The sequence below is a fragment of the Canis lupus genome, chromosome 33 (assembly GCF_011100685.1).
Source record: "Canis lupus familiaris isolate Mischka breed German Shepherd chromosome 33, alternate assembly UU_Cfam_GSD_1.0, whole genome shotgun sequence".
NCBI classification, from domain to species: Eukaryota; Metazoa; Chordata; class Mammalia; order Carnivora; family Canidae; genus Canis; species Canis lupus.
Genome location: NC_049254.1, coordinates 12,961,869 through 13,033,957, shown reverse-complemented (window position 1 = coordinate 13,033,957; position 72,089 = coordinate 12,961,869). Strand labels below are relative to the sequence as shown.

The 72,089-nt window shown below is 39.8% G+C and overlaps 1 long non-coding RNA gene across 1 annotated transcript; it reads right to left on the bottom strand.

The window, feature by feature from the left end:
- Nucleotides 1-16,715: 16,715 nt before the first annotated feature.
- On the bottom strand, nucleotides 16,716-58,415 carry LOC119867289. Its single transcript, XR_005383063.1, has 4 exons — nucleotides 57,613-58,415; nucleotides 52,363-52,421; nucleotides 23,478-23,843; nucleotides 16,716-16,837 (listed from the first exon to the last, which is right to left on the bottom strand). It is a non-coding gene; the product is annotated as an uncharacterized LOC119867289 (long non-coding RNA).
- Between the last annotated feature and the right edge of the window lie 13,674 nt (nucleotides 58,416-72,089).

The following is a 72,089-nucleotide window of genomic DNA, read 5'->3' as shown; positions in this document are numbered from 1 at the left end:
ACTATGTTGAATAAGAGAAGTGAGAGTGGATATCTTTGTCTTGTTCTTAATCTTAGGAGGAAAGCAGTCAATGTTTTACTATTAAGTGTGTTGTTTCCTAAGACATTTTTTGTAGATACCCTTCATCTAGTTAAGGTACTTTTCCCCATTCTTAACTTGCTGAGAATTTTTTTTTCTTTAGTTGTTACTCTGGTGGGTTACATTGATTTTCAAATTTTGAGACAGCCTTTTATACTTGAAATAAATTATAGTTGATTGTGTTGTTTAATTCATTTTATACACAATTTGATTTGTTAATGTTTTTGAGGATTTTTGCATCTAAGTTCATGAGAGATATGGGTCTGCAGTTATGCTTTTTGTTCCTTCCTTGTCTGACTGATATTCAGGTAATACTGGCCTCATAAATTGAGCTTAGAAGTGTTCCCTCTTTTATTTTCTGGAAGAGATTGTGCAATTCTTCTTTAAGCATTTGGTGGAGTTTAACATTTAATTTGGAGATTTCTTTTTTGGAAGTTTTAAGTTATTATTTTGTTATAGGATTATTCAGATTTTTATTTAGTCAATTAAAATTTGGTAGTTTGTGGTGTTTGATGAACTGGTACATTTCATCTAAATAGTTAAATATATGAACACAAAGTTGTTTATAGTATTCCTTTATTATTTTTAAATAGTTATAGGATCTGTTTTGATATCCTTTGTTTTATTCTTTATGTTAAATTTGTGGATTTGTGTCTTCTCTCTATCTTTGTTAGTCTTACTGGAGGTTTGCCAATTTAATATAATTTTTTGGAGCAAGTATCTTTCTGTTTTATTGATTTCATTCTATTGTTTTGTTATTTCCACTTTCATTGGATTATGCTCTTTGTTATTTCTCTTTTACTTGAGCTGGGCTTATTTTGATATTTTTTCTTTTTTACTTTTTTTTTTTAGTTTCTTGAAGTAACAAGTTTAGTTTTTAATTTAAGACATTTTCTCTTTTCTAATGTAAGCATTTAGTGCTATAAATTTTCCTCTTGGGTTGCTTGGGTGGTGCAGTTGGTTAAGTATTGGACTCTTGGTTTCAGCTTAGGTTGTCATCTCAGGGTTGTGAAATTGAGCCCTACATCTGGCTCCATGCTTAGTGTGAAGTCTGCTTGAGACTCTCTCTCCCTACTCCTCTACCCTTCCCCCTCTCTAAAACAAACAAATCTTAAAAAAAAAATAACATTTCCTTTCAGCAATATTTAGCTGTATCCTATGTATTTTGATATATTGTATCATAGTTTTTCATTCAGTTCTTTGTATTTTAAATTTTCTTTGAGACTTCCTCTTTGGCCTATGGATTACTAAGATGTGTCATTTAATTTTCATGTACATAGAGATTTTATGTTGACATGCTGTTATCAATTTCTAGTTTGATTCCATTGTCATCATAGAACATACCCTGTATGATTTTAACTCTTTTAAACTTTTGGGGTTTGTTTTGTGACCCAGGATTGGTTTATCTCAGTGAATGTTCCATGGGCACTTGGAAAAATAAGTGTATTCTGTGTTGTTGAATGGAGGGCTCTATATATGTAAATTAGATCCTTTTGGTTTCCTGTGTTGTTCAGATATTTTGCTGATTTTCTGTCTAGTAGTTCTTTTATCTGCTGAATATGGGATGTTGGCATCCCAACTATCATTTGTCTACTTTTATCTCAATCAGTTTGTGCTTCATGTATTTGGATGCCTGTTTGATTTGTAGACATTTAAGATTATTATTTCCTTCTAGTGGACTTACCTTTTATCATAATGTATTATCCCTCTTCACCCCTGGTAATTCCTTAGTAATTTTCCTTTATCTGAAGTATATTTTATCAAATATTAATACAGCCACTTCTGACTTTTTAAAAAAATTAATTTTGTATGGCATATCACTATCCATTCTTTTATTTTCAACTTACCTATGTTGATTTGAGGTAAATTCCTTATAAACAGCATGTAATTGCATCATATTTTCTATCTACTATGCCTTTTAATTGATGATTTCAGGCAATTATTAATATTTTAGAACATGTCTGTCATTTCCTTGTTTTCTGTTTCCTTTGTTTCTCATTTTTATGTTTTATTTTACCTTCCTTTGTGTTACTTGGACATTTCTTAGGATTCTATCTTGATTCATTGTTAGTGTTTTTTTTTTTTTAAACACATCTCTACACATCTCTTTGTATAGATCTCTTAGTGGTTCTTCTGTGTATTACAATGTACATATGTTTATTATCATAGTGATATCAATATTTCATCACTTTTTTTGCAATGTATATCTTACTGCTGTTTACTTCCTTTCTTTTTCTTTTTTAGAAATTTATTTATTTTTTTAAAGATTTTATTTATTTATTCATGAAAGAGAGAGAGAGAGGCAGAGACACAGGCAGAGGGAGAAGCAGGCTCCATGCAGGGAGCCCGATGTGGGACTCGATCCTGGGACTCCAGGATCATGTGCCTGGCTGAAGGCAGACGCTAAACCACTGAGCCATCCACCCAGGGATCCCCTGTTTACTTCCTTTATTTTAAATGTCATTGTCTTGAGTACCAGAGAATGTTACAATTTTTGTTCAGTGATCAAATATAGTTTATAAAATTCATGAGGAGATAGTCTGTTGTATGTACTTACATTTGTGCTCTTTCTGTTGTTCCTTCTTCCTTCCCAGTGCTTCAAAATTCTTTTCTTTCATCATTTTCTTTCTGTTTGTGAAATTTCTTAGTTATTTTTAAAAATTCTGTCTGCTACAACAAATTATTTCAGTTTTCTTTCATCTGAGAATTTCCTTTTTTTCTTTCTATTCCTGAAGGACAGTTTCTCTGGTTATAGAATCCATAGTTGACAGTATTTTCTTTCAGCACTTGGAAAAATTTATGCCACTTTATTCTGGCTTCAATGGTTTTATATGAGAAATTGGCTATTTTTCAAATTAGTTTTCCTTATACATGTGTTATTTCTCTCTGGATGCTTTTAAGCTTTTTTATCTGTCTTTAGTATAATGTATCTTGGATTGAATTTCTTTGGATTTATCATATTTGGGTGTGCTCAGCTTCTTGGATCTGTAGGTTTATCCCTTTGTCAAATTGGGAAGCGTTCAGTCATTATCTCTTCAAGCACCTTTTCAGCCCCATTATTTCCTATTTGGAGACTCCAGTGACGAGAATGTTGGATATTTTGCTATTTGTCCAAGTCCTTGAGGCATTTTTTTTGGGGGGGGGGGAGGGATGTCTCTATTTTCTCTGTTGTTCAGATTGTGTAAATTCCATTGATCATTGAATTTATCATCTGTTATCTTCATTATACCACTGAGCCCATTCATGAGGTTTTTACCCCAGTTATTGAACTTCTCAGTTCTGTTTTATTTGGTTATTATTATTAGTAGTATTTTACAAATTTATTATTTGCTGAGACTTTGCTTTTTTTTTCATTTATTTTGAAAGAATTTGTAGTTGCTTGTTGAAATGTTTTTTTGTCACACTTTGGGGACATTTTCATGTTCTTTATATGAAGCTTCATGTTACTCCTCTCTCTCGCTTTTTTAAAAAAATTGTAATTTGTCAAAGTATTTGTTATGATGGCTGCCTTAAAATCATTGTCAGATAATTCCAGCATCTAATTTACCTTGTTGTTTGTGCAGTTGATTTTTTTTCACATTCAAGTTTTGATTTTCCTGGCTCTTGGTCTGAAAAGTGATTTTTTTCTTTTGTTGTATTCTAGACATTTTAATTATGTTAGGAAATCTGGGTCCTATTTAAATCTTTATTTTAGTATACAGTCGTCTTGTTAAGGTTTAGTTTTCAGATCCTGGCCTATTTTTTGGGTTGTGATTTTGGTGGATGTTTAATTCTCAGAACTTTAATGGTGCTGTTTTCATCTGTTCAGTGTCTGGTGCTGCTTGGCTTCCATGGGTTCCTGAAGGCACTGCCTGAAGCATCAAGCAACTTCCGCAGTACAGACTTCTGGTGCCTCTGGCTGGGAGAAGGGGTTCTGACTCACAAGGATGAAAAGCAGCTTCTAGGCCAGGCACTTATTTTTATTGGTGCTACGTGAAGGAGGAGATTCTCTAAGGTGCTTCCTGAGCTGGGCCACTGGACAGGGTAGGATTCCCCTTCCTGGTGTTGTCTAGGGAGTCTCAGTGGGGGAGGGTTGCCTCAGACTCAGCAGAGGAGAGTACGTTCTCTAGCCTTTTACTGTCCATGGGTTTTCTGACCAATCTCCTCTTTCAGTTTTGCTGGGTTCTCTTGATGTTGTTGTTAGGACTCCTATTTGATGTGGGTGAAAAATGAACCCGTATGCGCTGCCTTTTGTTGATAGGTAGGGTGTTGGGAAATACTAGGCCTGGGTTATTTTCTTCTGTAGATTTGGAGGTCATAAGAAACCCTACTATTAAATTTCTCTGGTCCTGGATTCCATAATCAGTGTATTTTCCTCTTTATTTGTTCGGGGTTCTCTTTTAGTTACCTCTGCATTATTTCTAGGGTTTGTATTTGTGCTTAGTGTGAAGGAACAAAGATAAATGAGAATATGGCATCTTTTCTAGTATGCACTGTGCATTTTAATTCTATGAACTGACCTGTGACATGGGAATAATTGCCTTCCTTCTGCTGCCTGCTATATATGATATTTTTCCTCAGCAATTGGTGTTATGGTTGTTAAGATGTTTTGAAAATCCTAAAAGAGGAGTTTATTATTATATTAATTTATGGTTTAGTAAAAATTAAAGCCATATGTTTGGGAAGACTGTATTTCATCTTATTTCCAGTGATTATTATTATTATATTCTTGTTTTCTTCAGTAGTCTGATAGGCCATTTTTTGAAGTTTTCTCCAAGTTAAAGTCAAACTTCATAGTTTCTGGAACCACTATATCCATTTAAGAAATTTGCCTGTATTTTATCATTTGAGATTTATAAACACTATATGAATTCTGTATCTTATGCTTTGTAATATAATATCAATATGGGGACTTGCATCATTTAGATATACTCTTATTTAATTATGTACATATCCTTCTTTCTTTAATTATACCAGACTATTCTTTCTGATAATGTTTTATAGTATCATTCATTTCATTGATAGTATCATTAAAATAATATTCATTTCAGTGGTGAAAATGGAAGAAAACTAGGAGTTGGATAAGGTCTGTGGTCTTAGTTATTTATTAACATTACACCATTTCTCTCTCCCAAAAAGACCTATCCATCCTTAGACCTTTATTTTTTCTGAGTAGAAGTTTTGGTCTTTTTTATATTTTATATCATTAATCTTTTATTTTTATTCAAAGTTTTTTTCTTTCTTGCTCCCACAAGTCTTACTAATTCTCTTAAATAGAATTAGTCATTGTCACTATATAAGAAATAAGATTAATTTTTTTCAAATGTCACAATAATACTAGTCTATATAGACAATACATTGTATTATGTGCTGTCAATCATATACAATGATAGAAAGGATTCATCATCCTATGAGAATGGAGTCTCTTTGTATAACATTTTTTTTTCTGGTGTTGAAAGATTTTCTTATCCATTTGCATGTTCTGTCCCATTTTTTCCCTTTGTAATAAGGGATATATATATTTTTAAGATTTATTTATTTGAGAAAGAGGGAAGGAGAGAGAGAGAGCAAGAGAGTGGGAGGGAGAGGGAGAGGGAGAGAGGATTCTCTAAGCAGACTCTATGCTGAGTGTGGAGTCCAACATAGGGCTCAATCTCACGACATGACCCTGACATTGCAACCCAAACTGACACCAAAAATTGGACACTTAACTGTGCCACCCAGGTGCCCTGACATGTTTTATGTTATAACTGTAGCTGTCACCTTTGGTTTTGATTTGCATTTTCTTTTTTCTTTTTTTAAGATTTTATTTATTTACTTGACAGAGAGAGTGAGAGTGTGCACAAATAGGCAGAGTGCAGGCAGAGGGAAAGGGAGAAGCAGACTCCCTACTGAGCAGGAAGCCCAATGCAGGGCTTGATCCCAGGACCCCAGGATCATGACCCTAGCAAAAGGAAGATGCTTAACTGACTGAGCCACCCAGGTGCCCAATGATTTGGATTTTCTTGACAATAATTGAAGTTGAGTGTCTTTCCATATTTTTGTTGGCCATCTGTATGTTTTCTTTGGAGAAATGTCTGTTCATGTCTCTGCCCCTTCTTAATTGGATTATTTGGGGTATTTTTAGTATTGAATTGCATAAGTTCTTTAGATATTTTGGATATAACCCCTAATAGAAAATGAGTATTTTCTATTCAGTAGGTTGCTTTTTTGTTTCCTTAATGTTTCCTTCAGTGTGCAGAAGCTTCACATTTTGGTGTAGACTCAATAGCTTACTTTTGCTCTTTTTCCCCTTGCTTGAAGACACATACCTAGAAAAATATTGCTATGGCCAATGTCAGAGAAATTACTGCCTATGCTCTTTTCTAGGATTTTTGTGGTTTTAGGTTTCATATTTAAGTCCTTAATCCACTTTGAGTTTATTTTTGTGTATGGTCCATTTTCATTCTTTTGTATGTAGCTGTCCAGTTTTCCCAACACCATTTGTTGAAGACTGTCTTTTTACCATTGTATATTCTTCCCTCCCTTGCTATGGATTAATTGGCCATATAACTGTGGGTTTATTTCTGGGCTCTCTGTTCCATTCTGTTGATCTGTGTGTCTATTTTTATACCAGCATCATACTGTTTCGATTACTATAGCTTTGTGTAATGTATCTTGAAATCTAGGATTGTGATACCTCCAGCTTTGTTGTTCTTTTTCATGATTGCTTTGGCTATTTGTGATCTTTTGTGATTCCATAAAATTTCAGAATTTTTTGTTCTAGTTCTGTGAAAAATGCTGTTGGTGTTTTGATAGGGATTATATTAAATCTGTAGATTGCTTTTGGTAGTATGAACATTTTAACAATATCAGTTTTTCCAATTCATAAGCATGGAATATCTTTCCATTTGTGTTGTCTTCAATTTCTTTCTTCAGTTCTTTATAGTTTTCAGAGTACAGGTCTTTTACCTCTTTGGCTAAGTTTATTCTTAGGTATTTTATTCTTTTTGGTGCAATTGTAAATAGGATTATTATCTTACTTTCTTTTATACTACTTCATTATTAGTGTGTAGAAATGCAACAGATTTCTATATATTGATTTTGTATTCTCCAACTTTACTGAATTCATTTATCAATTCTAGTAATTTTTTGGTGGTCTTTCAAGTTTCTACATACAGTACCATGTTATCTGCAAAAGATTTTACATCTTCCTTTCCAGTTGCCTTTTATTTATTTTTCTTGTCTGATTGCTGAGGCTAGGACTTCCAGTACTCTGTTGAACAAAAGTGATAAAAGTGGACATCTTTGTCTTGTTCCAGATCTTAGAGAAAAAGCTCTCAGTTTTTCCCCATCAAGGATGATATTGGCTGTGGTCTATGTTTAACTTTTTAAGGCACTAACAAACTGTTTTACAAAGATACTTCACTATTTTATAATCTCAGTAGCATATAAAAGTTCAGATTTATCTCTGCATCCTCACCAACACTTGTAGTTTTTTTTTAATGTAGAACTTTTTATGCATTTGCAAAGTGAATTTTGTGAATTTGTGAATTCACAAAGTGGTTTCTCATTGAAGTTTTGACTTGCATTTCCCTTAAGGAGTTCAAGCTCATCTTCCACCTTTTCCAAATATATTGCATTATTAACTCAGTACAAGTTTGCCTTCATTAAAAAAAAAAAAGATTTATATATTTGAGAGAGAGAGAGCATATGTGTGCGAGCTAGAGAGGAGAGGGGAAGAGGGAGAGGCAGACTATCATCAGGCTCCCAGGACTCCTGGATTATGACCTGAACTGAAGGCAGACACTTAACCAACTAAGCCACAGAGGCATCTCACCTTTATTTTTTTTATTTTTTAAAAAAGATTTTATTTTTTTTCATGAGAAACACACACAGAGAGGGAGAGACAGAGGCAGAGGGAGAAGCAGGCTCCCTCCGGGGAGCCTGGCGTGGGACTAGATCTCCGAAACCTCGGGATCACACCGTGAGCCAATGACAGCAGACTCTCAACCACTGAGCCACTCAAGCGCCCCACCTTGATTTTTTTAACCTATTTTTTTCCATACCTAGAAAGCCCTATCTATACCTCTTTGCTAACACTTTTAATTCTTCAAGGCTCATGGCCATACCAATACTTTATCCATGAAATAACTCCTGATATGTCCATAAAAATGTGACCTTGCAACCATTTAAACCTCCATGGCACTATGGTTCTTTTGTTAGAATTATTTTTATTATTTATTATAATTTTATACTGGTCTTATACTCCTGCATAACAGACTTTAATTTATTTAAAATAAAGGGTAATCTATGCAATTTTGGTTTTCTCTACAGCAGCAATATATATCTTGTCTATCATAGACAATTAGATATTAGTGAACTGAACTGATCATCCTGCAACTCTTTCTTTTCCTTTCCTTTTTTTTTTTTTTTAAAGATTTTATTTATTCACTCATGAGAGACAGACAGAGAGAGAGAGGGGGGTGGGGTGGGCAGAGACACAGGCAGTGGGAGAAGCAGGCTCCATTCAGGGAGCCCGACATGGGACTTGACCCCGGTTCTCCAGAATCACGCCCTGGGCTGAAGGCAGGTGCTAGACCACTGAGCCACCCAGGGTTCCCCTTCTTTTCCTTTTCTGTTCCACAGGAGTTTGAGCTCTTGTGCTCTTGTACTTCCTGTTTGTCCTAATTTGATAACATTTTAACCTATTTGCCTGACTCCATCCATTTTAGTCTATCCATCTACATATTGTGCAATAATAATTTTACAGGCTAGGAGAGTCATGCCTTTGTGTGTGCGTGTGCATGCATGTGTGTGTCTGTGTGTGTGTGTGTGTGTGTGTGGCTCCAAACATACTGCTGCCTTCTAAATAAGATCCAGCCTACTGAGTAAGGTACTCATGCCCCACCTATCTGTTCACCTTATCTGCTCAGTGTCTAAGCCATCTGTGTTCATCCTGATTCCTTGAACAAGTGCTTTGGTGTCATGGTACACATAGAAAGAACATTATTAGTAAGTCACACTGGGGTAGCTGCACTTAATTACTTATGACAACAGTAATTGGTCTCTGATCTTTGGCTGTTCCAGTCTTCACCCAGATGTCCCAAGAGTTGAGGAAAATTTATTTAATCACAAGCATAACCTATTTATGCTACACCACGGAGGAACCTTTGTACCCTGCTTTTGCTCATGTTGGCTTCTTTCCTGGGAAACTTCTTCCTTCACTAGTTTTGTGGGGCCCTTCATTCCCTTCCTCCCAACATGGCTTCTATTGTCAAAATATATACCTATCTTTCAAGGCATGATTCTGACATAAGCTCAAAACCTTTTTTGATTTCTTCCTCTAAAAATATTTTCTTTATTTTTTCCATGACACTTTATTTTACATTTTCCATAAAACTACAAAAAATCTATTTCATATTAGTTAATTCCTGTTAACTCTTCCTGTCTCCCTTCAACCTCGTTAGGTTGAAGACTCTTTGATTTGCACTCCATCTCACATTTTAATATTCCTTAGCAGACAAGGTATAGCTTGCACATATTAGACATAGAATAAACATATTTTTGAGCTGAATTGTTGGGCATCTTCTAAAAGTAATATTTTATGTTATATGTAGAATAACTAGATTGACAGTATTTCTAGCCACTTTTCTTTAAAAAGAAACTAATCTTGATTTTTTTACATCATTTTTAAAAAAATCATTAGGTCACTGTTTTCAGACTTTAGTGTACATGGAATAACCTAGAGGGCTTGGCCCCAATCTCAAAATTTCTGATTTAATAGATGTGGGGCGTTATCCAAAAGTAGCATTTCTAACAAGTGTGCTTCTTTTGCTGATGCTACTGATTAAAGGATTACATTTTGGAATGCTGCATTAGGCTACAGATATACTTATTCTGCTTTGGGAGGGGGGCTTGTAAAAGTGTTTTAGAAGGATATTGTTTTGTGAGACACCTGGGTGGTTCAGTGGTTGAGCATCTGTCTTTGGCTCAGGGTGTGATCCCAGGGTCCTGGGATTGAGTCCTGAATCAGGCTTCCCATGGGGAGCCTGCTTCTCCCTCTGCCTATGTCTCTGCCTCTCTGTGTCTCTCATGAAAAAATAAATAAAATCTTAAAAAAAAGAAGGATATTGTTTTGCAAATATGTGACAAGACAGTATTGTTGGGGAATGCAGTCAAACCAGAGGTCAGTCAGGCTTCCTGGCCTCCAATATTCTTTGTTAGGGTGATACATAGAAAATAATGATGTTCCTTTGGGATTTGGGATTTACTCTTTTGTAAATATACTCATACTTTCAATCTACAAATGTACAATACTGCACTAAAGAAGATTCTCCTTGTGGTCTAGGGATCAAAAACATTCTTAGAGCCCTTGTATGTTGCTAATCATTCACTCACAGCCAGAGCTCATTAAGTCTACATTATATCCCAGTTATGAGTCTCTCATGTTTTGTCACCCTCTCTGATTTTTCCCACTCATTTTCAATGAACAAGAGGAGGGCACTTGATGGGATGAGTACTGGGTGTTATACTCTATGTTGGCAAATTGAACTCCAATAAAAAAATATGCAAAAAATGTCTACATTATACTTGTGCCCAAGTTCTAGAGGAAAGGGAGGAAAAGAGTCATTGATTTGCACTCCATCCCACATTTTAATATTCCTTCATTGTCGGGCCTCAGTGCCACCTCGAAACAGGTGATTACAGTAACGTGTGGCAGAGAGGAGAGTACAGCTGTGAATGAGAGAGATATTCATGTTCCCGGTGCCACATGGTTTCCTTTTTATGCCCGGGAAAAAGGGTATTTTCCCCGTGAAGAACAGTCCATTATTAAAGGCAGTGTAAAAGTTGTGAATTTACTAGGGTTTGGTGGGCAACACATGATGCTGGCCATCATTTATAACACTGCTTTTTGGGATAATGCAGTCTGAGTTCCAAATAGCCAATTTGCAAATCAACTCAGGCAACACAACCTATCTGCAAATTGGGCACTGCTTGTATTGCAGTTTCTAGAGCATATTTGTTCTACTCATTTCCTAAAATGGTCCATTTGTATACAGCAGGGCAAAATACAAGCAGGTGCTTAGTTTGTATAGAGGAATTGACAATTTCCTACAGCTAGACATTGTTTATTCACATAGCATGGAGACAATGATATAAAAACCTTCTTGTGGTAGTTGCAAATTTTTGTTCTGGATCAAAGGAAGGCTAAAGGCTATGTCTGTGTTGGCCAGCACTGCAGTGTGGCAAGAATTCTAAAGCCATTGTGTAAGTAGTGGCCTTTCTGGGTTGTGTTGGCTGGGCTAAGACCCTTAGGATAAGGACTAAAGGATTACCCTGACTATGACCCGTAGCAGTGGTCCAAAAATAGTGATGAAGTGGGTTATGAATGTTTATTTTACCAAATTTTGTGTTAAGATGATTACACAGTGTCAACAATAATAGGTCAGTGAGTGGTTTTGAGCAGGGGATGTGGTCTAAGTTATTTTCACCAGATGGGGTCCCCAGGAGGCCAACTCTGAAGCAGAGATTACCATGCAGGATGTTTATGAAGGAGGGCTCTTAGGATTGGTATCTATAGGATACCAAAGGTGGGGATATAGGAAGAGCAGAGGGAGAAGATGGACTGTGATATCCTATACCTATAGGATATAGGAAGAAGGTGGGGATATAGGACAGAGCAGAGGGAGAAGATGGACTGTGATACAGTCACCACAAAGCTTCCCTTGGCCAGCCCTGCTCTGATGCTGGAATGACCTTTCAGAAGTGTTGCTGGCATTGCCAATAGGATTGGCCTTTGTTCCCCTGCACCCACCAGTCTTTGGATACAGGGGCACCCTCCAGAAAAAGAGTATGACTTTGGCTGAGGAAGTTCCCGGAGAGGGCTGACAGTGTCTGCCATCAGGGAGATATCCACCCTTGGGTTCTGAAGCCCGGGTCTGGATGGCAGAAGAAAGCATCTGCCTGTTTGGAGAAAGGAAAATGTGTGGGGTCTTGGAATAAACTCTGTGTGGGGTGAGGAGTGGACGTACATGCTCCCAGTTGCATAGGCCATTTTAGAGCTGTGGGCACAATGGAATAATTGGGATAGCATAATTTGACCCTTATTTATTGATTTATTATTAATTAATTCTTATAATAGTCCTATAAGTCCTATAAGTAGGTATTACAAACTCTACTTTTTTGAAGGAGTCTCTGAAGGAAAAGTGGCTTGCTCACGGCCAGGTGGATGATACATGCCCAAAGCGGAATCCAATATGGAGTCTCTTTCCAAAGTTCCTACTCTTTTGAATCTTTTTCCTGAACATGTGCAGGAAATAAAGTCACACCAATTTTCAAAACGAGGGCAAATCCTGGAGTGGCTTCCGACTGGATAAGCATAGGCTGTGGGACCACTCCTGAGTGTTCATGCACAGGGTTGGAAGGTTTCTAATGATTAGCAGGGGGGAGGCCTTGGTTTGAGCATAGTGCACAGACGAGCAGACCTGGGGGAGGGACAAGGACAGACCAGAGATGCAGATCTCCATGTTTCCACCTCAGAGTGAGGTAATCCGCTGGCTCAAATGTGATGATTCACAAATATCTTCTCCCATTCTGTAGGTTGTCTTTGAGTTTTGTTGACTTTTTTTTTTTTTTTTTTTTTTTTTTGCTGTGCAGAAGCTCTTTATCTTGATTAAGTCCCAATAGTTCATTTTTGCTTTTGTTTCCCTTGCCTTCATAGACGTATCTTGCAAAAAGTTGCTGTGGCCAAGTTCAAAAAGGGTGTTGCCTGTGTTCTCCTCTAGGATTTTGATGGATTCTTGTCTCACATTAAGATCTTTCATCCATTTTGAGTTTATCTTGGTGTTTGGTGTAAGAGAATGGTCTAGTTTCATTCTTCTGCATGTGGGTGTCCAGTTTTCTCAGCACCATTTATTGAAGAGACTGTCCGTTCTCCAGTGGATAGTCTTTCCTGCTTTGTCGAATATTAGTTGACCATAAAGGTGAGGGTCCATTTGTGGATTCTCTATTCTGTTCCATTGATCTATGTGTCTGTTTTTGTGCCAGTACCACACTGACTTTATGACCACAGCTTTGTAGTACACCTTGAAATCCAGCATTGTGATGCCCCTGGCCCTGGTTTTCTTTTTCTATATTCTCCTGGCTATTCGGGGTCTTCTCTGATTCCACACAAATCTTAAGATGATTTGTTCCAACTCTCTGAAGAAAAGTCCATAGTATTTGGATAGGGATTGCATTGGAATGTGTAAATTGCCCTGGGTAGCATTGACATTTTCACAATATTAATTCTTCCAATCCATGAGCATTGAATGTTTTTCCATCCAAGATCTATAAAGAACTTATTAAACTCAACAGCAAAGAAACAAACAATCCAATCATGAAGTGGGCAAAAGACATGAACAGAAATTTCACCAAAGAAGACATGCACCTGGCCAACAAGCACATGAGAAAATTCTCCGCATCACTTGCCATCAGGGAAATACAAATCAAAACCACAATGAGATACCGCCTCACACCAGTGAGAATGGGGAAAATTAACAAGACAGGAAACAACAAATGTTGGAGAGGATGTGGAGAAAGGGGAACCCTCTTGCACTGTTGGTGGGAATGTGAACTGGTGCAGCCACTCTGGAAAACTGTGTGGAGGCTCCTCAAAGAGTTAAAAACAGAACTACCCTACGATCCAGCAATGCACTGCTGGGGATTTACCTCAAAGATACAGATGCAGTGAAACACCGGGACACCTGCACCCCGATGTTTCTAGCAGCAATGTCCACAATAGCCAAACTGTGGAAGGAGCCTCGGTGTCCATCGACAGGTGAATGGATAAAGAAGATGTGGTCTATGTATACAATGGAATATTCCTCAGCCATTAGAAACGACAAATACCCACCATTTGCTTTGACGTGGATGGAACTGGAGGGTATTATGCTGAGTAAAGTAAGTCAATCGGAGAAGGACAAACATTATATGATTTCATTCATTTGGGGAATATAAAAAGTAGTGAAAGGGAATATAAGGGAAAGGAGGGAAAATGAGTGGGAAAAATCAGAGAGGGTGATGGAACATGAGAGACTCCTAACTCTGGGAAATGAACAAGGGGTAGTGGAAGGGGAGGTGGGCGGGGAGACGGGGTGACTGGGTGATGGGCACTGAGGGGGGCACTTGACGGGATGAGCACTGGGTGATATGCTATATGTTGGCAAATTGAACTCCCAATAAATAAATATACAAAAAAATGTGATGATTCATTATGGCTGAAACAGACTTGTGAATCAAGCTTACACTACACTGAGCAGAGCAAAGGAATAATAGCTTTATTTTCTGTGGATTCGACCTTCCCTAAGAACCTCCCTCTGTCTAGTTAGTGAGAGGGTAGGAATAAAACACCTAAATTTAGCCATTTTAATGCAATAACTTATGCAGACTCTTATTAGATAAAATTTTAGTCTTTTTTTTTTTTTTTATGATAGTCACAGAGAGAGAGAGAGAGAGAGGCAGAGACATAGGCAGAGGGAGAAGCAGGCTCCCTGCACCGGGAGCCCGATGTGGGATTTGATCCCAGGTCTCCAGGATCGCACCCTGGGCCAAAGGCAGGTGCCAAACTGCTGCGCCGCCCAGGGATCCCAAAATTTTAGTCTTTTAGATTTTTACCACCCCTTTGTGTTTTCTTTCCAGAACAATATTGGGGTATATGGAGGTGGATGTGTTTTGGTCCAATGGTGCTGGGGAAGAACAGTGGGCCTCAGTACTGCCTCCCCTCCTCTGCTAGCAATTTTTCTTATTTGCCGCTAAGGTCTGAGCAGGGCTGGTTGAGGTCTCTCTGCTCCGTCATGTTTTTGAGGATTATCCTGAAGAGCCAGCTTCCCCTTGCCTTTGATGGCCCTGTGGGCCTTCCAGCAATCTGCTTGCAACTAATTTGATTTTCAACTCTGGTCTTACCTGGTGCTTTTAGTCTCTGGGCCATTTGACCTCTCTTGCCAGTCAGCATTATTAGCTGCCTGGTGTCCCTCCACAATGCACGTGGAGACCTCTACCTACTGTCCCTGCCTCTTAGGAGCGGAGGAAGCCTCCAGAAAGTCAGGCACAGGCTCTCTGTGAACAACAACAACTGCACCAGCTCTTCCCTTGGAAGAGCCACCCCCCAGGTTGATTTGATGGCAGCCAATTAAATCACGTCTCTGTCTCAGGAGAAGTGAGGTCAAAGCAAGCTGATGTTTGGCGTGATCCCCAATCTCTTTCTTTAAAACTTTTTTTTTTTTTTTTTTTTTTGTGGATAGCTGACACACAATGTTACTTATGTTAGCTTCAGGGGTACAGCTTGGTGATTCGGCAACTCTGTATGTTATGCTATGCTCACCACTAGTGTGGCTACCATCTGTCACCAGGCCACACCATGGTGTTTCCACTGTCTTCCCTATGTTGTGTCTTTTGTTCCTGGTGACTTATTCACTCCGTGACTGGAAGCTGTACCTCCCACTCCCCTTCACCTATTTTTGCCCATCCATCATCAGTCTCCCCATTGGCAACCCCCAGTTCTCTGTATTGCTCTTTGACCCTCCATTCTTTAACCTGGCTCCCTCACTGGCCAGAAGGGAGGGCATGGCAAATGTTTGCTCTTGCTTTCTTCCTCTCACAAACTCCCTGGGGTGCAGTGCCTGACAATTATGTTCCTCCTCCTGACTCATGGCAGCTTTCTCCTTACATCTTCTCTTTTACAGAGCAGTGATAGTGAAATTTCATAATGGGAGACAGGAGAAGATTGAAAGCACCTTGGCTTAATATTGCCAGATGTTATTCTCCTGTCAGCTGTGGCACATGCAGTGAATCATTTGCAGTGGTCTCTGCTCCCAGTTTTCTCCATGCTGTGCATTCTCACTAATATTTGTCCTTTTTTTTTTTTTTTTTTTACTGACTTTGGCATCAGAACCAAGCATTTTGCCAAAGTGGAGGAAAAGCCTTTCCAAAACTTTGCTTATAGTTAAATTGCAGAATTCAATAATTTAAAGAGTCCTTTGGTTGCTTGATTGTATGGTTAGAGTAATAAAAAAAAAAGCTGTAGTTAAATTTCTCAGAAATTGAAATATTCATACGCTAAGCCATTTCTGATACAATTGTAATGGGTACTTTTAAGCCCACAGTATATGATCAGGAGTCTAAGAGGTCAAAAGAGCAATTTTAGATTATTAATATTAATGACCTCTTTAGTCATTCAATTTCCTTTAGAATCTCATCAGTATGTAGTTTACTTTCATTTCCTGCTGATAGTCCATTTCTAGCATTTGACGGCTTCCCGATGTTTTTAGTAATCTTCTATCCCGAAGTGCTGTGTAGTTGACAATGTTGTTACTCAGTGTCGTCCATGGACCTGGCATTGCCTGGAACTTGTTAGAAATGCAGAGTCTCAGGCACATCCCAGACCTACTGAATCTGAATTTGAAATTTAACAAGGTTCCCAGGTGATTTATGAGCATAGTAAAATCTGAGAAGCGTTGGCCATCAGCACTGGTGAAAACCCTCTAAAGAGACACCATAATTCACTCAGTATTTTTTTAAAATAAACTATTTATAGCAAATAAAAAAAATGGAGGGGAATCAAGCCACCCCTTTGCACTCTGGTTCTTACAATATTATTTTTCAAATCTGTGCCACTTCCTTCCCCCAATTAAAATAGAGACAGCTGTTCCCGTAGTGCACCTGGATTGTGCGTGGTCCGGCTCCAGTTAGGCTTCTGCATCAGTCAAGCCAGCTGAGAGCAGCTGTGGCCCCGCTTCAAGTCAGCACTTCTTCAGGCCACCTGTTACAACAAGCGACCTCAGAACACTCCCAGCAATCTCGTCTCCAGTCCTTTCCTCCCCCGTACCCCCCCGTAACAGCCCATAGTAATTGAAAGCAACATAAATTACTTGTCAAAAGTAGATCTCTATGAAGAAAAGCAGCTGTGTTGTATGGAAGGAACCTAATTGTACTGAGTCCTTCCCTTCCTCCCCATCAGTTAAAACCACGGGAGAGAGCAGTGGGACGATGGGTTATCAAACCCCCCGCAATCCCACCAGGAGGGGCCTCTACCGCCAAAGCAAAATGAACATCTAAACAAAGACTCTGCTAATGTAGGCCAAGCCCAGAACTGTCAGGATAATTGAGGATAAGAGTTCCTTTGTTCTCTCTTCCCACTCCCTGCTATTTTCTCCTGTCTCAATCCTCCATTTAGCCTTATCCTCAGCAATTGCCCTACCTTTTTGGCATTCCAAGAATACCTCTATGCCTCTACCTCTTCCTGTGTACACCCACCCCTTCCTGCTCTATAGTCTTTTGTGACTTGGTTAACTCAGTAGCTACACTGATTTGGAGTCCTGCCTATAGCGCAGTTTTTTTCATGATGGGACCAGAACCAGTAAACGGGTGCACTCATTACCATGGAGCAGGGGTTTAGGGAGGCAAAAGGGCAACGAGGGTACAGAATCCAGTGTGTCTGGTGATAGGTGTAAGCTTTTGGCCTTTATTTGAAAGGCCCAGAATGCCTGGGGGCTCAGTCGGTTGAGTGTCCCAACTCTTGGTTTCAGCTCAGGCCATGATCTTAGGGTTGTGAGATGGAGTTCCATGTTGGGCTCCATACTGGGTGTGGAGTCTGTTTAAGATTCTTTCTTTTCCTCTCCTTCTGCCCTTATCCCCCCTGTGCCCAGCAATGATTTTAAAGATGATAACAATAGCTGCAATTGAAGACCCAATCATGCTCAGTTACTTATTACAGAACTTTGAGGTACTATCATCACTATCATCACCATCATCAGTGCTTTAGGAAACAAAGACTCTAAGAGATTGAAAAGAATTCCACAGTTAGTCAACTATGGCATCAGACTCACACTCAGATTTGACTCCCAAGTCACTGCTCTTGTACAGTGGTCTTCTTCCCTTATGGGTGTCTTAGCAGATGGGCATAGTGTGAACACAGACATGTCGGCAACAAGATGATGCATGGAAATGCAGCCAAGTAGCCATATGGTGGGCATTAGCAAAGTCTGTTTGGAAGTAGTAGAACATCTGCTATGGGCCTAGGGTTCATGCCAGGATTTGAATGCTGGAAGTATGGGCACAAACCAAGTAGGGTTCGGTCTTTGGAGAATGAGGGCTCCTGGCCATTATCAGTTGCAGGTCCTCTATCCAAATAGAAGTAATCATCTAGACTAGAACATGGGGACTGAGCCCTAGCAGCCAGTTACTAAGAAGAGCTAGGGACAAGGAGGAAGTGGGAATAACAAAGAAATGGAAAAGACAGATTTCATTTTCACTTGAGATATGGACCTGTGAATTGTAGAATCTGCTCTAATGGTTATAGAACTGGCCTCAGACCGGGTGTAATGGAGTCTGAAGGTGGAGATTTTGACCAAGAAGTAAATTTCTGGGGCTTCCTTCTGTGGTAGTAGGAATTTAAGTGGAAATTACAAAGAGTCAGACTCAATTAAAGTATAGAAGGGATCCTATAAATCAGGACTCTGTGGTGGAACAGAGTGTTGTATAAAGATGTTATTGCTTCCTATCTCTAGGACTTTCTAAAACATTTCCTTGTTTACTGGGCATTTAATGACCTTGGTTACACTTCTTCACTCTTGCTGTGATCCCAAGCCCTTCTGATGTACCCTCAATCTAGCTCCTTGATCTCCCCTTTATCCATTTCTCTTGCACTCACTGCTGTTTGCCAGGATTACTCAAAGAAGGTACTGGTGTTTTTCGGTGGGAAAATTATTTCTGGAGCAGGACCACTTTGAATAGTGCTAGATATTTAGGATTCCTGGCCCCTGTTCATGAAATAGCAACAACCCTGCCAGGCTATCATGTGACAAGTGACCCTACACCTTTCTAATACTCCAGTGGAGACTTGCTCTATGGCTTTCTGGTATTCTTTCACTTTAACATACCAAGCTTATTCCCATCTCAGGGCTATCACATTTGCCTTGGATCGTCTTCCCGTGAAGATTGGTATTACCTCTCCTTTTTCAGTCTCCATTTAGCTTTCACCAAGAGTATGTCCCAACCTCATCCTGAGCATTTATCATGATCTGAAATTACTTTCCTTTTTTTTTTTTTTTTTTTGCTTTTTTCTCTCTCTCTTTTCACCTCCCATCACTAGAATGACATCTTTATGAGAAGGGGAACTTGTTCTTCATATTCACCTCAATATGTTGGCACTTTGAGTACCCGTAGATAGTAGGTCCTCAACTATTTTTTGAATTATATGAATTAAAAAATTGAATCTTGAGTTTTATGAAGGGACAGATGAACACTTTCTGAGATCCTATATGAATATGAAATTTCCTTTTTTAAAGTTTATTTATTTTTAGGTAATCTCGACATTCAATGTGGGGCTTCAACTCATGACCTCCAGATCAAGAGTTGCATGCTTTTCCAACTGAGCCAGTCAGGCGCCCCCCTCTATAAATGATTTCTGCATTGCATAGAAAATTGGGTTCCCTATCAACTGTAAAATTCTGCTGCTTTCTTTTCTACTGCTTCTGGAGTGTTTGAAGGAGAAGAAATTCTCCTCGGTTGGCCTCTAATGTCCTATTTACATTTATTTACCTGAAGATAAATGTGACTGTGTAGTTAACAGCATAATTAAGTCTCTCTTTTGGAAAAGACATTTTAATGATAAAAAGAGATCTTTACCTCATCAAGACAAAACTACAGGACATGGGTTCATAAATATGACTCTAAGGACTAGTCTTCCCAGAATGATTGGGAAGATAATAGAATCACTGGAGAGCCCTGAGCAAGCATCTTGCCATAAAATAAAATTAAAAACAAAAAATAAAACAAAACTTGCAAGAAGTCATTCTTCCAGTTTTTGTTGTATATCCTCTGTATTCCTGGCATTCTGATGGGCACTGGGAGAATGGTAATTTTGAGGGATCATTTCACCCAGTTGCTAGTGAAATCAAGGATGGGCCCCATAGGAGGTGTATTTGGTTTAAAAGCATGTCTGTCCTCCTATAACTCAGGCTTAGAGAGAAGTGGAGTCTGGTTGGCCCTCCAATACCATTGCTTCCAGGTACCACACAGCCTTTTTGTAACCCAGGCCCCATGGGTTCTTTGAGGGTAGGTAGTTCCAGTCTTCTGAAAAGAACATGGTTGAGGTTGCTTTATGTTGAGTTTGTGAATGTTTTTAATTCATATACACATGTCCTTCCTGGGTAAAATGGCATCTGGTTTCAGAAATCAGATACTTCACAGACCTCAAACTCATATTCCTACTATGCTAGTCCTTCCTGATACCCTTAGTCCTACTCCTACACTTCCCTTCTTTCCTGTACTCTGAGGGTGTTGACTCTAGCAAATGACATTTCCTAGATCTCTTGCCAACTAGTTGCAGTTAGGTCAGGCCAGTGTGAGGCACTGGAGTGGACTGGAGAGCAGGAAGAGAGAACAACTGCAACTTTTTCCTTCTCCTGGGATCAGTGTCCCAAACTGGCTGTGTCGCCTCTGCAGACAGCTCTTGCTAGTGACCTCCACCCTGAGCTCCTATAACATCACCTATGATGGTAAACTTAACACGTCCTCTGGGCTAGGCTGTGGCGCCCAGCTGTTAGGTCACATACCAGCTGTGGCTGTGAAGGTATCTGTGGAGGTCATTAACATGTACCATCAGTTGACTTTAAGTAAAAGCAGATTGCCCTTCCAAATGTGAGTGGGCTTCATCCAATCAGTTGAAGGCCTTACGAGCAAAGACTGAGAAGAAGTAATTCTGCCTAAAGCCTAAAATATCAAATCTTCCAGGCCACCAGCCAGCCCTTTAAATTTCCAACTTGTCAGGCCTAACAATTACATGATCTAGTACTTCCTTACAATCTCTCTCTTTCTCTTTCTTGCTCTCTCTCATTCTTCTTCCCATCTCCCTCCCTCTTAGATTCTATTTGTCTGTAGAACCCTGACTAATATACTACTTCTTCCCATTGACTTTCCAGCCTGAAGGGTGATAGTGGCTTTCTATAATTGGTATCTCTAGCATTGCCTCACAGTGACCTGAAAACTCTTTAGTGCTTCAAGCTCCTTTGTGAACCAGTTCCCTGCATTTAGTTTTTTCTTTTGAACTACAGTGTGGGTGTTGTTTTCCTAACTGAATTCAACTTTATCCCGAGGAAGCTTCTCAAGTCATTCAGAACCTAAAGTGCCCTTCTCTCAGGACAGGTAGCCCTGTTCCTTTAGCACCTAAATAAAAAGGGTTACCACTCCAAACCTTAGAAAAAAGAGGAGACCATATTACTGTGCCATTCTTTGCTATTGGTTAGTGAAAAAAAATAACCCTTGGGGAAGAAAAAATATTCTTGAGTGCAGCAGCCCTTTGGTTGAGAAGCCACTGGAGGAGTGAATGATTTTGAGTATGGATGTCAGTGAGAGTGGGGAGAGGGAAGGTAGGTGAGTGAAGCTGTGACTGAATGTGGAAAGGGAGGGTAGACTCGGTTCTGTGGGATTCGGTGTGAGGGAGTGGCACTGCGTGTTTGTGTATGAGTCGGTGGGACTCAGCATGTGAACTTGTGTGTAGTGGGAGTTGGCAGTATGTGTACGTGTCTGTTTGTATGTGTGTGACTTGGCATGTGTGCCCACAGGCATGAGCCTGCAAGTGAGTGTGGATGAGTGCATGTGTGAAGAGGGTTGGATGTTTCTCTACCTAAGTTCAGGGAAGAGGTGTGAGTGTATGAGTATACTTGTGCTATAGACTGAATGTTTGTGCCCCCCACCCAATTCGTATGTTGAAACTAAATCCTTAATGTGATGGTGGGTTCTTTAGGAAATGCTTAATCTCTCATGAATGGATTAGTGACCCGTAAAAGGGACTCCAGAGAGATCTCTCACCCTTTTACCATGTGAAGACCCAGCAAAAAACACCATTTATGAACCAGGAAGAGGAATCTCACCAGACACCAAATCTACTGGCATCTTTATTTGGACTCCTAACTCCCAAAACTGTGAGAAATAAATGTTTATTGTTATGAGTTCACTGCGTTTATGATATATTGTTCCAGGAGCCTGGACAATGACAGCTTGTGTATGATGAGGAAAGTCTGTAGGAGTGCTGCAGTTGAGCAAGTGCAAGTGCATGCAGAGGAGAGAGACTCTGCTAATGAGGTTAGGTGAATGTGACAGCAAATGACTAAGAGTGAGTAGGATAGCATGGGACCAAGTGTGAGGACTGTATGAGACTAGGTGTGAGTGTGACTGAGTGGGACTAGGTGTGAGTGGGACTGCATGGGACAAGATGTGAGTGGGACTGAGTGGGACTAGATGTGAGTGGGACTGAGTGGGAGTAGGTGTGAGTGGGACTGAGTGGGACTAGGTGTGAGTGGGACTGTGTGAGACTAGGTAGGAGTGGGACTGAGTGGGACTAGGTGTGCGTGGGACTGCGTGGGACTAAATGTGAGTGAGACGGCGTGGGACTAGGTGTGAGTCTGAATGTGACTGGGTGTGAACTGGAGCATCTTGTGACAAGGTATGGCCGCGTGTGTGACTATGAAGAGTATAAATGGCGCGGAATATGAATGCGGCTCTGTCCTGAGTGTGCAGGATGGCAAATGTATGAGGGAGAGGGACCACGTATGAGTGAGTGACTGCATGACTGAGTGAGCTGACTAGCCTGAGTGTGAGTGTGGGGGCCGAGTGAGCCTGAGCAAGACTGGATGGAAGTCGGTGGGCCGACTAGTATGAGTGCAGAGGAGTAGGAGTCGGATGCTATGGCAGTGAGCAGGAATGTGAATGAATGGGGCTGTTGTGGATGATGGTGAGTAAGCCTGAGGGGGGCTGAGTGACTGTCAATGGCAGGACTGGATGTGAGTGAGTGAGTGTGTGAGAGCAAGGGCCTGAGGGTGGCTGTGTATGCGGGTGAGCGGGCCTGTGCCCCTGGGTGTGTGGAATGAGACCAAGTGCTTCAGTCCACATGCTGGTACCGCTGGGAGTCAGACAAAGGGGTGGACTGAAATCAAGTAGGCATTTAAGTATCAGGGCACACAGCGGAGTTAGAATCCAAAACACAGAAGACACTAACTTGGGGGGAGCAAAGAGACATAATTATTGTAGAAAGAGTCAAGGAAAGGAATAAATTAAAAAAAAAATCATGAGGGGGATCCCTGGGTGGCTCAGCAGTTTAGTGCCTGCCTTCGGCCCAGGGAGTTACCCTGGAGTCCAGGGATCGAGTCCCACGTCGGGCTCCCTGCGTGGGGCCTGCTTCTCCCTCTGCCTGTGTCTCTGCCTCTCTCTCTCTCTCTCTCTCTGTCTTTCATGAATAAATAAATAAAATCTTTAAAAAAAATCATGAGAACAGTAGGGCAGGGTGAGAGAATAAGGTCAGCCCCTATCCAGCAGCATCAGCACTTACACCCCTCAGGATAGAAACCAGGCAAACACCTGGATAGAGGACACGATGTGCCAGCTGGGGGGGAAGAACCCACCTAGATCCTTCTTGATAGAGCATGGACCCATTCCAGGATGTGGCTCTCTTCACTGCTCACTGATGAGACTAGGAAGGTGGTTGCAGCCCAGTGAGGAGGGAGATGAAGCCCTGACCACAGAATTAAATTTACTGAATCGAGCTTTTTATTCCATCCCTTCTTGCTTCCAGCATCCATGAAAACTTCCAAAGTTTCATTCAATACAGGGATCCCAAAACACACATCAAAGAGGTCTGATGAGGCAGGCTGGTCTTGGCAGTATTGCTTTTCCTCCCAGCTCTGGGCAGCGTGAATCTTGTTACGTTCTGTGCCTCTCCTGCCCTGTTCTCTTTCTTCCGGCCTCACTTCCGTTACAGGACTGAGTTCCTACAATGAAAAACCAAAGAGATTCTTGCTTTCAGTTAACAAATAAATTAAATTGAAAGTCTGGGTCACAGCCACATGTTGGGATTGTTTGCAGTGAGATATATAATAAGTTATTTAGAGGGAAGGTGTGTCTTTCATATATAAATAACCAAGATATTGATACGGTCACTAGATAACATTTCTGTTGAAACCAAGGAATAAATGATAATTTCTAGATGATAAAGCAAGGGTTTGTTAGCCAAGTTCTATGGACATGATGAACTAAGGTCCAAGAATCCCTGAAATTATATGCATCAATATGAACATGCATTTTTCTGGGTGGGGCATCCACAGTGTACATTAAAGTTTCAGAGGGAGCCTCTTGACCCCCAAAGTTATAAGCTGCTGTTTTAGAGGTTACCGCCGTGTAGACATTGAGTTTTATTGCGAGAATTCTGTCTTTGTGATTTCTCTAAAGCTGTTCCTGCTGCTTTGACTAGTGCGGGTCTGGCTGAGCTTTAACCTTCAAGGGGTTGCTGTTATTAGAAACATTTGCAATCCTTAAAGTCAACATGAAAGGTAGAAAAAAAGAAGAGGGAATTTGCCGCCTATTGACTCTAAAAGCAATACGAATGAATTCAGTTCGTCTGTATGTATAATAATTTTTGTTGTGCCAGTTTCCATGGCAACTACTTCTTTAAAATATTCTACTCTTTTAACACTTGGGTTTATTAATTTGATCACCTTATTCTCAGGCATTGGCACATACCCATAATTTTTTACATACTATTCTTTCAAAAATGAGAAAAACCTCTTTCTTCGACTATTTCTTTTTATCTGTTTTGCGATAGCCAAGAAGGAGTTGGATCTCATTTTAACAGGACATATAGGATAGATCCAGATTTTGTGGGACTTGAAGCTGATAACAGCTATAGGCCCCTCTTTAAGGAAAAAAATAAATATTATGAATTCATCAGTGATAGGGATTTTCTTTGGACCTTGGGCAAATGAAAGGTCCTGAAGTTTAGGCTTAATTAGCATCACCGCATGTGAATACGTGCACATGGAGAACAGACCTATTTAACTTTTTAATATTGGGGTCAGGAATTAATTTTGGCTATTTTTGCTTTACTCTGAAAACAAGTCTACCCTTAAGAAGAACTACCTGGTCAAATCATGTATTCATTGTTAGCTTGAGGGATTGATACAAACTTAGACTATGCCTGGATCCATAAGAATTCAAGTACCATAAACATCTAGTACCAAAGGGGCAGCTAAGGGGAGAACTGATTGAGTTAACAGGTTCAAAAAAAGAGGGAAAACTGACTCTAGAAACTTGTTCTTTTGAGATGCTCAGAGAAGTGTCCTGGTTTAGAAAGAAAAAAACCGACACAACAAAGAAGCTTTGTTCTAAAAGGTAGGTTTTTGCTTTGTACTCACTGGCTCTGAATAAATTAGTAAGGGGAAACCAGTGTTACCATAGAACTACCAGTGGGACTTAGGTGCTACAAAAGTCATTTGTGAATAGGATGATAGAACAAGAGAGATTGGGAGGAGTTCCACAGAAAAAATGTGTTATACAAACAATATTGGTATGAGCATACAAACACAATTTCCAAATGTGCCGTTAATAATTTCATTTTATAATTAATATGTAGGCTGCTAACAATTCTGAATTTATTGAAGAAATAATCTCCTTGCAGCAAAACAAAGCTCGTCTGGCTTTGGGAAGCAACAGGCGTAGGAAAAAAAACTTGTAAAGATTCTTACTATAAGGTCAAGGTCAAAACATTGCCTTTCTTCTTCTGCTTCACTGAATAATGTAAAGATGTCTGGAAAGGAGCCAATCAATTAAAACCATAGCCAGAGGGAATTGTTCGGGGAGAAGGCTTGTGGCAGTAGCAGCCCATGAAAACATTCCCTTCTCTTTCTGTCTTCCCGAGTGAAGAATAAATCCTGATTAGCCCATATTAAAGAAGGGTACTCATTTGCCAGTGAAATGTAGAAATTGCATCTTCTGAACAGCATGGTATCTAATTATCCTTATAGAAAATAATTTTATTTTTCTGTTACATACTTTCAAAAGATATGATATTTCCTTGGGCATGATTATTCTTCGGCTGTGTGCAAATAACCCCATTTAGAGTAATATTTAAAACTCTGTATTGGATTTCTTGAGAGTTTCTGGTTGATTAGGACATCTGAGTAGATAACATGGTAACATGTTGGTGTGGTGACAGAAACAATACTCCAGGGTGGTCTACACCCAGGACTCATAAAACTTGAAAATATACCATACATTTTTCATTAATACATGTACATACACACATACATATGTGTGTTTGTGCGTGTGTGGTACGTTTTGTGGGACGATGTGAATCTCATCAGTAGTAATATGTGTGGTAATCGTTAACAAAGTTCTCCCAGTGTGTCAGTGTCTTCACCTTTTGGGTGCATGGTGGGACCGAATTCCGTAATTCCATGGTCCTTTTATTGTTAGGTTTGGACCACGTGACTAGGTCTAGCTAAAATTTAGGAGCAAAGATGACATTTGTTACTCTGGTTGATTGCAAGGCTTTTTGCTCTGTGATATTTGAAATGGTGGCTGTTCTGTGAGTCTGTGTTTCTGAATGGCAAAGAAGAGCAGAATGCCCAGTTCACCTGTTACGGATTTGTAATATAAGAAGTAAATCTTTTCCCTTTAAATCATTGAAAATTTGGGGTTGTTTGTTATCATTGCATACCTGAGTCTACTCAGATTTCTGTAATTATTATAAGGGCAGATTTGGGGACAATTTACCAAAAGTATAATTCTGATGACTTAGGTTGGAGAAAAATCTTAGAGTTGCCATCTCGAGAAATAAAGGGCGGTTGTTTCAATTTTTACACATTGCAGTTTGTTTTTTGACTAGAACTCCAAAGAGTTTATTGTACTGTAAAAATTTTTAGGACCTTAAGCTGCACAAATCACTTGCAAAATTCATTTTTGCCTCTAGAGTTGCTCATGGACTGTTTTCAGTAGTTGAAACCAGTTCTCACTGCTGAGGAGACCCCGTAAGTAATGTCAGTTTTTTTCTTAGCAAAGTTGAAGCTTCAACTAAACATAAACTTGATTTATAATACTTTTAAATGCAAAATTGATGGATTTTTTGGGAGGGGTCTGTCATTAAACACATTTTATTGACATAGGATTTTACAGCCACAAGTATGATAGAGTGTTGGGGAATGCCTAAAAATGCTGAGTTTGTTGGCAGAGTCTAGATGATTCTTAATTTCCAACAGAATGTCACTTTTTGGAGGCAGGAGCCGACTGTTGTATTATTTTAGCCAGGCTTCTTGAAAGATTAGCCTATAATTTCTTTCTCTACTCTCTGACATTTTTACTCACTCTTGTGAAGTTTTAGTCACCATCTCCACGCTAAGCCAGCTCTGGAAAAGGTCTCTAATTTGCTCCAAATCACCAAGATCTTTTGACACATTTCAGACTTATTATTTTGATCTCTCTGCAGCTTTTGAAATCGACCCATCATTTCCTTCTTAAAACTCTTCCCTCCCTTGTTCCCTGATACCACTCTAGCTTGGAGTTTCTATTGGTCTCTGTATCAGAGCCTAGTCATGGGTTCAAGAACTATACTGAAAATATTCACTTGCTGCTGCTTTGATTAGGATCCTCTATGGGACTTCTGCATTCAACAAATCAAGTGGAATTCATTATCTTCCCCTCCCCAAGTGTCTCTCTACCTTAAAGCCTGTTCTTTTTTATTTCCATTCTTGATGAATGAAGCTTCCATCTATTGAGCTATTAAACCAGAAACATGGGAGTCATTATTGATCCTTCATATATAAGTGTTTAAATCCTATTGTTTCAATTGCCTAAATATCTGGAATTTATCTATTTTTGGTAAAGCTGCCATATTTCTTTTTTGCCTTTTTTCCCCCCATGAGTTGATATAGCAGTTTCCTAACCAGTTTACTTCCCCCTTGTCTTAGTTTTCTGATTTATCTTCCACAGGGCAGTCATAATGATCCTTCCAAAGACAAATCAGAACATTTCACGCCTTTCAGCAAAACCCATCAGTGGTTCTCCATTGATTTAGAATTATACTCCAAATTCCTTTGTATGGCACACAGTGCCCCTTGGAAAGATTAGCTACCTCAATTTTTGTTTACTGCTTGCCTCCTGTATGTACACTCTGGAATTCTGGAATTCCTTAGGTCTCCAAATATCTATATTTTCTTTTACCTTTCAATGAGGTTGTTCCATCTGCTTATAATTGGATAAACAACTGTTCCAGTGTGTCTAGAATTTACCTAGGTTTAGCCCTAAAGTCTCCTCTTTGCCAGGCAGCAGCTCATTCCCAGGCAAATAGGGATGGTTTATCACCGTAGTTCAGAATATTGTTTCCCCTTAGTTTTCTGTATTTGTTTTTCAAGAACATTTATGTTGACTTCTTCTAAAATTCTGTTCCAACTCAATTTTTCCTTCAGGCTGAAATTTATCTGCATATCCTCCAACGTATTACCATATTCCATTTTTTAAAAAAGATTTTGTTCATTTATTCATGAAAAACACACAGAGAGAGGCAGAAATATAGGCAGAGGGAGGAGCAGACTCTCTGAGGGGAGCCTGATGTGGGATTTGATCCCAGGACCCCAGGATCACAACCTGAGCCAAAGGCAGACACTCAAACACTGAGCCACCCAGGCATCCTGGGATTTCCATATTCTACTTTAATATGATCCTGCTACAGTTTGTGCCATTTGAAGAGAATACATCTGCATCTGTAGCTCAGACACATCTAGCACAGTGTTAAACACATGGTAGGCCATTGATAAAGATTCGTTGTACTGTACTAGAAAAAACATTCAGGGCATTTATCTTAATGCTCTATCTAGTGAGTATCATGAATACTTTGCTGATTGTATAAGTGAAATGTTTCTGTTGTTTTCACCTTGAAATAAAATGTATTACTTTTCCTCATCAAATTAACTGCCATTATTTAACTCAAAAGTAGTGATGATTTTTCTTGTTCTTTTAATAGATCCACCATTTGTATATTTAACCCTCGTTTGAACATTTCTCCCCTGTTTCTTCTCTCCCAAGAGATTTAGAGATGTTTGGATTATTTCAGTGTTTTTTCAAAAAAGGATTTCTTAAAGCACACAATTATGCCCCAAAATGTACTGGGTGCTGTGAAATGCTAGGTATAAACCAAAGAAAATTGACTTCTGTTTTCCAGAAGTTTACAATTGTATACAATTAAGCATACAGAATTAATTACACGATATTTTCTTAAGAATTTCATTTGGCACATGAGTCTGAGAACTACAAATCAAAATTATGGGTATACAATCTGTTGTCCTGAGGATCTCTTCCTATAACATATGAAATGTGTAGCTGATAGAGATGGATAGAGTGGGGTATTACTTGGGAAAACCCCCTAGCCTACCTCCATGTTTCTCCTTTACTCTCACATGACTGATCACACTTCTGGTCCCCAAATATGTGGGGTTGTTCCCCACCAAGCAATTTTCTACAATATTGTCAGGGTGCCCTACAGTTTAACTCAATTCTGATACCTATCTACCAGGAGATAGCTTCATATCCCACAGGTTAAGGGCTCAGTCCCACAGGACTGTTCCACCCCACTGCAGATGCCAAGTGCAAGTTCAGTTTGTCTCCTGTGCTTCTGCCCCATAGTCTATAAACCAGAGGTTCCCATTACCTCCTTCCTGGGTTTGATTAATTTGTTAGGGTAGGTCTGGGAGGGTCCCAAGCACAGGAGCTTCTGTCCTTGTGCGGTTGGTGTATACCTTCCTTGTACATAGATGTATTCACCAATTAAAAAGCTCTCCAAACACCATACTATCAGGATTTTTTAAAAAAAGATTTTATTTATTTATTTTCGAAAGAGAGTGAGCGAGCACACACATGTGTGCGAGCATAGGGAGGGGCGCCCGGGAAGGGAGAGGGGGAAGCAGATTCTGAGCTGATCGCAGACCCCAGTGCGGGGCTTGGGGCTCCATCCCATGATCCTGAGATCATGACCTGAGCCAAAACCAAGAGTCGGGAGGATGCTTAACTGAGTGAGCCACCCAGTCACCCTACTATTGGGATTTTTGTGGAGGCTTCATCACGTAGGTTCATCAGTTATTAATTCTCTTCTCAGCTCTTCTCCCCTTCTAGGGAATGAGGGGTTAGGGGTTAAAAACTAAGCTTCTAGTCATGGTGTGGTTTTCTAGCAACCAGTTCCCATCCAGGAGCCATCCAGAAGCTCCTCTGAACCAAAGACATTTGCATCACCCAGGAAATTAAAGGCTATTTTGAACCCTGTGTCAGGAACTCAGGTCAAAGACCAAATAATAGGAAAAAAGATATTCCTGGTACTTCCATCACAGGAGCTCAGTGGCAGGGGGGAGGGGCAGAGACCGTTGTATGTGTTTTTTAATTATCTCACAGGTATTTACTTTCTTGGTTACCAAAAACAACCAAAAAAGGCTTACTATTTGAAACACACAACAGGATCTTTCTCCTTTCCTTTCATTGATTTGTTTTAAATTTTAGCTATCCTATTTTTAATGTTAAGGAACTTCTTGTCTCCCATTGTTCCTTTTCAATGGCACTCTGTTTCTTATTGATATAAACTCATTTCTTAGAAAATGTTAATGATAGGGTTTAAAAACCACTTCATTCTATCCTGCGTTGTCTTTGTTTCCTTGGTAGCCATACTTTGCCCTGTTTATTTTTCCTGTTAGAGGATTCTCTCAAGGCTGGTGTTACTTGGCTGTTTATTTATATTAAGAGTGAGGCAATAGAAAACTGATTGAAAGCCTTGGGTCAGAAAGGCTTATCTGCTGATGCCTTATTCTGAGAGGACTCAGCCTTTTCATTAGAAGCCTTCAAGTTTGTGGTGTCTTTGGGACTATTGGGTTTTTGGGAGGGAGAGGAAGCCTCTAATATACTGCCCTGGGCGGGGATTTAAGCCTAGATTGTGGCATTCTAGAAGAGGGGGGCTGGGGATTACTAGTCACTTGTGGAATTTCACGTGTCCACTCCGTGTTCCTACCTCCTACACCTTACTTATGTTTGAAGCCTTCGGGTTTGATTTCTCCAGGGAACTAACCTCTCATCTTTTAGGGAGGGTGGTAGGGGATGATGGTGGTGGTGGAGATAACCACCAGTTTGGGAGGGGTGGCTGGGATCAGCCTGTGGATCCAATTTCTTTATATAAGCTTTCCTCTGAATTTGTCTTTTCTAGTCACTAAAATGCAATAGAGTGTGTTGTTGGCACAGCCACCTCTGTAGAACACCTCTACAGAGGTAAGAGGATGTGGTTGGAGTGGATGAACTGAAAATTAGGCTTCTTTAGGAATTCCAGAAAAAAATCACATAGCCAAACTGTCTAATCACCAAAAAAATATTCTGTGCAGGAATCTCTTTTTACTAGTTTTCAACAGGTTAGTTTCATGTAAAATAAAGACCCGACAATAAATGTCTTAACACTTTTCAAGACCAAATTTCCACTTGATATTTTTGTTTGTTTGCTGTCAGATGTTACTAAGGATTAAGATTTAAAAAAATTTTCCACGTGGATATATATAAAAAGGAACCCTTTCATTCTTCATGTTTTGTTGATTCTGTTTCCTAGTTTTCTTACTTTCAGTTGCCTGCACCATGGGGAAACCACCCTCATTGCTCAGTGTTCTGATGAAAATGGCAAGACCTTCCACACTTGCAAGGCAGCCTTTCTTGGCTTATTTCAACCCCTCCCCCATGCTGCTGCCATAATGAAGGCTTAAAATCAGGCATAAGTGTAACACCAGAGCAGAGATACTTCACCTGAAATCATCCATGATGGTGAACTTTACAAGTCTGTAAGCCCTTTGAATCATAGATAAAAAATTGTGTTCGTGATTATTTTAGGGAAGAAGTGTTGAATTTTATCATATCTTTGATAGAGCCTGTGATACTCCCAAGTAGATTCAAAATGATGAATAACGAGGATGATAGCTGATGATCTCAGCGCACACACTCATACATGCACACACACACACACACACACACACACACAGTCTCCATTATTTATCTGGAAACATGGTTGTTAGACATCCAAGTGGCATCTGTGATTGATCACTCTTCTTTTCTCCCCGTATAATGGTAGTAAAAGAATGACTGTTAGTGAAGTGTCTGTCAGAGTGAACCACAAATATGTTCATTAGAAAACAGGCTGTTAAAGTGGATCTAGTATAAATATATTTTGCATATCACAAAGACACCTAAATTTTTTTTAAAGATTTTATTTATTCATGACACACACACACACACACACACACAGGCAGAGACACAGGCAGAGGGAGAAGCAGGCTCCATGCAGGGAGCCCGAGGTGGGGCTCGATCCTGGGTCTCCAGGATCAGGCCCTGGGCTGAAGGCAGGTGCTAAACCACTGAACCACCCAGGCTGCCAAAAGACACCTAAATTAAGGAAAGCTGTGGAAGAGCAGAGAGCCATTTTTCAATTATATATCACCAATGTGGTATTTTTTGATGTCTTACTCAGTAATTGAAAGGTCTGAAAATGCCATACCTGTCTATGTCATTTGGGGTCATTGCTTTTAATGCAGGCAGTGAGTCTAGAAATCCTACCCAACTCGGAACAATCATGCTTTGACTTATTCCTATTTGTGCAATTACCACGATTGCACCTCATTGAACACTTTTATGTTTATGCACATGAATATTTATTGGGAAATAGACCTGGGCATTAAAGAAAAAAAAAGTCATCCAGCTTCCTTGACTTCGTCAGGTTGTTTGTGGAGAGGCTATTTCACAAACACACAAGCTACAAATCAAAAGGATGTGACACCTTTTTATATTATCAGGCAACATGGTGAAGAAAAAAATGAAATGGAGTTTGTGAACTTTATTACTCAGGGTGACAAGTTAATATGTGGGTGATGGTGTGCTGCTCCTAAATGAGATTTGTTGCATCCTCAGAACTGTGTAAAATGTCTAAAGAGAGAGGGAAGTTTCCATGCCATAGACAGTAGCATGGGCTCTCCTGAGGAAGTGAGATTGGAAACTTGTAAGTTTGCAATCGTTCGCAGGCGATAAAGTGTGTGAAGTGGAGAGCAGCAAGAGACTGTGCTTGCATGAAGAATTTTAATGACTGAAACTTTCTTTTCTTATTAATTTCAACATAGAAAGGGCAGTGAGATAAGGAAGTCATCAATCTTGCAGACATCTTTTTCCCCTACAAAAGGCAATGGTTGATTTGGTACAAACATCATAGAGCAGGAAGCCAGAAAATAGAATCAAATCAAACATGATTTTATAGTTGTTATCGTTCCTAAGAATATCTATGCTCCCATAGGCATATGTCTAAGATAGGAGAATTATATTGGAATTCTTGGTCTGCGCACTGAGGGGCTGTTGGTCATCCGGAACGGATTTGCCTATTGGATATGACAGGGCTGCTCTACGAGGCCTCGCTGTGCCTGCTTTTGGACCTACTCATGATTCGAGGTGATGTTTCCACTTTGCACGTAAGACAGGTGGGTTATGTTACTTGCTGGGTAGAAAGGATGGCAGGAGATGAGTTACCTGAAACTATCTGACTCATCACTATCCCCTTCATATTGACGTAATGTTGGAAGAGGATCACTGAGTCATATAGAACTAAAGCATTCTTTTCAACTTGCCTGTTGGGCTCTTGTCTGTCCTGCCACAATAGACTGTGTAGATGGAAACCAGACAGACTCAAATGAATTGTCTGATTAAATGGGCCAACTGTTTCAATTGTGACACAAATAAAGGATATTTCTGTATCAATTTCTACCTGTATACCTTGTTATCTCATATTCACATATGTTTTCCAGAAAAGACTTGGAAGTCTTAGAGAACTATTTTGAAATCCTTGTGAAAACCTAAGATTGAGGATCACAACACTTTTTCCTTTTCATATGGGTATTCACAATTTAAATAGCTTTACATCTTTGTTTTTTCTTTTGACAAATGAAAAATAACTAATTTTGCTCCCCATTGGAGGTACTAAAATAGGATTATTGACAGGACACTTGGAGCTGTCCACCTGGCCCACGGTTCCTACATTTTTTTCTGAGATAGCACTAAAATATTTGACCAAAAATTGCATAGTATTTCCCAGATCAGACCCTTATTTATTTATTTATTATTTTTATTTTATTTATTTTTTTAAAGATTTTATCCATTTACTCATGAGAGACACAGAGAGAGAGGCAGAGACAGGGAGGGAGAGGGAGAGGCAGGCTCCTTAAGGAGCCTGATGCAGGACTTGATCCCCAGACCCTTAGGATCACAACCTAAGGCAAAGGCAGACACTCTACCACTGAGCCACCCAGGTGCCCTAGGCCCTTCTTCATAAAAAAAAATAATAATAATACCCAGCTATAAAAGAGTAGAATGTGTATTTGCAGTGTATTATTCCTTATTAAACCAGTGAACAAAATGGCCTTAAAGGGACATTCAATTGAATCCAAGAAAACATTATTTGAGGACCTATTATATGTTGAACCTTGTGAAGGGCATTGGGGAGAAAAAGACAAACATTATACAATCTACAAATTAAGTAAAGATGTTAAACAACTCTAACACAATGTAATAAGTGCTATGATAAAAAATTTGGTTGTGTGATTTCAGTGTCAATAGACTTCTGATTCAGTTCATTTCATCTGCCCAAGAAAATATTTTTGTAGTGAGGAAATGGCACCACTCCTCACCACTGGGAATTACTTTTTATTAAGTGGTTATTTACTTGGATAATTTTACCAGATATTTCTTTAAAGATGATATTGAGGGAAAATAAAACTTTTTAGTACAACCATCTTTGGCTTATAAACTGTGATTAGTGAGTGCATGGTGCATATGTAGCCTCCTGCCCATCTGGTCTTTTGTTGAAGAACTAAATAATTGGTTTCTGTAGGATCTAGTATGATACTAAAGCCAAGTCCTCACTGGATTAATTTTATCATTCTCTTCTTTGGGCCATTTTTTTTTTCTAATTGAGAACGTTTATTGAGTATAAAAGTAATTGCTTCATAGTCCTCAGAAAAACTATTGTGACTATGCCCATGATTTGCTCCTTATCCTAAGACCAAAATTTAAGTTATCTTTTTGTCTGAGACTTTTTCAGTTTTATTTTTTACCACTTGGAAAAAAGAAACCATTGCATATTCCAATCCTGGAAGTCCCTGAATTTCAGAACTCTGAATGTAGGGCAAGTATGAAAGAATTAGGAAGTGAGTTTGGCGGGAACATACCTTAGCATAATAAAGGCCATATATGAAAATCTTACAGCTAACATCATACTTAATGCTAAAAAACTGAGAGCTTTTCTTCTAAGATTAGGAATGAGAAAGGATGCCCAGTCTTTTTTTGAAGATTTTATTTGCTTATTTATTTGAGAGAGAGAGAGAGAGAGCTAGAGAGAGAGAGAGAGAGAGAGAGAGAGAGCATGAGTAGGGAGAGGGACAGAAAGGGAGAGGCAGAGAATTTCAGGCAGACTCCATGCTGAGTATGGAGCCCAAGGTGGGGCTGAGTCCTACCACTCTGACATCATGACTGAGCCCAAATCAAGAGTTGGATACTCAACCAGTAGAGCCACCCAAGCTCCCCAAGGATGTCCACTCTTACCACTTTTATTCAACATTGTAGTAGAAGTCCTTGCCACAGCAATTGGACAGGATAAAGAAAAAGCATCCAGATTGATAAGGAAGAAGTTAAAACTGTTGGTCTTTGCAGATGACATGTTATTATAGAGAAAACTTTAAAGATTCCACCAAAAAGCTATCGGAAGCAATAAATAAATTCAGTAAATTTGCAGGACACAAAATTAATACATAGAAGTCAGTTGTATTTCTATGTACTAATAATGAAATAGCAGAAATAGAAATTAAGAAAACAATTCCACTTATAATTGCACTAAAAAAAATAAAATACCTAGGAATAAACTTAACTAAAGAGGTGAAAGACTGCGGGATGCCTGGGTGGCTCAGTAATTAAGCATCTGCCTTCAGCCCAAGGCATGATCCTAGAGACCCGGGATTGAGTCCCACATGGGGCTTCCTGTATGGAGCCTGCTTCTCTCTCTGCCTCTGCCTGTGTCTCTGCCACTCTCTGTGTGTCTCTCATCAATAAATAAATAAAACCTTTAAAAAAAAGAGGTAAAAGACCAGTACTCTGAAAACTATAAAATATTGATGACATAAATTGAAGATGACACAAAGAAATGGAAAGATATTCCATGCTTAAGGATTGAAAGAATTAATATTGCTAACATGTTCATACTATCCAAAGGAAACTGTAGGTTCAGTGCAATCCCAGTCAAAAGATCAACAGCATTTTTCACATAACTGGAACAAATACTACTAAATTTTCATAGAACCACAAACAACTCCCAATAGCCAAAGCAATCTTGAGAAAGAATAATGCTCAAGGTATTACAATCCTAGATTTCAAGATATACTACAAAGCTGTAGTAGTCAAAAACAGTATGATATTGGCACAAAATAGACACATAGATCAATGGAAGAAAATAGAAAGCCCCAGAAATAAATCCATGCTTACGTGGTCAATTAATCCATGACAAAGGTGGCAAGAATATATAGTGGGGAAAAGGCCATCTCCTCAATAAATGATGTTAGGAAAACTGACCACTATATTCAAAAGAATGAAACTAGACCACTTCCTTACACCACACACAAAAATAAACTCAAAATGAATTGAAGAACTGAATGTGAGACTTGCAACCATAAAATGCTTAGAAGAAAAAAAAACAGTAATTTCTTTTTCTTTTCTTTTCTTCCTTCCTTCCTTCCTTGAGGCAGGAAGGAGGCCGGAGGCATGGAGGCGGGATATTGTGGCGGGAGGGAGTGTGAGTGAGTTGAGGGTTGTGTAGTGAGGGGGGGGAGGGGGGGTAGGGCGGTGGTGAGTTCTTGTTCGAGTTCTTTATTCTGTTCTTTTTCTTTCTTTCTTCTTTCTTTCTTCTTTTTTCCCTTCCTTCCTTCCTTTCTTTCTTTCTTTCTTTCTTTCTTTCTTTCTTTCTTTCTTTCTTTCTTTCTTTCCTTTCTTTCTTTTCTTTCTCTTTTTTAAAAAAGAGGCTCCAGGTGGCTCAGTGGTTTAGCGCTACCTTAGCCCAGGGCATGATCCTGGAGACCCAGGATCCAGTCCCACGTACGGCTCCCTGCATGGAGCCTGCTTCTCCCTCTGTCTGTGCCTCTGCTTTACTCTCTCTCTCTGTGTCTCTCATGAATAAATAAATAAAATCTTTAAAAAAATAGAAATACTGCATGATGTTGTAATTCCCCTACTATTTACAGAAAAACTAATTTGAAAAAAAATATATGCACCTGTATGTTTAATCCAGCATTATTTACAACAGTCAGGATATGGGAGCAAGTCCAATGTTTATCGGTAGACTCATGGATAAAAAAGATATGAGAAATATGCACAATGGGATGTAGTCATAAGAAAGGATGAGATCTTGCCTGTTGCCACGATGTGGGCATACCTAGAGGACATTATGCTACGTGTGGTAAGTCAGACAGAGACAGACAAACAAGTGAATTAGCAAACAAAAGCAGAGACAGATCCATAACCATAGAGAACAAACCGATGACTGCCAGAGGAAGGGAGTGAGGGGACAGGCAAGATGGGTGAAAGGAAGTGGGAGGTACAGGCTTCCAGTTATGGCATGAATAAGTCACGGGGATGAAGGGGACAGCATAGGGCATAGAGTCAGTGGCAGGGCAGTGGCGTTATATGGTGACCAGAGTAATGTAGAGATTTGCGGAACCCCTATGTTGTTCACCTGAAACTAATGTAACTTTGTGTGTCAACTATACTTCAATTACAAAGTAAATAAATATAAGAAGAGAAGAATTAGGGGTACCTCGTCATCTTCTCTGTGTGTCTCAGGTCTATCTTTGTCCTGTTGGCTACTGACGCCAGAAACCCGGTACAACAAGCCTTCCTCCACAATCACCTTCCGAGCACCCACAAGGAGCCTCCTTGGCTGGCCACCGTCTTGCCTTTACAGCTTTACTTCCCTTTGTCATCCTGCCTGCCAGGATCTGACACTTTTTTTTTTAAAGATTTATTTATTTATTCATGAGAGATACAGACTGAGAGAGAGAGAGAGACAGAGACAGAGACACAGGCAGAGGGAGAAGCAGGCTCCCCGCGGGGAGCCTGATGCGGGACTTGATCCTGGATCCTGGGATCCCAACCTGAGCCAAAGGCAGGTGCTCAACCACTGAGCCACCTGGGTGTCCCAGGATCTGACACTCTCAGCACTGTTCTGGAAACCCCACTGGGCCTGATCTCTTCCCCTCATCTCCAGCGCTTGCACTGGCTCAGCTTTCTCTTGGTTGTAGCTTTGGGGATGAATGCCCTGTCCCCTTGCCCAGCTCCTCAGTGATGCAAACTGGAAACCAATGCAGTCAAGCCATGTTAACCAAGCAGAAGGAACATGGTCATCCCAGGAGTGGCCATAGCAAAGGAGTTCTTGGCTATAGAGAAGAGGTCCTGGACACTTTCTGTGAAAGGATACAACTTGTGTCTTTTTAGTTAAGAAATCCAGGGGACTTGGGTGAAGGCTAGTGAATCACTTGAAACGATAGGAATTGTATTGTATAAGTAAATAATACCAATTAACCTGATATTTGATACCGGTTTCTACTGCCCAGTGTTCTAAGGCTGTTTTACAGAATGATTTCTCCTAAGTAAATTGTCTTACTCTTCTGAGTGGAGCCTCAGTAGCCTAGCTACCTAAACTGCGAAGAACTGATAGAGTTCTCAATCTCCTTGAAGGATGGTTTTTAAAAAACCCCATAAAGCAAAATTATGTCACCTTAGGTACATTATGAATTTAAAAGCACACAGTTAGCCCTGCCAGATTTTCCTTTGCCTAGGAGGATTGGAATAATTGTATCGTAAGTGCAGACAAAAATGAGATTTCTCTCACAGGCAGATTTTTGTGATTCCGCTCTGCACTTTTATTTAGACATTTTGTTCAGTTTCTTAGAGGAGCTAAATAAAATTGCTGCAGAAAGGCCAGAGGGGGGCACCAAATAATCATGATTGATAGAGTGGTTGGTCTGAGCAGTTGTGGGAGGCTCAGGCATCAGGATCCTGAGACCTCTGTGTCCCTTTGGACCATTTTGAGCAGAAAGCACATTGCAGTTTTTCTGTTTACCGCATTATTGTCGAACCAGGAGCTAACACCTCCACTTTAGAAGCCTGCAAAAGTACTCAAGGAATGGGGAAGCAGCAGTTGGCAGGATCTGTGGTTGCAAACGTCTTAGAGTCTCTGCACTCTTAAACCTTATTTCACTAATCAGAGCTGAACTGTAGGAGGAATTGAGAAATAAACTTCACTTGGCCTTAGAAGGTGCTGGCATGGGTCTTTCTCGACCTTTTTCTCTGAGGCAGGAGGATTACTGGCTAGCTTTAATTGTTCTTGGTAAATTTGCCGAAGTGTTTCTTTGGTCTTCAGGATGAGGGATAAATTTATCGCATTTTAAAATTCATTTTTGTGTTTGGCTCTTTGAGAAAAGCCTGTTTCCTTTGTCTTAGGAGGGATTTCTAAGTAGAAGATAACTTTAAAAGCATCTCACCGCAACTGGTGCGGTTTCTCTCGTGTGGAAAAGTTGTGTTTCATGTTGTTGGTATTAGCTACCCCTTGGGGTCTGTAGTTTGCTTATATGTCCTTATTTGCGGTGGACTAATTTGAGGCAGAGGGCAGGTGGGGTGTGTGTGTGCTTGGGACGAGGGCAAAGCGGTTGGGATTTCCTCTGCTCAGGTGAGGAGGATATAGGTGTGCCTTCTGGGTTCTTCACCAACCCTCAAAGGGTTCTAAGTCTTCGTGAGAAATACATGTGAGTACCAAAAGTGATTAGTTACCATCATGGGAAATTTAAGGTTCATTTTGGCCCCAGACTCCCATTTACCAACTCAGTTCTCCTTTTCGATTTTCTGTACGTTCAAGGGGGTTGGCCAAAGTCCTGTCCATCTCATTTTGCAAGGTAACATCTGTGCTTGCTGTTTTCCCCTGATGGGAGCGCACGACAAGTGAACCTGGACATGCACAACTATTCTGACTCAGGGAGACAGAGCCCGTGAGGATCCCAGTAAATGCCGGCCCCTTTCTGTGTCACATTTTTTTTTTTAAATTTATTTATTTATTTATTTATTTATTTATTTATTTATTTATTTATTTAAAAAATTTTATTTATTTATTTGAGAGAGAGAGCATGCACAGGACAAAGCAAGTACTAGGGGCAGGGTAGGGGGAGGGCGGAGGGTAAAGGAGCTCCCTGGATGCAGATTCCCCACTGAGCGGGGAGCCAGGCCAGCCAGCCTGGGATCATGGCCCCAGCTGAAGGCAGATGCTTAGCCGACTGAGCCACCCACCCACGCACCCCTCTATGTCACATTTTAAGTTCGCGGTTTAAGAACCTGATTCCTGGAGCCAGACTACCTGAGTATGAATCTGGGCTCTGCCTTTTACTACCTGTATGACTTTGGCAAGGTGCTCGGCCTCTCATGCCTCAGTTCTTCCTCTGTAAAGTGGAATAATAGTACCATAGGGTTATTGCGAGAATTAAATGAGTTATTATATGTACAGCAGTTAGACAGGGCTTGGCATGCAGTGTTTCAGACGGTACGTGCTAAATAAATGTTTACAGGCAGTGTAAAACCTGTTATACCAGGCTCATAAAATATTTATTTTTCCAGAGAATCTCCCCATCAGGTGATTTTTTTTTTTTTTTTTAAATATGGATACATATTGACTTAGGTGTTTCCTGTGCTCTTCCTGGCTGGTTATTTCGGGCCTCTGCTGCTATCTCTTATGCCAAAATCTTGTACAAAGATCACATTACAACTGACTCCTCAACGTAATTTATTTAACAAACATTTATATAGCACTTACTATGTGCCCCACGCTGTTTTAAACACTATACAAATATTAACTCATTTAATCCTCATTATGACATGAGAATACTTGTTGAATTTCAATTAAGTGATGTGAGAAAATCCTTTATACCAGTGTCTGACATGATAATCCTTCAGTAAATATTTGTTGAAGGAATGAATACCTGTGAGTGACTCAATCAATCTGTCTATCTCGTTTGCTATCAAAAAGCAAACAATACACCAGGATGTTATATTAAGTAGCCTAATGTATTCTCAGACCCTGGAAACAGTTGAGACTCTTCTTTCACAGCTGTTTTCAGTTTGTCCTGAAGGACTCAAGTAGCCTAAACGTTCTTTCTCAGTATTTAATCCCTTCCTATTTTAATATTCAGTTTAGATGTTTAGCTTTCATAGAATAGGTAAAGTTTTTGGTGACTTGTAGACTTTTATACTCACCTATATTGATAGCTGAATGCTCTATTCTAAATTTCAGTTTTTATCGTGATTTTGGATTTTGAGCAGGAAGTATTAGGATTCTGTTGAAAACATTAAGAGACGCCAATTTTCCTTCACTCTTTGAATTGCATCGTTTATTTTTGTTCTAATTTGGGAAGACATACTTGCATCATATTTCATTTGTCACTGTCCTCAAAAGATTAGCACACAAGTACTTAGTATTTTGTAATGCTTTATCATAATAGAAAACATCTACATATTAAGCCTGAGGAGTAAATTGCCTTAAAAATATGTCAGAGCTATTCAGCATCCATTTGAGAACACTTGAGTGGTAAATGCCAGTTTTTATGAAAGCACAATAAATGTTTTTATTCAACATGCTATTGTCCCAATCAATTGTAGACTCTTTTTATAGTCACCAAATTAGTTGCTTTTAACTTTAGATTGTATTTATTGAAGCACCTGATGTGATAGAAAAGGATCCGTGTAATAAACCTAAGACTTCAATAGTCTCTGTGTCTGCCCCCTTCTTTCTTCACTCTTTGTCTCTAGCTACCAATCAAAATATTTATCTTTTCTTGACTATGACAAGTATCTGGTGAAGTGAGATTTATGTTGTTTTATGGAGCCATTGAAATGTGGCACCTGAAGGGCATTTGGAAAAGTGTGGGTAAAGTTCAGATCCCTTTGGTTGTTATGAAGAGTAGAGATGAGAGAGAAAAATCTGCAACTTCTTATCTTTGAGGTGAAATATTATTACTGCTGCTGGAATAGACCTGGGTGATTGTGAACAAGTCCTGGGCTCAGGAAAGTCAGCAAGTCTTTTAATAGAAGTCACAATATTGATAAAGATAACAGCTGAGGAGTGGACTGCCCCTGTGCCTCATCCGGTGGTCTGAGGTAGAAGGTCAGTTGGAGTTTATGAACTGACATTTGGTAAGATCTGTCCCAAACCCACCATGAGCTGTCAGACTTGAGGCCAAGTGGTTGTTCCCATAACCCTAAAAATTCTAGTCCAGTTTGGACATCCTTTTTTATGTGCAGCCCTGGATGGGGAGGGACAGTCTTCTCACTGCATCAAGTTTATACATGCAGTTAAGGGCAGAGTCACAAAATGAGGATATCATGGAAAGTCTAGATTTCAGCTGTGCACTGAAGTCTGACATTTTGACAGTATGGACAGTGAGGAGGCCCTCAGAGAAGTAACAGCTTTCCCATAGGGGTTGTGACATCGTCCAGCTTCCAGGGATACATCTGAACTCTGTCTCCAGAGATAAGAGGTACAAACTGTTGGTCTTAAATCCCTGTAAATGTAGAGGATTCCTGGACATTTAAGGATGGCGATATGGGGCTGGCTTCCTGGAAGAAAAATACTGGACTTGTGTACTTGTTTATAAATCTTATCCATGTAAGTATTTGCAATGTTGTGATTTACAAGAAAAATGTCATCTGGATGACCAAAATATATTTCTCATACTTGATTTTCATTTATGGTTTCTGACTCATAGCTCCCCAAACTCTTGGAATTTCCTCAGTGTCGAGAGTGACCAAGATGTTTCTTTAATGTTAATGAGGTCACTTTTGGACCCCACCAAAGGAAGAGGATTGGTTGCCAGGGAATCAACCATGGGATTAGAAGATTGGGACTTTTGGTTCTAGCCTCAGACTTCTGGAAAGGGGAGGGGGCCTGAAAGTTGAATCAATTGCCAATGGCCAATGATTTAATTGTTGTAATGAAGCCTCCACAAAAATCCAAATAGGGTTTGGAGAGCTTCCAGGTTGGTGAACATGTGGACATTCAGGGAGAATAGTATGTGTGGAGAAGGCTTTGCAACTCTGCGCCTTTTTCTCCTATTTCCTCCTATGCATCTCTTATTTCTGGCTGTTCCTGAGTTATATCCTTTTACAATGAACCAGTGATCTACTAAGTAAAATGTTTCTTTGAGCTCTGTGAGCCACTCTAGCAAATTAGTTGAACCAAGGGAGGGGGCTCTGAGAATTTCTGATTTACAGTAAGAAGCTGGGCGTGTGACTGGCATCTGAAGTAGGGGCACAGGGGTGCAGTCTCGCAGGACTGAGCCCTTCATCTGTGAAATCTGATGCTATTTCCAGGTAACTAGCAATGGAATTGGGTTAAATTATAGGATACCCTGCCGATGCAGGAGAACTGTTTGTTGGTGTTGGGGAAACTCCCCCTGACATGTTGGAATTGGGTCCAGGAACCCAAGAGAATATTTAATAAAAAATTAGGTGGCTCAACAAATATTTGTGAAAAAGATATTGAATAGAAGTAGGAGTTTGAGTCTTGTGCTCATTCACCTGCTGATATGGGAAGTAGGGCCCTCCAGCTTCGGCGTACACGTATATCCACTCTGCAGCTTCCAGCAAGTCCTCTGCTGCCTTTCTGCCTCCTGTCTTTCTGATCATGAAAGTTATGGTGTTGTCCTCTGCCCTGCATACCTCCATCACATCAAGTTGCTCCCCTCACCTCCTTGGCCTTCCAAATTACAGGTTATTTCAGATAGTTTTTTTTTTTTTTTAATGGAACAGAGAGCCCCCTTTTGTTTTGTTTTGTTTTATGCTTGTGTTTTTCAAACTTCTCTTGACTCTAATCATGGCAGAAAACTTGAAATAGCTGGAAGTTTTCTCTCTGGTGGACAAAGGTGCTCTCTGATTAGATGTTCTAAACATAATGTCAGTCATCAATGCTATTATCCGAATAGGTTTTCTAGTGAATTATTGGAAAATGTTTATTCAAAATCTTCTGAAAAACTTTAAAATCTGATTAGACAGATATATATCTTAGCAGTCTACAATGCTTGAGTTTATGGTTTTCATATCAGTGAACTAATTTAAGCTCCCTGGCACCTTCATGTCAGGCATATTGTGAGGCACACATAGTAGGTTCTTACTAAATATTCAATGGAAAATTAGTGTATTCCAATATATAGTTTTTGAGTGTGCTATTCCATTCTGGCACATTGCCAAATGTAATTGAATAGAAAATACTGTAAAGTGCTCATTTATGACCAAATTTAGAACCTCTTTGAGGTTATTAGAGGTGCCTTTGTCTTCACACAGCTTGGAAGAAAAATCAACTGTTTTATATAGAGATTATATTTAGTTGTTTTCTTAGATTCACAATAGTCCATTATTATAATTATATTTTAGCACAGACTGATAAACAAGACATCAACATTATTATCTTTTCTCTTTCCAGTTTCAATTTTTCCTTCTTCTTAACAGAATTCTTTCTCTAAACTATTTGCAGGCATTTAAATTAAATTAGTATTCTTTAGGTTACATGTGATATAAATTAACATTCTCTCTGGATAAGTGGCTGATGATTATTTTCATAGTTGTGTTATGGACTTTGGTATTAGTAGTATTCTAAGAATACATAACTAAAATTCTGACAAGTTTTTAAAACATTTTCTTTAAAGTAATGCCTACAAATTAGTCCTTTTCTTTTCTTGTTAGTCTAGGGCTAAGACTGAAATACCAGATGGGAAGAGGATCATAAATTTCTGTTATATCTGTATCTAGATCTGCAGGAGGACCTATGAGTAAGTAGAAGCATGGTTATGAATGGGTTCTGGAGCCTGCTTGCTAACATAGGCTTGTTGCTGTGGACATTATAAGGGTTCACTTTTAATCGCTGTCAGCTAGCATGATATCACAAATGCCATAAGAAAATAAATATATAGTCTTATGAGGATGGCTACATTGACCCCTTTCCCTGAATGACTTGACAAAAGATCTGATTCTCTGTGATGCAAGAGAAAAATATCAGTTGCAGGGTTCTGCTACATAAAGTATATTCTAGTTTAAATTAGTGGCCTATAAAGTTATTATCTTGTTTGAACAAAAATCTTATTAAATTGAGCATGTTTTTACTCCACAAAATGAAATTAAATTTTTAGATGGTTATTTTTCTTTTCAGTTGCAAATTTACTGAGTTAATAGAAAACAAGTCACACAACTTTCCAAAGAATATATTACATGTTTTTGCATTTCGGTTTTCTTTGGCTTTGTGTGATTTTTAGAAAATCTTGTAAGTCGAATGTATTAAAGTAGACATTGAAAGAAAATAACCAGAGCTATAGCAATAAATTTTGCAGATAAAGATTTCTTTAAAGAAATGTTCACTGCGGTATTACTTATATAAATAATTGGGAACTACCAAAGTCTCTAACAATAAATATATTGTTAGAAAAACTGTGACCTTCCCATTAATGGACTATTAGGTAGAATTTAGAAATATTTTTGAAGAGGTTTTAAAAGCAAAAGACATTTTACCAAAGTAAGAAAACACATAACAACAACAATAACAACAAACCCAGAAAACCAACTGCATATACAATAGAATTTTGGTTTGTGAAAACAAGCAAATGAATGGGATAAGGCGAAGTGCTGGGTGCTTTCAGGGCCTTATCATAATTAATCTTCACAGGAGCCCAGTAAGATTGTTCTGGGCAACTTTGAAAATTCCATAGTCAAGGACTGATTGATTCCCTGGATGACTAGTTTCAGGAGATCATTTAAGAACTTGAAAGTCAGAGGTCGGGAGGAGGGGAAGATGGAGGGAGAGGAGGGTCCCCAAGTCACCCCTCCCCACCAAATTACCTAGAAAACCTTCCAATTATCCTGAAAATCTATGAATTCGGCCTGAGACTTAAAGAGAGACCAGCTGGAACGCTACGGGGAGAAGAGGTCGCGCTTCTATCAGGTAGGAGGACGGGGACAAAGAAATAAAGACACAAAAGGCCTCCGAGGGGGAGGGGCCGCGAGGAGCCGGGCTGAGGCCGGGGCGAGGGTCCCCAGGACAGGAGAGCCCCGTCCCGGAGACGCAGGAGCTGCACCGACCTTCCCGGGGGAAAGGGGCTCCAGGGAGGTGGAGCAGGACCCGGAGGGCGGGGAGGCCCGCGGGCTCCGGGGACACTAACAGGCACCTGCGCCCCGGGGGAGTGCACCGAGCTCCCTAAGGGCTGCAGCGCGCACGGGGGACCCGGAGCAGCTCGGGGGGCTCGGGGGCGGCTCCGCGGAGGGGGCTGCGGGGGGAGCAGCTCGGGGGGCTCGGGGGCGGCTCCGCGGAGGGGGCTGCGGGGGGAGCAGCTCGGGGGGCTCGGGGGCGGCTCCGTGGAGGGGGCTGCGGGGCGGGGGCAGCTCGGGGGGCTCGGGGGCGGCTCCGCGGAGGGGGCTGCGGGGCGGGAGCAGCTCGGGGGGCTCGGGGGCGGCTCCGTGGAGGGGGCTGCGGGGCGGGAGCGCGAATCCAACAGCGCAGGCCCCGAGCACAGGGCGCCGGGACACAGCCCAGGATCCGGCCTCCCCCGGGACAGGCAGAGGCCGGGAGGGCCCAGGACAGCGAGGAAGCTCCTGCCCCAGCTGAGCAGATCAGCGGCCCCGCCCCGGAGCCTCCAGGCCCTGCAGACGAAGAGCTCTGGAGCTACTGCGGGGGCTGAATCCAGGGCTGCAGAGCTGGCCCCGCCACTGGGGCTGTTGCTCCTGGGGCCTCACGGGGTAAACAACCCCCACTGAGCCCTGCACCAGGCAGGGGCACAGCAGCTCCCCCAAGTGCTAACACCTGAGAATCAGCACAACAGGCCCCTCCCCCAGAACACCAGCTGGACGGACAACTTCCAGGAGAAGCCAAGGGACTTAAAGTACACAGAATCAGAAGATACTCCCCCGTGGTTCTTTTTTTTGTTTTGTTTTGTTTTGTTTTGTTTTGTTTTGTTTTGTTTGCTTTTTGATTTGTTTCCTTCCCCCACCCCCCTTTTTTCTTTCTTTCTTTTTCTTTTTTTTTCGTTTTTTTTCTTCCTTTTTTTTCTCTTTCTCTTTTCTTTCCTTCTTTCTCTCCTCTCTTTTTCTCCTTTTCCCAATACAACTTGCTTTTGGCCACTCTGCGCTGAGCAAAATGACTAGAAGGAAAACCTCACCTCAAAAGAAAGAATCAGAAACAGTCCTCTCTCCCACAGAGTTACAAAATCTGGATTACAATTCATGTCAGAAAGCCAATTCAGAAGCACTATTATACAGCTTCTGGTGGCTCTAGAAAAAAGCATAAAGGACTCAAGAGACTTCATGACTGCAGAATTTAGAGCTAATCAGGCAGAAATTAAAAATCAATTGAATGAGATGCAATCCAAACTAGAAGTCCTAACGACGAGGGTTAACGAGGTGGAAGAACGAGTGAGTGACATAGAAGACAAGTTGATAGCAAAGAGGGAAACTGAGGAAAAAAGAGACAAACAATTAAAAGACCATGAAGATAGATTAAGGGAAATAAACGACAGCCTGAGGAAGAAAAACTTACGTTTAATTGGGGTTCCCGAGGGCGCGGAAAGGGACAGAGGGCCAGAATATGTATTTGAACAAATTCTAGCTGAAAACTTTCCTAATCTGGGAAGGGAAACAGGCATTCAGATCCAGGAAATAGAGAGATCCCCCCCTAAAATCAATAAAAACCGTTCAACACCTCGACATTTAATAGTGAAGCTTGCAAATTCCAAAGATAAAGAGAAGATCCTTAAAGCAGCAAGAGACAAGAAATCCCTGACTTTTATGGGGAGGAGTATTGGGGTAACAGCAGACCTCTCCACAGAGACCTGGCAGGCCAGAAAGGGCTGGCAGGATATATTCAGGGTCCTAAATGAGAAGAACATGCAACCAAGAATACTTTATCCAGCAAGGCTCTCATTCAAAATGGAAGGAGAGATAAAGAGCTTCCAAGACAGTCAGGAACTGAAAGAATATGTGACCTCCAAACCAGCTCTGCAAGAAATTTTAAGGGGGACTCTTAAAATTCCCCTTTAAGAAGAAGTTCAGTGGAACATTCCACAAAAATAAGGACTGAATAGATATCATGATGACCCTAAACTCATATCTCTCAATAGTAAATCTGAACGTGAATGGGCTTAATGACCCCATCAAAACGCACAGGGTTCAGACTGGATAAAAAAGCAGGACCCATCTATTTGCTGTCTACAAGAGACTCATTTTAGACAGAAGGACACCTACAGCCTGAAAATAAAAGGTTGGAGAACCATTTACCATTTGAATGGTCCTCAAAAGAAAGCAGGGGTAGCCATCCTTATATCAGATAAACTAAAATTTACCCCGAAGACCGTAGTGAGAGATGAAGAGGGACACTATCTCATGCTTAAAGGATCTATCCAACAAGAGGACTTAACAATCCTCAATATATATGCCCTGAATGTGGGAGCTGCAAATATATCAATCAATTAATAACCAAAGTGAAGAAATACTTAGATAATAATACACTTATACTTGGTGACTTCAATCTAGCTCTTTCTATTCTAGATAGGTCTTCTAAGCACAACATTTCCAAAGAAATGAGAGCTTTAAATGATACACTGGACCAGATGGATTTCACAGATATCTACAAAACTTTACATCCAAACTCAACTGAATACACATTCTTCTCAAGTGCACATGGAAATTTCTCCAGAATAGACCACATACTGGGTCACAAATCGGGTCTGAACTGATACCAAAAGACTGGGATCGTCCCCTACATATTCTCAGATCATAATGCCTTGAAATTAGAACTAAATCACAACAAGAAGTTTGGAAGGACCTCAAACACGTGGAAGTTAAGGACCATCCTACTAAAAGATGAAAGGGTCAACCAGGAAATTAAGGGAGAATTAAAAAGATTCATGGAAACTAATGAGAATGAAGATATGACCATTCAAAATCTTTGGGATGCAGCAAAAGCAGTCCTAAGGGGGAAATACATCGCAATACAAGCATCCATCCAAAAACTGGAAAGAACTCAAATACAAAAGCTAACCTTACACATAAAGGAGCTAGAGAAAAAACAGCAAATAGATCCTACATCCAGGAGAAGAAGAGAGTTAATTAAGATTCGAGCAGAACTCAACGAAATCGAGACCAGAAGAACTGTGGAACAGATCAACAGAACCAGGAGTTGGTTCTTTGAAAGAATTAATAAGATAGATAAACCATTAGCCAGCCTTATTAAAAAGAAGAGAGAGAAGACTCAAATTAATAAAATCATGAATGAGAAAGGAGAGATCACTACCAACACCAAGGAAATACAAACGATTTTAAAAACATATTATGAACAGCTATACGCCAATAAATTAGGCAATCTAGGAGAAATGGACGCATTCCTGGAAAGCCACAAACTACCAAAACTGGAACAGGAAGAAATAGAAAACCTTAACAGGCCAATAACCAGGGAGGAAATTGAAGCAGTCATCAAAAACCTCCCAAGACACAAGATTCCAGGGCCAGACGGCTTCCCAGGGGAATTCTATCAAACGTTTAAAGAAGAGACCATACCTATTCTACTAAAGCTGTTTGGAAAGATAGAAAGAGATGGAGTACTTCCAAATTCGTTCTATGAGGCCAGCATGACCTTAATTCCAAAACCAGACAAAGACCCCACCAAAAAGGAGAATTACAGACCAATATCCCTGATGAACATGGATGCAAAAATTCTCCACAAGATACTGGCCAATAGGATCCAACGGTACATTAAGAAAACTATTCACCATGACCAAGTAGGATTTATTCCCGGGACACAAGGCTGGTTCAACACCCGTAAAACAATCAATGTGATTCATCATATCAGCAAGAGAAAAACCAAGGACCATATGATCCTCTCATTAGATGCAGAGAAAGCATTTGACAAAATACAGCATCCATTCCTGATCAAAACTCTTCAGAGTGTAGGGATAGAGGGAACACTCCTCAACATCTTAAAAGCCATCTATGAAAAGCTGACAGCAAATATCATTCTCAATGGGGAAGCACTGGGAGCCTTTCCCCTAAGATCAGGAACAAGACAGGGATGTCTACTCTCACCACTGCTATTCGACATAGTTCTGGAAGTCCTAGCCTCAGTAATCAGACAACAAAAAGACATTAAAGGCATTCAAATTGGCAAAGAAGAAGTCAAACTCTCCCTCTTCGCCGATGACATTATACTCTACATAGAAAACCCAAAAGCCTCCACCCAAGATTGCTAGAACTCATACAGCAATTCGGTAGCGTGGCAGGATACAAAATCAATGCCCAGAAATCAGTGGCATTTCTATACACTAACAATGAGACTGAAGAAAGAGAAATTAAGGAGTCAATCCCATTTACAATTGCATCCAAAAGCATAAGATACCTAGGAATAAACCTAACCAAAGAGGTAAAGGATCTATACCCTAAAAACTATAGAACACTTCTGAAAGAAATTGAGGAAGACACAAAGAGATGGAAAAATCTTCCATGCTCATGGATTGGCAGAATTAATATTGTGAAAATGTCATTGTTACCCAGGGCAATTTACATGTTTAATGCAATCCCTATCAAAATACCATGGACTTTCTTCAGAGAGTTAGAGCAAATTATTTTAAGATTTGTGTGGAATCAGAAAAGACCCCGAATAGCCAGGGGAATTTTAAAAAAGAAAACCATATCTGGGAGCATCACAAAGCCAGATTTCAGGTTGTACTACAAAGCTGTGGTCATCAAGACAGTGTGGTACTGGCACAAAAACAGACACACAGATCAATGGAACAGAACAGAGAACCCAGAAGTGGACCCTGAACTTTATGGTCAACTAATATTCGATAAAGGAGGAAAGACTATCCATTGGAAGAAAGACAGTCTCTTCAATAAATGGTGCTGGGAAAATTGGACAGCCACATGCAGAAGAATGAAACTAGACCACTCTCTTTCACCATACACAAAGATAAACTCAAAATGGATGAAAGATCTAAATGTGAGACAAGATTCCATCAAAATCCTAGAGGAGAACACAGGCAACACCCTTTTTGAACTCGGCCACAGTAACTTCTTGCAAGATACATCCACGAAGGCAAAAGAAACAAAAGCAAAAATGAACTATTGGGACTTCATCAAGATAAGAAGCTTTTGCACAGCAAAGGATACAGTCAACAAAACTAAAAGACAACCTACAGAATGGGAGAAGATATTTGCAAATGACGTATCAGATAAAGGGCTAGTTTCCAAGATCTATAAAGAACTTCTTAAACTCAACAGTAAAGAAACAAACAATCCAATCATGAAATGGGCAAAAGTCATGAACAGAAATCTCACAGAGGAAGACATAGACATGGCCAACATGCACATGAGAAAATGCTCTGCATCACTTGCCATCAGGGAAATACAAATCAAAACCACAATGAGATACCACCTCACACCAGTGAGAATGGGGCAAATTAACAAGGCAGGAAACAACAAATGTTGGAGAGGATGCAGAGAAAAGGAACCCTCTTACACTGTTGGTGGGAATGTGAACTGGTGCAGCCACTCTGGAAAACTGTGTGGAGGTTCCTCAAAGAGTTAAAAATAGACCTGCCCTACGACCCAGCAATTGCACTGTTGGGGATTTACCCCAAAGATACAGATGCAATGAAACGCAGGGACACCTGCACCCTGATGTTTATAGCAACAATGGCCAAAATAGCCAAGCTGTGGAAGGAGCCTCGGTGTCCATCGAAAGATGAGTGGATAAAGAAGATGTGGTCTATGTATACAATGGAATATTCCTCAGCCATTAGAAACGACAAATACCCACGATTTGCTTCAACGTGGATGGAACTGGAGGGTATTATGCTGAGTGAAGTAAGTCAGTCGGAGAAGGACAAACATTATATGTTCTCATTCATTTGGGGAATATAAATAATAGTGAAAGGGAATATAAGGGAAGGGAGAAGAAATGTGTGGGAAATACCAGAAAGGGAGACAGAACATAAAGACTCCTGACTCTGGGAAACGAACTAGGAGTAGTGGAAGGGGAGGAGGGCAGGGGGTGGGGGTGAATGGGTGACGGGCACTGAGGGGGGCACTTGACGGGATGAGCACTGGGTGTTATTCTGTATGTTGGTAAATTGAACACCAATAAAAAATAAATTTATTATTAAAAAAAAAGTCAGAGGTCAACAATTTGGAGACACATATGTAAATTGTGTATTGGAAGAAACTAAGTATGCAAATGCAGTGACTGTAATTGATTTTAAGAATGTGTTTTTTTTTTTTTTTGGATGTGATGCAATAATTGCTATCGTTGGGACTGATACTTAAATTATAAACTGGGCAAGTATGTATAGACATTAAAATACCTACTGGTGATTGGTTCCCTCTGTAGCCTTTAGGTTGTCTGTTCCTTAACATCTGCTGGGTGCCTGTAAGAAAAAGTGTTTTGTCTCAGTGATATGGAGTAGTCTTTTTGATTAAGCTTGAGTTCCAGTCATGGTGATTTTTCCTTGAGGAACTTGAGAGGAGCCATCTTCTCCAAAGCAGAACTAAGAGACTCAGCATGTTTGAGGCCCAAAGTTTCTAGAATTCACCTCTGCCATTCTTCTACTCTTGTTGCTGTTCTCTAGTTAGCTGACATCTCAAACATTAAAGATTGGTATTACTTGTTGAGCTAACAGCCTTCACTTATGATTTCAGGGATTGGGGAAGTGGCAGCAATACCATGTTAGTGCTAGGTTATCCATTTTCTCCTAAGAATCATTATATTATGTTATGATGCCAGGGCATACAAATGCAGACTAACTGGTTTTAACATGGAGGAGACTCAGGCTTTGATTCTTCACTTGAGAATGATACCTAAACATTGGTTTGTAATTTCATTTTGCATATGAGTAAAATTAAGACATAGAGAAGAAGACCATTGTTTGTCTAAAGTCACACATCTACTCATGACAGTCTCAACCCAGCTCTGTCCAGCTTTAAAGATTTTGGTTATGGTAGTACCGAGACCATAGTTACTTTTTAAAAAAAAAATATTTTCTCTATTTTCTAAATCTTACATGATGATATTGCTTCCATAGATAGGTAATATGTTTTTAATAAGTAATAAATGCTATGAAAGTAGAGATAAAACATTTTTATGTAATCTGAAGAAGGGAGAAAGGAGAGATTTTTCCTATTAATGAGAAACACGACCCTGTTTCTCTTTTCCATCCTGGACTGTTTCCTGTGATTGCTCCTACCATATTGTGCTGAAATGACCTGAAGACAGATGGAAACGATGTGTCCTACAGGCTGAAAATATCAGCCTTGACTTATAGTTTCATTAAGACTTCTGTGATCAGACCATGCAAAAATTAGTGTATATTATTAACTAAACTCATCAAGTGCTAATTACAAATGAAACATAGAACAATAACGACAAAGCAGAAGATATTCTTTAATATTCAATATTTGATGTCTTCAGGTTCCAACAGGATTCCATTTAGCTGTAGAAACTTGAATACACACAGATCTGCAAGTATATATCCCTTTGTCCTCTTTGGGCTATGTGTGTTGGCCCTCTGGGGAAGAAACAGAAGTTTCAGAATACATTTTTATTCATGAAGCTGCTCTCTTTGGATTTCTGAAGAAAGGAACTTCTGGGTGGATGAGTAAAATATGTTACTTCTGTTCTGACATGCCTGCCATCAAGACTAGCTGCCACTGTGCACTCTAATGACCCTTCCACAGTCACAATGGACAGTGATACTGACAAAAAGGGTTTGAGACGAAGGGCTGTGTTCACCTGCGCACCACTTTCCAGCTTTACCACGAGCTCTGCATTGGATGCTACTGTATTTGGCTTAAGCTCATGTTTGCATCTATGAAAATAGGATGCTCCTTTAATACTTAAGGACTTTATCTTGGGCAGGGGAGGGGAGAGGAGAAGCAGGATCAAAGTGTTTTGGCAGGCGACCTCTTTGATAAGGAAAACTATGTGGCCCAAGAGCCAGAAGTCCCCAAATCAGGAACAACCGAAATTCTTCTGTGTCTATTGAAACATCTCCAGTTGAGCCATGTTTGTAAATGAACTAGTTCAAAGGCATTTGCAAAGCATGTTCCTTAAAAAAAAAAAAAAAAAAAAATTCGTTTCCTTCTGATAGTTGTATAAAACTTCAGGTACTTTATAAAAAACCCTAAATGTTGAATTACTGAAGGTTACTAATGGAAAACTAGGCAGTGAAAAATAGTTGGGAGTTGGAGAAATGGAGTGGTATTCAGCAACATAACTCATTTAGGATGTTTCTGGGGCAGGGCTTAAATAACTGAAAATTTGAATGGACTTTTGAAGAGTAGCCTGTTTTTGTTTGAGTCCTACACTATAGGGTGTTCAGCATTTAAGAGTGAGAGTGTGGTTCCATGGAGCTTGAGGGTGCACTGCTGCTGTGAATCCTGGCATGAAAGTCAATAACAAACTTCCAAAATGCTAAGAATTCTGGAATTGTTAGTTCTTAGCAGAACACTCAGCTTGGAGAATCTTTCACCAACGCCCATTAGTTTTAGAGCAATAATTAGAATATAATTAGTCTTGCAGCCCTGTCAGTGATTTTATATTAAGAATGATAAATATCAATATTTATGTGCATGGCTTCAGTTCTTTTCTTTCTTTTCTTTTTTTTTTTTTTTTTTTGCTTCAGTTCTTTTGTGGGTATTTGCTTTGTACCAAATCCAGGCAACTCGGGCTATTTGGGATGACTGATGTGGATTGCTAGTGGGAGGCAACCCCCTGAGTTGGTCCAAGAAAATTGGTGACTCCATGGCCTCAGCATCTCACAAGTGAATAAAATAGCAAAAGAGAAATCCTCTAGTGCTTATTTAAGGGATTAGTTCATGCGGGGAAATAGAATATTTCACAGAGATCTTAACCGATCAAGGAGAGGAACTTCTTTCTGTATGAATACAACCTGAAAATTCTGCCAAAGCAAGAGTGTGATAAAAAATCCTTCCACTGATACGGCTTACAGTGGATAAGGGATGTAATACAGCAAAAAAGAAAAAAAAAAACAGAGGCTCACAGTGGAGATTATGCAGAGCTGAGAGAAATTTTCTTGGGTAATAAACACTTGCAGTCAGAGTGTTTGGGAAGGAAGCGATGTCACAGAAACCTAGTCAGAGAAAACCATGTTGAAATGATGAATTTTGCATTTGTACTAAGGAGGCCAAAAATTTCTTTTGAATTGTTGTATTGACAACACTGATAGAAAAAAGTGACTGTTCCAATAGACACTTGTGGCGGAAGGTCACAATTGGTGTCAAATGCAGACAGGGTCTGCAGATGAAAAGAATTTGATGACTCACAGGGACCAGAAGCCAAACCGAGTAGTGCTGTGTCATTTCCCCTGGCTTCCTGGATTCCCCAGGAGGGGCTGCTGGATGCTTAGCCCAGGACCTGGCTGCATGTTCTATAGCTGAGTGAATGGGAAGTTGAGTGTGTTTGAGGATGAGGCAATCTTAGACTTTAGTATCAGTAACAGAGCATTTGTTATTTAAAAGCTCCTGTTAAATTAATTTAACGAGGAGCCCATTAGACTGTTTTGGCTCTAGCCTAACCCGAACCCTAATCCTAGTGGCCTAGGTCAGCAAACCAAAATCTAAACCTGCAAATGCCTCAAAGTTACAAAATTGAAACGCTAAGGAGAACCAATCACAAACTGCCAACCAGGCTTTAAGCTACAGCCAATCCAATGATTTCTTTTCTTTGCTTCTGCACTTTCTCTATCTCTATATAATTTTATCCCTGAACCACTTCCAGTTTGGCACTGCCCTGTTGGAAGTAACACATGCTCCAATTAACTCGTAAAATTTCTTGTTTGCCCGTTTATTTTTTAATACCTCTCTTGAGTCCTGGTGAGGGTAAACCTTTGGGGGGACTTCCGTCTTGTTGAGGTGGCTGATGGGTCAGGCTACAAATTGAGGAAGTTAAGGATGAGCCAAAATGTCCAACTTAAAAAAAGCAGATTGAGATCTTGGGGGAGATAATTCTGTGAGCAGAGAAAGGGTTGCACATGCGCAGAAGAGTTCCTGGCAGTTGAGGTAGAAGAGGAAGCTGAGAGAAATATAAACACTGGTTAAAGAAGAGCATTTCTGATGTTTTACTTTCTTTCATTTCCACATGGACACTTTAGTAAAAATGACATTATTTATATTGGAATTAAGTTTGTGAGTTGAGCTATGACATATCAAGCCTGACCTCCAGGGCATATTTGGGAGGAGAGAGGAAGTCCAGTGAAGGGCAGTCTCATTTGGATTACAATTGAATTTTAAACTGTATGCAATTATTCTTCTATAATTTTTAGTATGCATCATTCTCTATTTTTGTTTATCTTTATAAAATACTTATTTAATCTGCCCCAAATGTTATTGGGCATAATTAACTGAATTGAGGAAATTTCTGCTGACAATTGCAGTCAGAAGTCTGTGCCTAGAAGGTAGAGTGGATGAATAGACATTTTTATAGAATGGGTCCAGAAAAACTTTCATTTCTATTGGCGTTTGCTTAACATAATATGCCTCCCAGTTATCATTATTCGCAGATTAATAAGATAGTTTATAAGCTTCTTATCAATTTTGTCAATATGTAATTATTTTTCTGACTAATGAGGGATTGTTAGCACATAAATAACATATCAAGAGTGTGTCTTGCCCATTTTAGTTAAGTCGGATACTTACTCAATTGGTGATAAAAGCAAGATCTAAATTTAAGAACATACTTTATGTCCTTCTTCAGTTGAAGGTATAACGCAAAGTAAATTAAGGTTCTATATAATTTATTGGATTTTTAAAAGCTTTATGTGCTTTTCCTAAAAATGCCTTGAGGCATTAACAATAAAATTAATTTAAGCATCTGCATCTACTTACAGCAATAATGATATATTCAAAAGGAAATTAGTAGCATGCAAATCAAGCAAAATGCCCAGTTAACCCTTGGGGTATTGAAAGGTGTATTGCAAATACGTAGTTATTTTAATAAGGAAGGGCAGAAACCTCTCTTGGGTCCTCTTTTTTACATTCTCTGCACTTCTCTTGGTGAAGCATCCGAGAAAAGAAACTTAATGTTCAGAGGCGCCTCTTGGAAGGTGGATGCCCAGGTCTTTCCTTTTCTGTGGTTTCCTGCCAAGAGTCCCTGCACCCTCAGCCTGTATGGGGCTGGGAGTGGGGGGTGGGAGGGGGCGGGGGTGGGGGGGGGGCCTGACTCTGCAGGAGCCCAGTTCACACCACACCGCACCAGTACTCCCCAGCCAAGTGTCTGCTGCCAGGGAGCTGCAAGCATGCATCATTTTATAAAGTGGTCTTTGCAGTCGGCTCTAGAGGGTTCCTTCACATTTATGCTTTGTTTATTAAAAAATGTCTAAAAAGTGAGAAGAGAAAGTGGAAACATACAGAGCAACTCATGAGGGGGAATAAAAGAAGCTTTGACAGTTTTCTGTAACTGATTTTTTCATGCACCGTGACCCCCTCCCCCCTTTTTGCTAGTGGGGCCAAAACTTAAACTTGGTCATTAGGGATAATTAAGTCTCTTCTGGCTACAACAGGCGCTTTTAGGTAAATACTGCATCTGCTCAGAGCTGGACTCACCGTCAGGGCTGATTCTTTCCTTTCAGGTGGTACCTCTTCCATCTCCTCCTTCCCAGGAAGGCCAGAGGGTGCAGAAGGAGCGGAGTGTCCCCAAGGTGTGGGTGCATGCAGCGGCCTGGGACTGGGAGGAGGCTCCGGTCCAGCTAGGCCTCTGCGAGCGGTGCCGGGCCTCGTTGGGCCTGCCGGTGGCCAGGGCGGCCAGCCTCACCGCCTCAGCCCCCACCCACCTGCTACTGTGCTCTCAGCAGCCCCGCAGGGGGCTCTAAGCAGCTGTGCTGTTCCTGAGCACCCCACCTCCACATTTCTGATGCTCCCATTACTTATGGCTGTGACTCCCATTGACACCCAGCTTGATAGCCGGGCTCGGGCTCCCTTCCTCAGGATCACTGTGTTACCCCAAACGGTGAACTCCCCAGCCAGCCAGCCGCAGCTATTCCCTCTGGGACAAAGGAAGCTCCTGGACTGCTTACAGGTCACACTGAGGCCACAGAGGATGTGGGGTGCTGGGTCAGGCCCTCTCCCTGGCTAAGCCTGCCATTCTATTCCTCCCCAGTCAGCCCCGATTGGCAAGGCCGATTGGAGGGGTGGCCCCCGGCCTCCCTTTTGACTAATCTAGAGTTTCTCTTGCCCTTCCATCTGATGCCAGATTCAGATCTGTAGGTCCCTGCTCTTTTCCTCTTATTTTCCTGTGAAGAAGGAGCCATTGGTATATGGGAAATACAAAGGGGAGAAAGAAGTGATCAGTTCCCTGTAACCTTGAGTCAAATACTTGTCGACGTCCCCGCTCTCCGGTCCTTGCTGTGTGCTGTGGCATCAAGCTCTGTGACGTCTGCGAGGGCAGATGTACAGCCAGTGGTATGCACGTTAGCAGGTAATTGGTAGGGAGAGGAGAAGGAACACAGGGCGTGGAAGGAGGACCTGTCACAGAAATCTTTGACAATCACTTCATAGTGGCAGCAATCAGGGGTGCCGCACAGTTGCCATCTGGAAGTATGGATTTGCTTTCACTTACTGTATTCATCTCACTTGAGAAATGAAACTAGCTCAGTAACTTTTGTTTGCTTCTCGCCTTTAACCCTTCTTAGTGAGAATAGACCAGGAACCAATGGATAATTTTGTTTGACTGTATTCTGATAGCATTCGTGTGCTGGGGCCGCATAACGGAATACCATAGACTGGGTGGCTAAAACCACAGAAATTTTTTGTCTCTCGGGTCTGGGGACAAATTTTTTGTCTCTCTGTCTCAGGTCTGTCTCTCAGGTCTGGAGGCTCAAGTCCAAGATCAAGGTGTCCACAGGTTTGGTTTCTTCTGAGGCCTCTCCCCTTGGCTTGCAGATGGCTGCCTTCTCCCTGTGTCTTCACATGGTTTTTCCTCCAGGTACAGTATCCCTGGTGTTTCTTTCTCTTCTTAGAAGGACACCAGCCATGCAGGATTAGGGTACTACCTTGATGGCATCATTTTAAATGAATTTCCTCTTTAAGGACCTGTTCTGGGGGAATGGGAGTTGGGATTTCAACAAATGAATTTTGGGGGGATCCCTGGGTGGCTCAGCGGTTTAGCGCCTGCCTTTGGCCCAGGGCTCGATCCTGGAGTCCCGGGATGGTGTCCCACATTGGGCTCCCTGCATGGAGCCTGCTTCTCCCTCTGCCTGTGTCTCTGCCCCTTTCTCTCTCTGTGTGTCTATCATAAATAAATAAGTAAATAAATATATAAATCTTTAAAAAAAAAAGCAAATGAATTTTGGGCTGAATACAATTCAGCCCGTAGGAGCAGCTGTATTCTAGGGAATTCAAAGTACTTTTAAATCATAACCAGTACTGAAACAAATGTTAATACCATCACTACTTTTCAGACTATAAAACGTAAGAACAGGGAATGGTTTGTGAGAGATTCCAAAGCTCAGGAGAACGTGAGAGCTTTATTCAACGCTCTTACGAAGGAATGGGATATTGCTCTGGCATTTTTGATTTTATTCTTTTAATTACACAGATAATACCTTAAAATGTGCTTGGTGAGAATATTTCAAACTATATAAAAAACATAAACTGTTGTGGTCTCCTTTAGTTTATGTTGAGTTTCCTTCCCCCTATTCCATCCAGAAATTAAACACTGTTAATGTTTTAATATCTACTCTTCAAGATAAATACTACTTATACACAAATATGTGCAGAGTTTTAAATTTAATTTTTGTTTTTTTTTTTTTCAGAGTGGCATAATACTGTATGTATTATTGTGTGGCTTGTTTTTTTTTTCCACTTAACGTGATGACTTGGAGTTCTTACTAAGGCAAGATTTCTTAACCTTGACACTGTAGGTATTTGGGACCATATAGTTGTTTGGAGGTGAGGTGTCCAATGTGTATGTAGAAAGTCTGTGTATTGTTAAAATGCTTTGCAGTATCCCTAGCCTGTACTCACTAGATGCCAGTTGCACTTCCCCCTTTGCCAGTGGTGACAACCAAAAATGTCCCTAGACATTCATTGCCAAATGTTTCCTGGTGGGCAAAATTGCTCTCAGTTGAAAGCCATGGGTATTTGATTTCCTTAATTTTTAAAAACTGCTGATTGGTATCCAGAATATGGGTTCCACCATAGTTTATCTATCTATGCTCCTCTTGATTGACGTTTAGGATATTTCCATTAGGAGCAACACTGCATCTTTATGGGTGACTCCTTCATCCATCCTTTTTTTTTTTTTAAAGATTTTATTTATTTATTCATGAGAGTCACAGAGAGAGAGGCAGAGACATAGGCAGAGGGAGAAGTAGGCTCCCTATGGGGAGCCTGATGTGGGACTCGACCCCAGGACCCCGGGATCATGCCCTGAGCCAAAGGCAGATGCTCAACTGCTGAGCCACCCAAGCATCCCTCCTTCATCCATCCTTACATGTGACTCTTTCTTACTTGTACTAACATCACTTTAGATAAAAAAAATACCTGGAAATATAATTGCTAGGTTAAGGAAGAGGCACATTTTATATTTTAATAAATACGATCAATTTATCCCTCCAAAGCTTTGTCCATTTCTCCACAGCCTTGCCACAACTGAGTAGTATAGCACCTTCTAAATTTCGCTAGTTAATAGATATAAAAATTTGTATCTTGTTATTTTCCCCCAATTACTAGAACTTGAGTGTCTATGCACTTCATTTCCATTTCTGTGACTATTCATATTTCTTGCCCCTTACCATTTTTATGAGTGGTTTGAGTTGTAGGAGTTCTTCATGTATATTCTGATTCCTGATCCTTCTATTGCTACATACATTGCAAAATATTTCTCCTAATTTGTTATTTGTTCTTTAACTTTGTTAATAGAGTCTTTTATGATTATAAATTACAAATTTAAAAATTTAAAATGCTTAACTATTTTAAGCATTTGAATCTTATTTAAGAAAGCCCTTCCAAACCTCTGTTGTGTAATACTTTATATTTTTATTCCTCTTTATATATATTTTCATGCTTCACCTTTTATCTTTTACATCTTCAGTCATCTATAATACATTTTTTTGGTATATGTTTTTATACAGTGATATTTTCTCTATTATTGACTTAAGCATTTGTATAAACAAGTCTGAAGCTCTATGACCAATCTGTATATGGATCATCTAATAGAAACCTGAGAATAGAACACAAATAAAATTTGCATTTTTATCCATTTAAAATTTATTTGACAATCTTCTATCTCTCTTTTACATAGAAATTCATGGCAGGTGAATTTCCGACTGTTGTCCCTGCTGCCTTCACCATTCCTGCTCACTGCACGGTGCAGGTAATGGTATAGAGCTCTCCCTTGTCAGGGAGCAGAAGAGCGGGATTCTGATGATTTGTAGCTAGTGGCTCCTTTTCAGAGAGCCGAGTCACCATCCAAAGAGGCCCCTGAATTCCTCCTCCATTTTGCTCTGAGCCAGCCCCGCTTTGAAATACACACCATGCAAGACCAATGGCTTTTTTTTTTTTTTTTTTTTTCATTCCTGGATTAGTTAGTCTGGCTGGTTTCCAAAGATGCAGGGCCATCACAATATTGGAGAGCTTATTCTTCTTGGGTTGCAAAACCTGAATGACTGGCTGAGGGCCTGGGAGGGCCTAGGAGGCAGGGAGTTGAAAGGGGCTCCTGAAAAGGGAGCAGCCCATAGTCCAAAGCTTTAGCAGAGATGGAATAAATCAGTAGTTTCCTTACATCTCATTATCAATCCTGCCCTCACACTGGATGAGTTCAGACCTTTTCATATTCATTGCAGATTAATTGAACTTTGTACTCAAGAAGGAGAACGATGAAAGAAGTAAAGAGAGTCTGGAAGAATGTAACACTAGTGAGACTGTACCTGAAAAAGAATGAAATAAAACCGGGTGGGTGGAGACATCTGTTTCTTCCTCTCTGACCCTATCTCCTACCTCCTCCAACCAACCTTCTCACAGGACTCTGGCCACCCCGGCTGCCCTGCTCCTCTGCATACATTGCAATATGTCCCACTTTGACCAGAGCACTCTTCCCCAATGTTCCAGGCCCACTCTCTCACTTTCTGCCTTGGGGGTACACAGGGAGCCTGTTAGTGAGAGCCCTGTGCACTGTCTATGCAATAACACACCTCTCTGCTCACCTGGCTCCAGTTTCTTTCTCTGCAGCACATCGTACCTTCTGCTATGCTGTATACTTACGCATTGTGCACACTCACTTAGGCACATAGATTGCTGTCAGCTTCCCTTGCTGAAGTGTAAATTGGAAGAGAGGGTTTTCTGCTCCTTTGGTTCATGCTGTATTTTCAGGTCTTGGCACCACAGCTGGTACTCAAAACATTTTTGTGCTGAATAAATGTCCCCATTGAGATAACTCAGCTAAGACGTGGGAAGAATAAGGTGTGATACATCCTTTGATTCCTGGTTGACTTCATAGGAACCCCAAAGTATTAACATTTAAAATGGATATGACAAAAAAAATAAAAAAAATAAAATAATATGGATATGACATTCTGTGTTGAAATAAATATACTTTTAGTGTATATTTTTTGGTATCTTGTACTGTACATCCAACCTGTGGGAGTTTAAAGGGCATGTTACATTTGCTACAATAAATGCTTTTGTCAGTAACTTTGAAATTCTGTAAGATTGGAAAGCAGAAACTAGGGGAGGCAGCATTTTGTGATAGATTTCCACTGGGCTGTGGCTAGTGTGCAGCTCTCTCTGAGGCCATTCATGCAAATCTTTCTATTCAGGCTCATTTCAGTAAGGTGCACTTTTAGTCAGAGATTTCTCTTTTTGTGAATAATGGAATTGATAAAAGATTAGCAGGATGTTTCTTGAAAACTAACACGTCAGCCAACAGAGTGCATATTTAGGCAAAGGTAATATTTTTTCGTTTGTAGACTCTGTTTTCCAATAATTGTGAACATGATCTCTTCATCTTGTGATATTGCTATGTGAAAAACAGAATCAACTGTATTCAACTTTAATGAATGCTATATTTTTACAGAGGGCCATATAAAACCTGTGAATCCTGTTTTGTATATTTTGATAGGATGTTTGAATCTTTTTATTGTATAAAATAAGAAAAATGAAGTAAATAGAGAGTATTGCATTGAAATGGAATCTGTTTCCAAATCCTGTCTCAAATTCGATATTCTTAGCAAGCTTATCCTGAGCGCCTCAACCAGTTTGAAGCTTTCCTGCCTTAGAACAAGGAAGGACTTTGGATTTTCCTAAAAACACTTGCTGGCTTTGTATTATGATAAACTATACACATGTCCCATTCACTCTATGAGTTTGTGATTTTAAAATTCATAGTTGCTTCGGAATAAATGTCGAAAATGTCAGCTTCATAATAAGATAAAATATAATTTAATCTTATTAAATTATATTTAGGACACAACAAATGTTTATTTAGAATAGGGATATGATTTAACATTTAACAAACTGCATGACTAAATGCTGGGAAAAGAGAGACTGCCTTGTACTCTCAAAGGGCTCTGGCAAAAAAGCATTAAAATGAATCTTTGGAATACATGGGGGAAATAACAAGAAAGAATGAGCAAAATTAAATTCTTAATTCCAGTATTTAAGCATCGTGCTGTTTCGAAGAGTTCTCACTGTAAAACTATGGAGGAAAGACAAATTAATAGAAAATTTCCTTTGAGTGAACAATGCAATTACTAAAATTACCAAAGTGAATATTTAAGTTTATGAAAAATTGAGTGCTTACAGTTTATATATGCACTGGCAACATGACTGCTAGGACTATACCATCCTGCAATACCTAGTCTTATTAAAAGATGTTAAGTGTATGGCACGAATTCACTTGAATTATTTAACAAATAGACTTATCTCCAATATTGAGTTGTTTGCATGATTTTCTTGGAAATCTTTTACTTGTTTTTGAACATTTCAGTGTTTGCCTTAATATCAGTTGTGACAGAACCATCAGCTCTGAGCTTTCTTTTGCAAGGATGATACTCAGGGATGAGTTAACTAATGCTTTCTTGGAAACTTTCTTGGATTTGTAATGCTCTGGCTCTTTGGTTCTGTCCAAGTGTTGTCCATTTAATAGCTTCACTGACCTAATGAGATACTACTAGAGACTCATTTAGAACCCATCAGTTCAGTGGGAACCCCTAGTGGATCCAAAAGACATCCTGTATTTGTTGGCGATTGTGAAATGAGGTGGGAATGGTTTCTAGTGAATGTAAAATGAAAGCCAGGGCTATAGATGATATTTGCAGAAAACAGTGCCCATAAAACTGTCAGAAAAATAAACTTTCCTTTGGTTAGAAACAGAAAAACTAAAAAAAAAAAAATGTTTCCAGCCAAGCCTAACTTATATGACTTTACATGGTGGTCATTTTCAAGACAGCATTTCCTTCCTCCTCCCTGATAGGCAGCTACTAGGTATTTGGACAGGCGATAAAGCAGAAGTATTTATTTCTGAAAAGAAATTCAGGAAAGAATGTCATAGAAATTGGAACGATTTCCTCCTTCTCTTTCCTATCTAAATATTCATATAGTTGCTCTTCCCTCTGCTGGGCACACAGTATTGGATACTATGTCTATTACCAAGGATAATGTCAGGATTGCACACTTCTTTCTGCATGTCATGATTTTATAGGGCATTGACTCTAGAAATAATCACCGACAATTACTACTGTTAGTTACATAGTATGACAGAGACCCTTAGACTATTATCCTTCCATGGCATTTTCATTACAAATCCCATTAAAATGTGATTTACTGTCTCAAGTACTTCATACATTATCCAGAATCGCTGTTCAAGGATGATATTATAAACTACTCTATACCTTTCTTTTTTGATATATCAAACAAACTAAGGCTCTACTGTCTAAAATCTGTGTATATGTCATAGTAGAAGAATGTCTATTGCGAATTTAAAAGAAACTAAACTTTTATGTGAGACCATTTTCAGTGGGGACTCATGCTGGTCATTTCTTTATTTATTGTGTTACTGTTGACATTAAGCAGCACAAGTTCTCTCAGGGCTCCCCCACAACTCCCAAGCCCAGGCCCTAAGCACATCTGTAAAATATAAGTTGTCTCAGAACAGGATCTACATCTTTGGAAGCTGTTTGAATTTATAGTACTTAATATCCATGTATACAGAGTACTAAGTGATAATGAATATAATAAAAACAACTGGGTTTTAATTGCAATTTATTGTGAGAATCATAACAATATTAGTACTTTTGATCTCAAAGATCTCACTGCCTTTTAGATAATTTAATAAACCGTCTCAGATTTTCTCCCTTTGCCCTAGATTAGTTCCTGCATAGGTATGCAGTGGGCCACGAAGCTCGGTTTCTTTAGGTAGGACAGAACACCACAGGGGCTTACTTAGGAAAGAAGCTTGCTTCTTCAATTTCTTTCTTTCTTTCTTTCTTTCTTTCTTTCTTTCTTTCTTTCTTTCTTTCTTTCTTTGATTTATTTATTCTAGAAAGAGAGAGAGAGAGCACAAGCGTGAGTTGGGGAAGGGACAGAGAGTAGAGAGAGACAAGCAGACTCTCCACTGAGCAGGGAGCCTGATGTGGGGCTCGACCCCAGGACCCTAAGATAATGACCTGAGCCGAAATCGAGAGTCAGTCACTTAACGGACTGAACGCCCCCCAGGTGCCCCAGAAAAGAACTTTCAAAGTGCTGGATTACGTGCTCTCCCTGACAGGAGAGCAGGCCCAGGCTCAGGGCTGTGTAACTGAGTAGGGCCCTGGAGTCTCTAGGTTACTATCCACCGTAGTTCCTCTTTGTTATTGGTAGATATGAAGAGTCCAGCTCTCAGGCAAAAACCTGTGGTGTGTGTGTGTGTGTGTGTGTGTGTGTGTGTGTGTGTGTGTTTTCAGATCTGACCACAGGAAATAACCAAGACTCAAAGGGAAACCTGCCCTCCCCACACCAGGTTTGGTGCACAGCCAGTGCATTGTTGTCTCAGAAGGGAGTTACAGTCAAGCACTCTAACCCCTGGCTAGCTGCCATGCTCTCTGGCTTCCTAGCCCAGATGCCTTTATTTAGGGGCTTCTTTACTGGGGGACTTTGGCAGAGTTCTTCTGCCAGTGCCTCTGCTAAGACCTCTGTATCCAGTGGAGGGAGGAAAGCCTTGAGGACAATATTCTCTATTCTGCCCAATACTTGGTAGTATTCCATGTCTAGCCTTTCATACTCCTCCCCTTTCTGGCGTCTAGGTTCTTAAAATTTCAAGAGCTTTTTAGGGGGGACCCTTTTGGTAGAGAGATAATTTCCCACATCTGGGCTGATCCACCTGATGGTGACGCAGTGGAGAGCCATGGGAAAAAGTGGAATAGTGAGGGAGCTGGCATTTTTTCCTATTTGACTTCTTGCTCCTACTATCACAGTAAATGATTAAAGGCTTGACTGTTTCATTTTTGGCTTGTCATCTAAATCAACAGCACCATATAAGCTAACATCTGGTAGCTCAGCTCAACTGAGCTTAACTCTTGATAGTTGACATTACTTTTGTGTAGAATCAGCTCACCTCCCAGTTTCACATCTGAATTCTAAGCATTAGAATTCAAAAAGAAATCTAACCATTAAACCAAACTTGGAGTAGTGTACAGAGAAAGGGAATCTACTTTTGACTGTTGCTAGGATAACTAATTTTGTAGTGAAGCCTGATTTTGGTGGTAAGATTCATCCCTGAACTGTGTTCCTTCATCTGTCCACCATTCCGACTTTACCTTTGATAGCGATAGAAATGTAACCAATCATAATTAGAGAATTAAGTAATAATGATGTTTATTGATTGAAAGCTTGGTGCCACACACTGTGTTGGGAAGATGGTAATAAAAAAAATCTCACAGGTTCTGTATAAAATATTAGAAGAAAATGTGGGTGGATAATGCCTAATTAGGTGAGCACAGTATTATTTTTGCAGAAGATCCATTCTTTACAACAGCAGGGTACTGGTTAGCACATGGTACATGTGTAGATGAGCAGTTACAAGAGTCTGGGTGGATGGCAAAATTTAGGTAGCATCATTATTCTGGCCATATAGGATGGAGCCCAGGGTATGATACTAATTTCACTAACATGTCAGATGAGAAACATGTAAGATTAGTCCTATAAAAAAGTAGAAGCAACATGGTAAGGTTTTTATGATGTGGAGAACAGTTGGTATATTAACGTATGGTCAGCCAGGCTAATCCCATAAACAGACTCTAATCCTAAACCTTCCACCTTCATCTCTCTGCATATAACCAGAGGCTGGTAGGCAAGGCAGCGAAGCTGATGATCTGCTGCTCTTGTGAGGATTGGTTTATGAGTGGACCAGGAGGAGGGCATCAATCACTCTAGTTGTACAACTAGTAAATAGGAAAGAAGTTTGAGTAGGTATTGAGAGCTCATTTAGGACTGGCTAATCTGTTGAGTGAAAAGGTATAGATCTTAATATATTTAAATACAAGGACTTCTGCTTTCTGTTTTGAGGTAGGAAGTTGCAAAAGACCATTGTTTCCACGGTGAGAACAACCCAATGAATTCTAATAGCAAAGAGCTAATTAATCATAAATGAATTAAATTCTAGAAAGAGATCAATCCTTCCTAGCAGAGGAGGACTCATGACTGCTGGTGTCCCTTGGGGAATGGCAAAGGATGCGTCCATCCACCTTAGACTGCATAAAATGAAGTTAGGTGAATTTTTAATAAACATTTAACAAAGCATGCTGGTTGGTTTGTTGGATTAAGGCCTAAGAAGCTCTAGTCAGAGAGCAAAGCCATACCTGCTTTCCAATTCTGGCCTATTGAGAGTTCAGAGATAGTATGCTGAAGGTTGGGGGCATCATAGGGGAACTAAGAAAATTACCTTGAGGTACACAATATCTTCTTAGGGTTTAGGGTAAGTCAAGTGCATGTCACCTATAATGCACTTAGGGCTGGAGGCAGAGCAAGAGACCTGAGAGAAATCCCTCTGGTATACTGATTGCAAGGCAGTGGCCCACTGAAAGCTAGGGGCGGGACAGGAAACTGGAGAAAGATCTTCAGAGTTTGGGACAGAGCAAAGGGGCCCCAAAGGAACTTAAAAGCTGATGGGTAGATTATAAAGCATAGAGAGACTTTTGAAGCATTACTGTTATTCAAATCACAATTCCTGATCCTGCCATTAAAATATTGGGAAGCCATTGATTACTAGAATTTAAGTAAAGCTGAAACAAATCCAAACAGCTCAAACAAAACAAATCAGCTCAACTACAGATTAGGTTGACTCAGCATGGAACTAGCACAGCATAACTTCTGTTGTATTCTGTTGGTCAAAGCCAGTTAACAAAGCCAGTGTGGACTCACAGGTAAGGTAAATAATCTCCATCATTTTTATTTTTTATTATTATTATTTTTTTTAATCTCCATCTTTTGATGTGAGCAGTGGCACGCATGCATGGAGAGAAGAGTTGTTGGGTCCATATCTGTAGAGTAATTATGATATTAAGCAGTGCATTTGCAAATAATCCATGATTTTAAGAATGAGCCATAGTTTTAAGAATAAACTAGAAGAAGTTAGAAAATATTTCAAACTTAATGAAAATTCAGCCTATCAAAATTTGTGGAATGCAGCTAGCACTGTACTTAGAGGAAAATTTGTAATTAAGTGCTTATACAGTTAAAGACCTAAGAGTGAGACTGGAAACCATAAAAAATCCTAGAAAAGAACACAGGCAGTAATTTGTTTGATGTTGACCACAGCAGCATTTTTCAAGATATGTCTCCTAAGTCAAGGGAAAGGGAAACAAAAGAAAAAAGAAACTATTTGGAGTACCTCAAAGTTAAAAAAAAAGTACCTCAAAGTTTGCTGCTGCACAGCAAAGGAAACAACCAACAAAACAAGCCTACTGAATGGGAGAAGATATTTGCAAATGACATATCTGATAAGGAGTTAGGATCCAAAATATGTAAAGAACTTACACAGCTCCACATGCAATCACAAAAAATAACAATACTACAATTAAAAATGTGCGGAACACTTGAACAGACTTTTCAATGATGACATGCAAATGGCCAGCAGACACACGAGAAAGTGTTCTGTTCAACATCACTAATCATCAGGGAAATGTACATCAAAACAATGAGATATCACTTCACACTAGTCAGAATGGCTAAAATAAAAACCACAAGAAACAAGTGTTGGTGAGCATGTGTGAACCCTCATGTACTATTGGTGGGAATGCAAACTGGTATAGCCATTGTGGAAAACAGCATGGAGATTCCTCAAAAAATTAAAAATTGAATTATCATACAATCTAGTTATTCCACTACTGGATATTTACCCAAATAATGCAAAAACACTAATCCAAAGGTAGATGCACTCCCGTGTTTCTTGGAGTATTTTTTTTTTTTTTTAACAATAGCCATGCTATGGAAGCAGCCCAAGAGTTGATAGGTGAATGGATAAAGAAGTGGTTTATATGCATGATGGAATATTACTCAGCTATAAAAAAACACAATCTTGACATTTACAAGAACATGGATGGATCTACAAGGTATAATGCTAAATGAAATGAATCAGAGAAAGACAAATACCACGTGATTTCACTCATTTGTGGAATTTAAGAAACAAAACAAATTTACAAAGAAAAAGACAAACAAAAAACCAGACTCTTATATACAGAGAACAAACTAGTGGTTACCAGAGGGGGGGTGGGTAGGGGAATAGGTGCAATAGGTGAAGGGGATTAAGAACACGCTTATCTTGATGAGCACTGAGTAATATATAGAATTGCTGAATCACTGTATTGTACACCTGAAACTAATATAACACTGTATGTTAACTATATTGGAGTTAAAAAACAAAAGCTATTTTGAAGAGAGATGGACAGCAAATGACAAAGTAAATTAAATGAAATATTAACAGTATGTACAATGGATATTCATGTGTTTTGATACTATTCTTAATTGTGCAAGTTTTCTGTAAACTTGAAATTATTTCCAAATAAAAATTTAAATTAAGACAAACAAAAATTTGTGGAATGAACCTAACATGGTACTTAGAGGAAAGTTTGTAATTTTTTTTGTATATTTTTTTATTGGAGTTCAATTTGCCAACATATAGCATAACACCCAGAGCTCATCCCATCAAGTGCCCCCCTCAGTGCCCATCACCCAGCCACCCCATCACCCTCCACCTCCCCTTCCACCACCCCTTGTTTGTTTCCCAGAGTTAGGAGTCTCTCATGTTCTGTCTCCCTCTCTGATATTTCCCACTCATTTTCTTTCCTTTCCTCTATAATCCCTTTCACTATTTTTTATATTCCCCGAATGAATGAGACCATATAATGTTTGTCCTTCTCTGATTGACTCAACAGCAAAGAAACAAACAATCCAATCATGAAATGGGCAAAAGACATGAACAGAAATTTCACCAAAGAAGAGGTAGACCCATATGGCCAACAAGTACATGAGAAAATGCTCCGCATCATTCACCATCAGGGAAATACAAATCAAAACCACAATGAGATACCACCTCACACCAGTGAGAATGGGGAAAATTAACAAGACAGGAAACAACAAATGTTGGAGAGGATGTGGAGAAAGGGGAACCCTCTTGCGCTGTTGGTGGGAATGTGAACTGGTGCAGCCACTCTGGAAAACTGTGTGGAGGTTCCTCAAGAAGTTAAAAATAGAGCTACCCTAGGACCCAGCAATTGCACTACTGGGAATTTACCCCAAAGATACAGATGCAGTGAAACTCTGGAACACCTGCACCCCAATGTTTATAGCAGCAGTGTCCACAAAAGCCAAACTGTGGAAGAACATTTGTAATGTTAAGTGGTTTTATTGTTGACCCTTGAACAATGTGGAGTTTAGGGGTGCCAATCCAATGCACAATTGAAAATCCATGTATAACTTTGGACTCCATCAAATGATAACTTAGACTAATAGCCTACTGTGGACTAGAAGCCTTACTGCTAAAACAGTCTATTAACACATATTTCATATATGTATTATATATTGTGTTCCTACAATAAAACAAGCTTGGGAAAACAAAATGTTATTTAGAATATCATAAGGAAGAGAAAAATACATTTATAATATTTATTGAAAAAAATCCACGTATAAGTGGATCCGTGCAGTTCAAACCTATGTCTTTCAAGGGTTAACTGGTTATAAATACGAAAAAAGTTTTAAAAATTAATGGTCTAGTTTCCAGCTTAAGAAAGTAGAAAGACAAGAGCAGATTAAATCCAAAGTAAGAGGAAAGCAATTAACAAAGATAAGACTACAAATTAAAGAATTATAAAGTGCACAAACAATAGAGAAAATCAACAAAGCAACAAAACCCAAAAGTTAGTTCTTTCAAAAGATTAATATCAGTAAAACTAGAGCAAGAGAGCACAAAAGAAAAAGAGGAAAAAAAAAAAACCCTAGTAATTATGAATGCCAATAATGAAAATGGGATCTCACTTCAAGAATAATACAGGAAGGGCAGCCCCGGTGGCTCAGCGGTTTAGCGCCGCCTGCAGCCCAGGGCCTGATCCTGGAGACCCTGGATCGGGTTCCACGTCAGGCTCCCTGCATGGAGCCTGCTCCTCCCTCTGCCTGTGTCTCTGCCTCTCCCTCTCTCTCTGTGTCTCTATGAATAAAAAATAAAAATAAAATAAAAAATCTTTTAAAAAAAGAATAATACAGGAATATTATAAACAATTTTATGCTAGTAAATTTGACTAGATAAAAATGAATAAATTTATTGATAGACATATATTACCAAAGCTGAATCAAGAATAAACAGACTATTTGTATAGCTCTGTATCAATAGAAGCAATTGAATTTGTGATCAATCACAAGAAAACTCCAGGACCATATAGTTTAATGAATTCTATTAAACATCTAAGGAAGAGAATGCCTACTAATCTTACACAAACTTTTTCAAAATATAGAGGAGGAGAGCCTACTTCCTAATGTGTATTTTGGTCATATCCCTAATACCAAAACCTAAAAAGGATATTTCAAGATAAGAAAAACACAGATGAATATCCCTCATG